The sequence below is a fragment of the Rhopalosiphum padi genome, chromosome 3, assembly GCF_020882245.1.
Source record: "Rhopalosiphum padi isolate XX-2018 chromosome 3, ASM2088224v1, whole genome shotgun sequence".
Classification (NCBI taxonomy): Eukaryota; Metazoa; Arthropoda; class Insecta; order Hemiptera; family Aphididae; genus Rhopalosiphum; species Rhopalosiphum padi.
In genome coordinates this window covers 25,179,825-25,251,913 of record NC_083599.1, presented here as the reverse complement: position 1 = coordinate 25,251,913, position 72,089 = coordinate 25,179,825, and the positions used below count along the sequence as shown (strand labels likewise).

Sequence of the window (72,089 nt, the reverse complement as noted above, 5' to 3'; positions counted from 1 at the left end):
AAAATATTTTGAATTTATTTTTTTAAGCTATTTATAGACAATTTTACGATTTAGAGAAATTTTCGATTTTTGTAAGTTTTTTTTTGAAAGGCCTAAAAAAAGATTTGACACTTCAAAAACTGTTTAAAATTAATACAAGGTTCTTCAAAACTTTTTCTTCAAATAACTGTAAAAAAAAAATTCTAGTCAATATAGAAAACATTTTATGAGCATATGAAATTTAATTTTTTATGAAATCGCGTAAAATAACGATATATTACAATTTAAATATAGGTAAAAAAATAATACATCAAATTAATGATAATTATTATCCTAGACCGACAAATCATCTCTGTTCAAAATTGTTTTTCGTATACAATGATACTTGTCATTGCATTCAAATTTACCACATTCATTATAATAGTGACCTACTCTCCATCTCTACTATACAGCAGAACGATACCCACTTGCCCACTCTTTTTTAAATTTTCATAGTCAAATTTTTAATTTTTATTGATTACCATTAATAACAGTAAATAACATAAAAACGTATGTGTTATAATTATAAAACATAATTACCTACATTTTTAATTTTTAATTAAATCTTGTTTTTATAAATATTGATAAAATAAAACTATTAAGTAATAACACTAATAAACTATATTGCCATGTTATTAGTTTTTCATTGTTTATTTTTATAAAAAAAAAACAATCTACAAATATGTTGGATCTCTCAAAATATTATAAAATAATATAAAAGCAAAACTGCCAAGATTATACTATATAGCTTAAGACTTACCTAGAAATATTGAGTTTAAAATATATATATATGGTTACTGTGGTTATATTACAGTAGTTTATATTTATAAACTAGGTATTATTATTATGTAAAGTTAACGAAATACAATAAACAAATTAAATTGTGGTTTACACAATGAGTTTGTTATTATTATTATACATATAACCCTGTGATTTGATTTAAGCTTTCGTGATGGGCGTTAAAGTAAGTGTAATCAAATATGTATAAAATTAATACGAAAATAATAACTATGAGTCTATGGATTTATTTGGTTATTTCATTTGATTTACTGCGTTATACAAAAAAAAAAAAAATCTATGATAAATTTAATTTCTGACACAAATAGGATTGACTAAAATTTAAAAAATAAATAAACTACGTATTTAATGTTTTACTATTAGATAGTTTAAATAAATTTAATACAAAATATTTCACAAATAATAATTTATTTGTATTTGTGATTTAAATTTCTTTGGTAAGGCCAAATTGTCGTGTACATTGCCCATAACATATTAGTATAATATTACCTAAATATATAATAGCATTGATTATATTATATAGTATATACCAGTGGTTCTTAACCTTAAGTAGAACACGGACCCCGGATGAAAGATTTTTAGAAATCACAGACCTCCTACCAATTTTTTGTCAAATACTTTTTTTTTTTACAAAACATCTGATGTTATCGTAACCAAAATTATAGTAATTATTTTATATTACAAATTATAGAAGTAGACATAACAATACACATTTATAATTATTTTTATTAAACTTAATTTTTCATAAAACTGTCATATAAATTATTTTATTTTTAATATTTTTAAAGCTGCCGTGGACCCTCAGGGGGCCGCGAACCACTGCAGGTTAAGAACCGCTGGTATATACTATAATATACATTCAATAATGACCTAAAAATGTAAATAAATCATGATAATTTTTGCTTTTTTTAAATTGTACAATATTATACATGTGTTTATAATCTATATTCGTTAACTCCAAAAACCACACATTTTTGATGAAATACTGGACGAAATTGCACACTTTTGGTAGGTTAAAACTGCATACATTTAATAGGTTAAGATGGAAAAATTTTAAAAATTGTCGTATCCAAAAGCCGCACAGTTATATGATTTCGACCCAAGAAGGTCGATGAACAAAAAACGCACAATTATATATTTATTCTCATTATTCTCATATTTCATCAAAAAAAATTTATATACTCAAAAATTTTAAATAATAATTTAATAAAAAATGTAAAACTTTCTAAGTTTGATTTGCTGAAACCGACTGTCGACATTATTTGAAAATTTCATACGATCTTCGTCACGTAAAAATTCTTTCCAAAATATAATGTGTACAAACATTTTTAAATTTTTAAATTTATAAAATAAATATTAAATATATAAAATGTTTTGCATTTTCGGACTTTTTGTCCGACTATAAAAACTGAATCGGGAATTTTAGTTCAGCTTTTTTTAAAACGGACTTTTCATCCGGGATTCAGTGTGCGGTTTTAACCCACTCTAAATGTTCGGTTTTTGTCTATCGACCTTTTTATGGTCAAAATCAAAATTGTGCGGTTTTTGGATGCAACCATCTATATTATCTACAATTTGAATTACAGAAAAATTTTTTTTTCAGAAAGAAACTAAAATCAACATGTCCGAGCAGTTGTATTCGTTTACCGACGAGTTGACGGCGCAGGATCAACAATTTTTCGAGTTAGTGAAGAGCTGCAACTTACCAGAAATCGAAAAGTATTTAAAAACTAATAGCGTAAATATCAATATGAAGTTCCAAGGAGACACAGCGTTGAATCTGGCCATACAGAACCAATGCGAACCCCTAGTAGATTTAATTCTTCAACAAAAAGGCAAGTACCTAAACCTACACTAAACAAGTAGGTATGTAACAAGTTGACTTACTAAGATCGTATATTCATAGGCGCAAATAGAGTGGGCTTGGGGGGTTAAGCCCCCCAAAACACTAATGATTTAACTACATAATACATTAGAAATCCAGTATAGAACTGAGCTATAGCTATATACAGCCCCCTAAAACTCTTCCAAATTTCAAACACTATTTGCGTCCATGCGTAGATCTAAAAAAAAGAATTTCTTTGTCTATACGACTATATTAATAGTAAATCGTATACTGATAATTGAAATACGTAAAAATTTAGTCGCAATAAAATATAATAATATTGTGGATGTGAATAGATAAGAATAGATAATAGACAAGGCAGATGTCAACAAATGGATTAAACAATTAGTGTTGAAGTACTACAATCTGGCCGTCATTTTCATAATTATTTATTATTAAATAAATACAATAATCAATTCAATCGTCGTTATCGTATTCATACATTTTATCGATAATTAAACCACACAAATAAGACCATACGTTACAGAAATCTATAGTTTTATCTTACGACTTCTTATCTATAGCCCTATAACTTATAAGTACAATAATATAACTAAAAAATCACGGAGAATTTGAAATATCTATTTTTATTTATCGTCTTAATTTGGTTAGTGTATTAAGTACTTCGATGTATTTTCATTAAATAATACCATTTAATACTTTAACGCTAATATTGAATATATTTATTAGTCTATATATATATATAGTAAATAGTGTTATAAATCTGAAGAGCTTGTATGATTTAACGCGTTGATCTCATAAACCAACGAATAGTTTTCAATATAAAGTATATAAATATACTAATAAATCAATAGATTCCTCGAGACTTAAGAGATTATTTTTAGCTTATTTTTAACCTACATATTATATTGATGGATTAATTTTGTTTTAACTAAAAAAAAAAAATCGTTGTTAATTTAAATGGTTGTCGCGTTATTTGCATAATATTTAATTTGGTAGGTACCATAATTATAATTAATAAAAATTTGGCATTTACAATTTTTTACAAATATGTTTAAAAAAAAACAAATACTTATGAATACAATTACAATGATTATGTACTCAAATGGATTAAGATTTATCAATTCTGGTCATATTCTTGATGTAAACATCACTAAAAGACAAATACCAATCTGAACGATGTTGGACTTGAGTTGGCTTCTATAAGCATTCGTCGAATTTGTCTTCAGTTTTTTTGCGTTTGCATCAAATACTACATGTATCGATAATATTAAGAAGTGAAAAATCATAAGAGTCATTTATATAATAATTGTGTTCATAAGGTTTTGTATTGTATATATAATTCTATTAAATCAAAACGTAAATCGATTGATTCGGAACACAAATTGATTTTAACCCGCGCGGGGAGAAGTCGGGCTCCTAATATACAGCTAGGTAAAATATTACCAATACATAAATTGTAAACTTTAGACGTGAAAATCGGCGATTCGATGCTGTTGGCGATCACGTACGACAACCTAAAGCTGCTGGACCGTCTGCTGGAATTCGAGGAGGCCAACGGCAGAGGCAAAAGCCGTGGCAATGCGGGCGGCCGGAAAAGAACGGCGTCGGATACCGACGGAAGCGATGCGGCGGACGGCGACGACGACGACGACAGCAACGATTCGGAAGAATTCCCGCGGTTCATGACGCCACTGCTGTTGGCCACGCAATGCGGCTTGTACGAGACGGTCGAGTACTTGCTGAACCGCGGCCACACGCTGGAAAAGCCGCACCCGCCGCGATGCACGTGCGACAAGCGGTGCGCGGCTGCGGCCATCCGCGGCGAGGTGGTCACCGACGGCTGCGAGCGGCTGAACGCGTACTGGGCCATCAGCAACCCGACGTTCATATGCACCACGTCCACCAGCGCCGACCCGGTGCTCAGGTGTTTCCAGTTGCACGACGAACTGTTGCAGTGCGGGTCCGAGGAACAGGTGTACAAGGCCGCGTACACGTCCATGGCCGAACAGGTGCGTATCAAACGTCACGCGGGACTTGGGACGGTGAGCCGTCGGCTGATAACCGACAACCGAAGAGCCGACGTCGGGTATTAATACTACGATAAAACAACGGGTACCTACGATATTATATATATGTATATATATGTGTGTATTGTATTGTATATGATATCAAACATTCCGAATAATAACGATGTTTATCGAGGCAATTATATTATCTAAAATAAAATACATCGAAATAAAATTATAACATATTATTATGTTTATTGTAAGAAACGTTTAAATAATATTACATTATTACGAGTAGGTATAAATGAAAATTTAACGCGACTTTTGGATATCTAATATAAGAATATAACGTAACTTTAAAGTAATGTCTGATTAGTTTTAGTAGATACCTACAACCTACAATATACATATTATATATATAAATATATTTATTGTTTTTGTATTAATAACATGTTGATAGAATAAATTAGATTTATTGTTTAATAAAAATTACGCGTCAGTCTTAAATCCTGTTGCCCACTGGTTGTCGGATCACCGTCGGCGTCACGGGCATGTTCTAAAGTGTATCAGTTAATACAAATAATTAACTTAAGTTGAGTTATATTAAGTGAACACATCATCGTTAGGTTAGAAGTCATACGATTTAACAACCAATATATTTAATTAATTATAATTGATAGGAAAAAAAATAACTTTTTGGAAAATATTTCAAGTGTTTTTTTGATAGTTTCTGTATTCCCCCCTCCTATTTCATGCTCTATTTATGTAATGGAAATATGGAATTATGTAGATAAATGAGTCTTCTTTAACTATGACAATTTAACATACGTATGTATCTTAGAATCTGCATAGGTACTTCCAATATACTTGATGTCACTACCATAGTTATTTGTCCCACATTCCATTTCCATATATAAATCAATAACAATTTTTACATGACATTTTTATGTAACACGATTTGTTGTCTTATATTTTTAATTTGTCTAAGCTACATTTTTACTAATAATATTATAATAGACTTTAAATGTATAATATGTAACCAATGGGGTAGCCTTTCGAATATGCCCATCATCTATTGAAGTACCTATACCTTATATAACGGAAATGTCAGACGTCAGAATTGGTATAGGTACATCACTCTGTGAACAAATCCGATCGAAATGGGCAATCCGTTAGATATGGAATGGCTACAGCGTTTGATTTACATGTACCTATATACATACTTAGGTACATACGTACTTAGGTTAAAACTTATAATTTATTTTTATGGGTTTCGGGAAATGATGCATTTAAAATTAATTAATTATCTTCTAAGTAACTCACGACTTATTCAGCCAATCGATAAAACTAGTTTGCTTTTACAATGTATTATGTAATGTTTGTAAATAAATTGATTAAAATAATTAACTTTAATTTTTTGATTAGAGCATACATTTTTAATTTTATAATCCAACGCAAAATATTTAAAAAAGTATAAAACTTAAACGATAATAATGATGAAAATATTAAAAGTTTAATTTTTTCAAAAATACAAATTTATAAAAAATTATCGCAAAAAAAATAAATACAATTTCTAAAAAAAGATATATTTAAAAAGATCCTCTTGCATAATATTGTTGCATAATTGTTAATAAAATTAATTATTTTGAACTAAAATTCAGTTTTGTTTAAATTGTATGTATTGTTAACAAAATTAAGTGCGAACCCTTATATACCAATTTCTAGTGCGTTTATGGCTATAGAGACTTAATTTTTTTTCTTACCATACAGTATATTAGTATATACGTATAAGTATTTAAATAGATGGTGGATGGTGAGAGAACGGAATCCTTTTCCTTTTTAAAAAATATTTATGCGTACCTTATAATTATATCCTAATCAATAAGATATTTAAATACCCTAATTTTTTTTATACTTTTAATTTTTCTAAGAACACTGTATATGCCAGTTACATACCACAATTAGATAATTAGAATAAATTGTAATTTAATTGTACCTGTTTTTATTTATCAAAAATGTATATCTATCGTTCTATTTTTTTGTTTGTTTGTGGCGTAATTACAGTAGACATAAATAATATTGTTGCTATGTTATTAATTATAACTAAGACACATATGTGAATTACATATTTACATAATTGAAAGTAATATTTTTATACGAATACCTATAGTTTTGTGGGACAATGGGCGTAAGTATAAATATTCTGTATATTTTTTAAATTCTTTACATGCGAATCATTAATAATTATCAGAATTGAGATCAATCGTATAACACAACATTTTATACTTGCCTTTTCTCTATTAGTCAAGTATATTATTATTCTCAATTATTGTTTTATTATTTTTGTTAATTATTCATTTATTTTTTTTTCGAGACAGCAGGTATTTTTGCTTGTTTTGTTCATATTTATACATATGACATCATATTATATAGTCGTATTATGATTAGAGTGAAATATTTCGTAATGAAAAATGAGCATATCGTATTATACAATTTGTACTTGTAGTATCGCAACCATAAAAATAAGCATTTAATAATATCTAATACTCTAATGCTTTGTAGCTGCTATTATTAATTGATAATATATATATATATATATATATATATATATATATTAATATTTTATTTGTCATATATTTAGGCCATACAATGTGAAAAACAAACGCTATAAAATTTTATAATTAAATCTACGTCGACCGGGGTATAATTAAATTTTAAATTTTTGATTGACTATAAATTTTAACCATATAATTCATTGTTGTGATAAAAAATGTTTGTTTCGATGATCTAAAAAAAAAAATCAAATTCAATTTTTACTTCCAGCTAAAACAGTTTGCGGTGGATATGTTAGTAAATTGTAGGACATCGGACGAAGTAAAAATCATGTTGCGAAATCGGGACGGATGCAAGTTCAGAGGACAGTTTCCGTACCCGAGACTGATTACAGCCATGGACCACAAACAAAAAAAGTTCGTGGCGCACACCAACATCCAACAGGTGTTGGAGATGGCGTGGCTGGGCGATTGGATCGAGTGGAAGTCGTATTCGGTGGCACGGAAATTGGCATACTTGCTATGGCGGTTTTGCATGTTGCCGGTTATGGTAGTTCTGGGTATGTTTGCGCCCGACTCGAAACTAAACCAGGCCAACCGGTTGCCGATCAACCGGATGTTTAATAGTCTGGTCGCATACCTAGTGTTTTTGGTTCTGCTGTTCGTCCACTCGAACGCCGACAAGTTATTGGCGCGGAGGGGTGCGCCCAGGTTCCACACGTGGTTCCCGATCGTCGTATTCGTGCTCGGCCACGTGGTCGAGAAGTTGAAGTTGCGGCTTCAGCAGGGTTCGGAGCGGTTCTTCAGGAACCTGTGGAACGTGTTCGACACGGTCAAGCTTGTGCTGTTTACGGTGTCGTTCATGTGCTGGGCGCTGACCGGCGCCCTGGTCGGCCGGGTGTCCGAAAACCTGGACCGCAAGTACTGGCACTGGGCCGACCCACAGCTGGTGGCCGAGGCCTTGTTCGCCGTGGCCACAGTCATGGCGTACATGCGGCTACTGTTCCTGTGCCAGCTCAACTATGACATCGGGCCCATGCAGGTATCCTTGGGCAAAGTGCTTTACGACTTCGCCAAGTTCGCCACGTTCCTGGTCATCATTATGGCGGCGTTCACGTGCGGCCTGGGCACGTACTACGCCTACTACACGGGCATGGTATACAAGAACCCGGAAACGGGCGAGACGGCCCGGCAAGAGGACTCGTTCGTCACCGTCGCCGACACGTTCAAGACGTTGTTCTGGGGCATATTCTGCATGACGTCGCTGGACGCGCCTAACGTGGTGGTCGGAAACACGGTGGCGGCCACCGGCGGCGTCGACGCGGCCACGCAGTCGCATCAATTCACCCAGCTGATGGGTTACGGCCTGTTCGCCGTTTTCGAGGTGCTCATGGTCATCGTCATGATGAACATGCTGATCGCCGCCATGTCGGACACGTTCCAGCGGGTGGCCGACAACGCCGAGTACGAGTGGCTGTTCGGCCGGACCCAGGTGTACGTCAGTTACATGTTGCTGGATGACATGCCGCCGCCATTCAACCTGTTGCCCACCGCCGGCTGGCTAATCGGCGCCAAGCGGTTCGTGTCCAAGTCCGATGGCTATGCAAAATTGTCGAGCGACGGGTGGAGAGGTGACGGCCGAAAGTCAAAACAAGACGCTACCGAGTTCCGGGAGCTCATGGCTGAAATCATCAAGCGGTATTTCATGCACAGAACACACGTCGACTGACCGGCACGCATTATGCAGCTGTTGCTTCTACCGATGTTTTTGATTTGAAACATCTTCTTTGTTTTCTATTTTTTGTCATATTTTTGTGTTTGCCGTACAATATACTAATTGTACACTACGTATATCATTTCTCTTTGGTTTCCAAATTAATTTATTATTTAGTTACCATTTTAATCGGTATAAAATTCGAAAATGTAAACACAATATCTTAATTTCGAATTTGTAAAAGTCTTTTGAAAAAATGTCATCAATATTATAATGTATAGTATACATATCCTAGTATTTAATATGTATATGAGTATGCACACAGGTAATTTTTGTAGTATCATTTAAAACGCTTATTTTGATTGAAAATAAATCGCTCGGAGTGATTTTAGAATAAAAACACCTATTACGAAAATTAAAGAGGAAATTGTTTTAAAAAGAAATCTCGGGGTTTTTTCCAATAAACTAAATTCTTATAAAATTATAGTCATTTGAAAATTTTGAAAATATTAATTTATTTGTAAACAATATATGGTTAGCTATATAGGTAGTAACTTTTTGGAGTAATAAAAAAAAACTCCGAGGTGCCCTCGAATTATCGTTAATTTAACAAATATTATACAAATAGTTACTAATTACAAATCATTATTTCCACTTTTATAAAAAAAAATAAGATGTTAGATGGTTGTAACGTAAGATGTATATTAAGAAATTATAATAAATAAAAGTTCTCCTAGCGTGACGCGCCGCGCCCCTACAGTTACTCCGTTGACGCCGTTATCATGCGCGAAGCCCTACGCGCGACGATAACCGCTGTTAGCAACTGCCGATAAATTATGGACAAAGAAAACCACTCCCGTTCCTTAGCTCTGACTAGATGGTCATCAAGTACCATCCTCCTTTTCTACTATAGTTTTTCTATACCATCATTATGGAGTAGAGCGCCCATGATCGTTTCCACGGCGGATACGCCGAAGGGGCAACAACGATGAGTGACGTAGTGTTTTGTGTTCTTTTAGTCATATATGTATTGTTATATCCGGCCGGTATGTAAGTACAACATTCCTTATATCTTATAAAAATAAAATTATATATAATGAATTATGGTTGTAATGTATACCCTCGACGTCTACGAGCGTCGGGGCCGCATCATGAGGTTGTTTTTAGATATATAAAATTATATTATTATTATTATTATATTAACAGTATAATATGTCATTAATATTATTCAGATAAATTCTTTAAGTCCGAGTTTTATGCCGTTTGGCTTTCTTGGCACAAAATCAAACTTTATATATCTCCACAAAATGACTTAAATTATTTCCTCCTATTTATTCTCATCTTCATATATAAATCCACGATACTCCGGCTCAATAGGGCCTCGGTTCGTGGTTGGCGACCTTCTTAAAATATAAAGTGTCTGCCATTGGGGCTCCACGAATAGTGAAGTGTCTCATGGTGTGGGGGGAATTGGCTCCTAGACTCCTAGACTTTGTTGGATCGTTTAAAAAATATGTTAGGTTTAACATGTCATTTGTTTTATATCATGAAAATAAAATATTACAATATTACGAAAAATAATAATAAATGATTACATTAGAAATTACTTAGAAATTACTAGTAGCTAATGAATTTAAGTATTGCAGTTAACAAAGTGTTGTAATCAATTACCTTATTAATATATACATTGTATTTATACTACAAGGCCTACACAGAAAATTGTTTCGGTGGGTGGGGGCTATACAAATCTTAATAAGTAGTGTATTAAATAATGATGAAATAATTTTTAAGTTTGAGTAATGCGAGAAAATTTTGAGTAGAGTTTGGCACTCCTAGATATGGCCTTGTTTATACATATGTATCAAGTCAAGAATAATTCTATATGGCATAAAATAAATACACTAGTATATTAGATAGTTTATTATTTATATAGTTCAAATACTTGTTATCAAGAAATCATACATTTTTAAATTTCTATCAAATTTTTAGACTCAAATTTATATACATTTTATAAATATTTAATTTTGAAAAATTATGCAAATCTATAATATACTTTATTGTCATTCAGATATGTCTTTTAAAAGTGCAACAATCTACTTTTAAATTTAATCTACCATTGTTACATGTTAATCTTAATAATTTACTAAATGGCAATGACATTATTTCATATTATCTACCTAGTGAAAGATATAAATTTAAAGATATTTTATATCACTATATACTTTTCACAATTCATTTACCTTCATAATCTTCATATTTATTAAAATAAAAAAAAAATCTAAATTTTTAAAACTGTCTAGTCCTTAAATAATTTATTACTCAAAGTATATTATGTTAATAGTTTACTGATACAATGAATATACAGTAGAATCCGCTTATTTGGGACACCACGTAAAGGGGACAACCGCTTAGTAGGGACAGATTGGCATAGTCCCGAACAAATGTATTGGTTTATTAGTTATTCGGTTAATCAGGACAGTTGGATAATGGGGACAAATAGGTCACTGCCCAATGTGTCCCAATTAAGTGGATTCTACTGTACTAAAATTCTAATAATATTTAATGACAGGGCTTTTGATGTTTTTTTCAACTAAATAACAAAATTCATATTCTAATTTAAGTTACACCTGTTTTCTTTCAATATATTTTATTTTATTGGTTACATTGTGTGACCAACATATACAACATATGTTACTAATATATTTAGACATTTAGTATATCCATACTATATTAATATTGTGCTTACTTTTAACAGTTATTACTTATTAGCTTGAAGTTATTTTGATGTAACGCAATGTCTTCTAAAGACTTAAAAACAAAATTGGTAATTGTAATTGTATAACTATTGTGCATTTTATATACATACTAGATTTATCATTTGTTTCATGGTTAGTAGGGTTGTAGTCCAAGATAAACAACTCAATTTTCATAATATAAAAAAGAAAACATTAGTTGTGTGATATTGTTTTTAAATTTTTGATATTATTATGAAAAAAGTTCTTATCGTTTCATATTTTTAATTCATTATTTTTGTGTTTTTCATACTTGAATAACTTTTTTTGTAGTTTTGATATCAAAAATAACAAAAACGATATTGCACAATTTAATATCTCTTTTTTTAGTGTGAAAATTGGGTTTTTTAACTTGGACTATAGTTCTAGTGAATCTCACCCGCGTGAAACAGTTTTACTATGTTGTACCTGTTTATAAGACAGCGACAACACATGTAATGCAGATGAAGCGTTCTCTTAATAATTAATGATTACAATATATGACCTGGCACTGGCTCTTTGGATTTTATATTTTAAGAATATTGGTAAAAAAATAACTGCTATTTAATAAATAATAAATATTTATTAATCAATATTCATGCAAATTAATTATACAAAGCAATAATAAATATAATTTATATATAATACTATTTTATGATTAAGGATATACCTTAATTTTTAATAAGCAAAATTTTATTAAACAGAAGTAAAAAACAAGCAAAGATTAAGCGTTAATTAATATATTAATATATTGTATATTATTAATATATTAATTATTTCAAGAATCGATTATAAATAAAAAATTACATAATACAAAATATAAATATAAATACAGTGGCATTAACATAAAACCTTAATTTTTAATAAATAAATATTTTATTAAATAGGAGTAAAAAACAAAAGTTAATATATTAATTATTTCAAGAACTGATTATAAATAAAAAATTACATTATACAAAATATAAATATAAATACAGTGGTAATGACTTAAACACCTTAATTTTTAATAAGCAAATATTTTATTAAATAGAAGTGAAAAAGAATTTTTATTCCATTATTAATTTCAAGAATTAATAAAAACTTACATCATAAGAAACATGAATGGAAATACAGTGGCATTAACGTGCTTTGAACCCATATTTCTTGCGTTCGTAAAATAGATCTGTTTTAGCACTTCCCAAATTTACAATTTTCGGGCATCCGTCTCTCTGAAATAATAGTAACTTCATGAACCTGAATTATTCATAAAAATTATAATACAATTTAAATTATGACTTACATCTTTTTCTTGAATTGTGCATTCCTTACAATAATATGCATCTGATATTCCAGGTCCACCGCATGTAACACATCGTCCCTGGTATGAGCCATAATTGCACTCATCACAAATGCGTACCAATGTACATGGTCTGACATATGAATCACAGATAACACATTTGCCATCACATTTTTCACATAACCGACCTATAGCTATAAAAAACATAATAATATGTGTTAAATTAAATAAAAAGTATATAATAAATAAAAATTGTATTAATACAATAGACTATGAATTTAATATGAAAATATTATAAATATTATACACATACCGACGCCGGGTTGCTTACGACAAAAAATCAAGTCTGGATGATGTTTAGCCATCTTTTAGGGTGACTGTTTAAATAAAATAGTTAGATAGGTAACCAATCATTAATACTAATTTAAATTATAAAATTTTAACCGGCTAAACTCGCAAGTATATCACAAGTGAATTGATTACTTAGTATTTACTTATCATAATATTCACAGTCAACATTGGACATATTATTATGAATCATTTAATCAATAATATTGCCAAATATCAGTGTCGCCAAAGTGAAACTACAACTAAAAAGGTGGTCAATTGGGTGCCGCTCAGCTGTAAAGTAGGTTGTTAGTGGATTGTAATGAAAGGTATTCAATTTCAAATCAATGATATGATATCGTTGTATAGAAAATACGATTCGGAGTAGACGGTTCGTCAGCCTAGAATATTTTTTTAAAAGGACCCCTTAGAAAAGCTGTTTTTAATAAAAAAATCAATATATTTTTTCACAACCAAAATAAAAATTAAATAAAAATAGAACTACAGTTCCTTTAATTTATTAGTTTTTATTAAACTATATAATTAGAAAGATTTTTTTCTTGCTTTTAGGGAAGCTAATTTTTTGATAGTTTCATCAAAGTCAATAGATTTAAAAATATCTTTTCTGATGATAAAATTATTAAATAATTTGAATATTCTGTTGTTGAAGTACTTCTATAATTGTTTTTATACGCGCCAGTTTAGAATACGCCCTTTCATCAATGAATTGTTATACATAACTTTTAGTACATAAAAAAGTATAATTCAAGGTTAAAGAATATTTTGTGTAAAATAATACTGTTTATTAATATATTGCCATACATATTGGGGTTCAACTTAAATATTTAATAAAAAAAATAATGTTGTTTCTATTTTTAACAAAAAATTAGTTTTATTTTTATTTTTTAAAACATATTATTATTGATTTTTGAATTCATAAATCTGAATTTTAAGTATATAACTATGTGCTACAATCATACATGTAAAATATAATTAAACAATATACACCAGTTAACTAGGTATAGTAAAATAAATTAAAATATATGACTGTTTGAATAGCTTTTTAAAGATTAATAGCTTATAATTTTTATAACTTGTACTTTTATTTGTTTAATCAGTATTTAATTCAATTTTATGAAAAATCATATTTTAACAAAAAAAAATATTTATGTACATGGGCGTAGCTAGGATTTCAATCAGGGGGGGCAGTGGCGTAGCCAACTTTAAATCATTAAAACCCAATATTTACCTATTAGGTATAAAAAATATAATTTAGTTTGAAGTGCAAGAGAAGGGCACTTGCCCCTCCCCCCTGCCCCAACCTCGCTATGCCCATGATTATAGCTTATTTAAATTAAAAAAAAAATAAATAAAATCAAACTGCTTGAGAAGAGACTACAGAGATATTATGATGAAATAAATGATTAATTGATTTGAAATGATTTTTCAAAGTGGACACACTACTAATAAATATGTGTTCAATCTTGATTTTCTAAGATTTTTAGAACTGGCGTACATCCTATACTGATCTGCCGGACGGCTGTTATTTGGCTTTTTGTTTCCAAAAACACTACAGAACAATAGTAAATGCGCTGAGGAATGCACTCATACCACTTAATGTATACGATGCACATTTCTGTTAGTAGTGTGTCCGCTTTGAAAAATCACCAAAAATCCAATTATTATATCACCGTTATAAAAAGCATATCGATAGGTTGATATACACGTTGGCTACTTGGTGTAAAAGTTTCAAAAATAAGAACTAAGAATTACGGCGTCCAGAACTTATAACTGAAAAAAAGAAATTTTCAATCTGCAATTCTGCGGTAAATCCTATACTTACCTGCCGGATGGACGTTATTTGGACTTGTTTAAAAAAAACACAACAGGACGATAGTTAATGCGCTGAGGAAGATACTCATACCATGTCCATACTTATATGACGTTTATATGACAACCAAAAAACATTTAATAAATAAATTAAACACAATTGAATAACATTTAAGTTTTAATTGTTCAAAAACTCAAATGCATTTTAGACTCTTAGTTGCGATCGTTTACCGAGAATTTATTGCTCACGTCCAAAACATCATGATTATGGATGTTACGCTTGGAGATTTCATTCAATATTCTTGTTCTCTAAGGTTGAAGCAAAAAGGGCAAGTTGACACGGTTCGAAGCATTTTCCGTATACTGTTCAAGCAGATCCAAAATTTCAGGAAGTAGCGAATCACGTCGCTATGTGGATAGAGAACCGGATACGTTAATTATGGTAATGTTAAATTGCACATTAACTATATTATTATTTTCCACTACAGTAAAACCCTATTATTTTAAACTCTTTTTAGTGGATTTGGACGAGTGAATCAGAAATGTATGAGATTTAGTGACGCAGATTTCAGTCAATATCATATACGAAGATGCGATTGGAAGGTCTTGTTGACCGCTGAAATATTTACGCCATCTGAAGAGTTGCTTGGTAATATAGTCATATAGATAATGATTTTTTTTCATATACACAATAATCCAATATTTCCCACATCAAATTGCAATACACCTCGTCGTATTCGACTAGAACCAGAATACATTGAGAATCTGGCGGAAAATCGGCTGTGCGCCAGTTCTAAAAGTCGACCCTTTGACCTAGCGTTTTGGAACTTTTACAGCTCGTAGCAAGTATCCTGAGCTACCGTCCCTGCGAATTTGGTGAGCATCCTACAAAAATCCCGGTGTCAGTGATCTCATTGTGCATTTTTGTTCTACCGCGGGGCACTCGACAAAAGCTAAACTCAATAAATATCAATGTTAAATAATAGCGTTTTAATAAATATTTAAAAACCAGTTTATTAGTTTACAAATAAATTACAGGCAAAGTCTATTGATGTATGCTAAGTCCAAAATAATATTCAAGATGTATTGAATATATTTAATAATAATAAAGAATGATCAAATTAATTTAAAAATTAAAAAAAAACCACATTAAAACCGTATTTGTTAAACTTGACCCACTCAGTTTTTCGTATTTATATACGTATACCACATCAAAAGTCTTCAACCATATATTATAGGTCAGTGCAAGTCCAAAATCTAGTTTTCATATTATCTTCGACTTTTAACTCTTCACGTTTTTAAGTCTGCAGCTACTCTTGACTTTTTTAGTTTTAGTCGGTTAGGTTAGTTATTATTATACTATTATATTTATATTATATAGGCACTTGTTTAACGTTTATTGGGCGTCCTATACATATAATATATATATATATATCGGCAAGAGTGCTGACCAAACCACGTTAGCACCGCGTGCCGTTCGAATACTGAACAAATTTTATACGACCTGACCAACAGTGAATTGACTCGGTGAACCATGTAATTGAACTTAATAATAATATGAGCAAGGTGTTTAGTAATAAGTTAACACATTAAACTAAATGTTAAAAATTAAAAAAACTTTAATAAAATGTGTGTGTTGTGAGAAAGTGAAAGTGTGAACATTTCCGATTGACCTGGAAGAAATTGACTGAACAAAAATTAAAAATTGTATTTTGTTTATAATATTATTTTAACGATCAGAGATGTTTATCGTTTTGTAGTTACGAAATTTTGTGGCCAGATAAATTAATTTGTTCCACGCCAAAACCATGTTTCTATATTATAATGTCAGTATTATGCCAAAACCATTATTGTTGATATTGCATAGGATCTCTTTTAAAATACTATGAACTAGTATTTAAATGATATATTAACATTTAACTTTTAATTATTTTCAAAAATTCATCAAAATTGCCTATATTAAACCCCTTAAATAGCCTATGTGTGGAGTGCTACTTATATATTTTAGACCTAATATGCTGCTATTTCAGAAATAAATATCTAGTTGATTTCGGGACGTGGAGATAAAAATCTCTAAACGTGCTTCACCAGTACTGTAGAAAATATTTAAAATCGAATAATGTTTTGAAACACGTTCGTTTGATTTAAGAATGGTTGTTTGTCATATTGTCACTGTCGACGGACGACGATGTACTCGGAAGGTAGTTGTCTTATTACTTATTAGGGTCTAGAAGTAATAAGACAGTTTAATTTTACTGATAGAAATAAAGAAAAAAAAATCTGAAATGTATATTAATATCTATTTAATAATATAAATTTTAATATTATAAAATAAATAAACGTTTAAGTTTCAATTTATGAAAATTTCATTTTTAACCTATACAAGATGATGATTGTTTTAACATGAATCACTCATTATTCGAAAGCTATTAACATTTTTGAAAACATTTTTTTTATCTAATTTACAGTCAAAATAAAACAAATATTTTAGAAAATAATATACATAAGTACCTAATATTACCTTACCTATATTATCGTTACATTTTTATAAAAACATTTTTACTTATTCGAATGACAACATAATTTTTTAATTTTATAGTCTGAAGCAGAATATTTAAATTTTTAAAAATCAAAATTCGGACGAGTAGTTATGAGTTATAACTTTATAAGTATTAAAAGTTTGGACAAACGGAATAGTAGACCGGAGTATCCCCGTACCATTCCACTCAAGTACTCAACTCACTAAAACGTATTTAAAAATATTTCAAAAATGTTAAAGTTTTAAAATAACGAGTGGTTCATGATATAAAAATTACACTGTTTATTTTTAATGATAATCATATACGATCATATTATATATAATAATACTGTTTTTCCATTCATATTTTTACTGATTTTATAAACAATTAATATTCATATTACATGTAAATATGAAATAAATAAAGTATTTTCATACAATCTGCGCTTATAAGTATTTTTTTTTATGTACAAAATTTTATTACAAAAAAAAATTTGTTTTGCTAGATACTGATGTACAGCAATTAAATAATAATTATCTAACATATTAATACAATATGATATAATTTCATCAAAATGAATTATGTTTTTTATACATATTATATTATATTTATAAATATAAATAAAAATATCGTTTAAAACGTTACAGCTATTACACATGGCTTATATATTATAAATAAAAATAATATATTAATTTATTTATAGTTTATAGGTACGATCGTGGTCTATTGGCGGTTTCCAACAAAAACAAAAACAATAAAATACGATATACCTAATTATTTGGTAGGTATTTTTTTAAATTTCAATATTATTATGTGAATCACGCGCATATTAACTTTTCGTCCATACGTCACGTTTGAGTTTCAGCATTATGAACGACACTAGTGTGAAGACGAGTATCCAAGAGAAGATCGACATGAATCCAAGATACACGGAAGGATGCTGGAGGCCCAGGCCTTTGGCGGTCAGCGACCGCAGACTTTCGGTGGACATCGTCAGCGGCATGTAGACGCTAACGCTGCGCAACAGGTAATGGATACCCTCAGTGGGCCACATAAGTCCTAAAACGGATTCCAATAAGGAGGAGCGTTAGTGTGTGACAAAAGTTTGGTGAGCTGAGTTGATCATAAAAAAATGTATATAAGTACATGAGTTATTTTAATCACATTTACGTTAATAACGTTAAAGAGAGATCAAAATACAACTAATATTTTTTACTCGCCGTGTTTATGAATAATTTTGATTGGGAGGTGATGATGTCTTTCTACCCATAAAATGTATACCTTTGCACTCTGCAGTATTATCGTATACTGAATGATACATTTAACGCAAAACATTCATTACTTTAAAAATTATTAAAGTTTTTGAATATTTTTTTGTTACCTATATAAATATTTGAAAATGTGTATTTGCAATATCTATTCATATTTTATACGTATTTATAAAGTATGTTCATGAACTTTTAAAATCATTTGTATCAGTATCTACCTAGTGATTCCAATACTAAAGAGCACTCATTATAATTTATATATTTCTTACATTATTTCAAATTATGATAAAATAACGCGAGAAAAAGTAATATTTTTTTTTCTTTATAACTGTTATAAGTTTTTAAGATTTTTACTATTGTTCAATGACAATATACTTATTTAAAATATTAAAATCGAATTTTGAACGAAGCAGTTACAAGTATTTCAGACATTGATAATCAGAGTAGAGTGGAACAAGGGTACCTACCTACATCATAAAATGTTAATCTAGATCACATATTTATATCATTTTAACTGCTCTCCTAAAATTAAATTTTTGTGTAACAATAATCCGAAATATTCTCTATTTTGAATTATGAAATTACAGTATTAATATTACGTGTTACTGACACGTAAAAAAAGTAAAAAGCTTAAAAAACGATAACAATAAAAAATGTTTTCAAAAATATTGTTTTGTAACAACTTATGATTTCGTAAAAATATTTTTAAAAACTTTGAAATAATTAATGTTTTACGTTAAATTTATCACTTGGTATTTATATTAAAATGTTATCCACTGCAGATTTACAGACAAGCATCGTACAGACGTCATAAACGATGCCTACGTGCATTTTTTATTTCTTGCCAAACTAAAATTTAATGTGAAGTAGAAGTATTATTTATATTTACTTACGATAAATACGTATTATGCACACTTGTATAATGCAGAGAAAAATTAAAATATATATGAATGTATTTCTGCGATCAAAAAGTCTCTTTTATTCCGTCTCTCAAAAAGTTGTCGTAGACGAAATCGTACGTTAAATCGTAGATGTCGGTTCGTTGACGAATCCTATTTTCCCTCTTAATCCCTCATCACCTCCCCCCGATATATACTCTTTCTCACCATATACACTATTATGATTAAAACATATTTAATAACATTGTTGTGTGTTGGAGATATTTGTGTTTTTTTTTTAATAATAATTACCGCATAAAAATTTCAATAGGAAATTCGTTCCGATTCCTAAAAACGCCGCTTCCGTCGTCGTCCTACAAATAATGGCCGTGAAAAAACCTGTGGACAAAAACATCGTTATATATTAAAATAATATGTGACCAATAAATTTCTCGTTGCGCCGGTGAATCGGGGGCGCGCACATCCCATTATACACGAATGTGTATAATATGATAATATGTGTACATTGACCTATAACTCGAAAAACCTGTTACACTATTGGCAATAAGGTAGTTATTTCTTACCACATACGATATATCATCATTTTAATTATAATTATTATTGGATGTGAATTAAACACGTTATTTTAATTTGACTTAAGGAAAACAATATTTACTGGAGAGCATTACAAGATATTACGTTTTCGAAGACAATAAAAACAATAATATTCGAATGCTACGTATTATAAATTATTATAATAATGTGGGCAATATTATGTAGATGTTGTACATTGTACATATTATATAATATACAGTAAAAGCGATGCGATTTTGCATGTATAAATACATAATTTAAAAAGTAATAAACCGATGGTCATCTACTTGCTATTAAAATATAACATACAGGCGTATCTACTCAAATAAGTCGATTTCTATGATTACGTGTTAAAATGTATCTAATCTGTGTATATAAAGTAACCTATTTGTTATTTAGAGTGAGAAAACACTGGATCGACGAAATAATTATATAGGTCCGTGAAGTTAAACTAAAACTTCTTAAAAAACCTCGAGTAAACATAGTGGGAACATCAATTAATATTATAATTTAAAATATATATTACAAGTTAGTATTATTTATTTGATATACATATGGGACTCTAGTTTTGGCTGGTTCATAATCCATATTTTGATTGTAATTTTTTTTATTGATTAAATGTATTAATTTTAAATATTTCAAATTAATATTTATTAATTAATAATTGTCAAATTTATCTTCCTCGATATTATTCGAATAATTTGTTCCACTAAAATATATTTTAAGTGAATAATAGTAAACTTGCCATGATTTTACTAAGTATCTCCTAAAAATGTTTTTACTTCATAGAAAAGTCCTATTTATGAATATTTATTACTATTTACTACTTTAATATTTAATATTATATTTTACTCTACTGAATATTTTCTTATTAACAAACTTTTAGAATTTACATAGATATTTTTATGAATATTAAAATGATGATTTTTACTAAGTTTTCACTTATTATGATTTTGAATTAATAATTAATGTATGTACTTAATTTATGATAAAATATATGTATATGCATATAGATATGTAGGTAATATAATAATAATTATGCATAACACTTTTGGACTTGTAGTGTATATTCTAAGGCCTAAATGATTATTTTAATTTTATTGTTAATAAAAACATACGTACCGAAACACATTCCACCGCATCCAATCAACGTTAATAGCAAAAATGACGGAAATATGTCGCCAACGAATGGGTTGTCGAATATAACAAACATGACGAGCATCACCAGGGTAGTTTGAATGAAAATAAATACCGTCTGCACCAGTACTTGGGCCAAGGCGATTTCAATGAAGTTCATTCCTACAGAGTTATTGTTTGACAATTAATAATATTACAATAGGCGTAAAAGATCAAAATTGTAAAAAAAATTCACAATATTGACTTATTACTCAGAAAGGAGGAGGTTTAATTACACTAATACTACACTAACGCCGCAGTGGACGTGTACTATAATAGCAGTAGGTATAGCCTATTATAGGCACTATACGTTATGGTAATAAATAATAATGCAAAACAGTTTTAAACTGTTAATCTGAAAGCTTAAAATCGATTGCTTATTTGATATTGTATCGATATTGTGATATTATCTGTTCTACATCTGTTATGTAATTTAATCAAAACATAATGTTTCTAAAACTATATTAATTACCAAAAATTCCACGTAGTGTTTTGAATAAATTGTCTATCATAATGTCCTTCGGTTATTTATGAGTATATGCGTAGAAATTAAAAAAAATAATAATAAACCAATGGTCAATATATATATATAATTTATATATAATAATAATAATAATATATAATTTATAATGACATATTGACAACAAGTCTGAGAACACATGGAAAAAAATAAAATTGCCATGCATAAGGCAACTACAATCGGAATACATCAATACATTTATTATATTGACGACTTTAAGATTCATAATGGAAACAAAGAAAATACTGTGAACTGGCCAAGTAAAAAAAAAGTTTAAGTTGAATTGGTTAAAAAGAAGTTTACTATGTTGATAAAATTTGTATTAATTATTATTTATTAATACGGTAAAAACGTAAAAGTATATAGGTAATATAAATTAACATATTTGTTACTTATACAAAACTATTTACTGTTGACGTTTTTTATTCTTTTAATATCTTAATACCTATTCATTAACAACCACAATTAGTTATGTAACTAAATAATAAATATGTTTAACAATTATTAAAAATCATAAGTTTCAATTAAAACATATACCAAAAGATTTAAATTATTGTAAAACATTCATTGCAAAGGAACCTATCGTAGTGTTGAAAAATAATTCATTAGGTATATTATAATATTGTAATGTAAATAATTTGAAAAAATAATCAGCCACCTATCTCAAAAATAACTAACAAAAACATTTTTTTTTTTTGGCGTAAAATTATTGCCACGCATAACTAAGGAATTATTGGATTATATTTCGGGAGACTTTTGGGGACTTTAATTTCAAGTTGTAAAAAAAAATTGAAATTTTTATTGAATGTGATGACTGATGAGGTATATGAAATTCGTTTCAGAGACTTGGGTTTACTCCGCCTTTATCAATCAATAGCACTTATAAGTTATAATACAAAGTTATAAAATACCTGATAAGACTACTCTCTCGATGACACCTCCTTCTTTTTCAGAAATAATCGTAGATCCTGTGTATATCGCAGGAAGATAAAATGCACATCTTTAAAATAAAAAAAGTATAATTATTCATTATTATATTTCTTAAAACAAATTAAACCCAAGTTAAAAAATGATAGGCGTGCACGAGGTTTCTGTTCAAGTGCATCAAATATGTTTACAAATTTATATTAAAACCTTTTTAATAACCGTCCAAAGAAAAATAATGTATTATAATTTATAATTGTTGTATTATTATCAATTATCATGAATTATCATTATAATATAATATGCATTTCACAGTTCATACCTTTTAAAATAAATAATGAATGCTACCTAATAATAATACAATATTTTTATGTTTTAGTTAGGTACTATATAAATTCAATTTTTATTATTCACTTTATGTACTTAGTATAGGTATATTATATATACAGGTATTAGTTTAACTATGCATTATTTAAACATCAGTATGACGAAAAAATATTTTATTTTTACTTATAAAAAAGCCAGAAACACAATAATATAATGTGCTATGCTATATATAGCCAAAAATATTGTATTTCTATAAATTACTTATTTTTTAATACTTTAATTTGAAGTAATCGCTATTAATATCTATTGTATTAGGAATTTTGAATGTTAGTATAATCAATTGCGCAGAATAGATTAAACTATTTTACGGTATATAATTATTATTAGCCTATTAAACCTCATCACTGTAGGCCGTAGAGTAAAGTGGAATTATGCAGTGCCATCATTAAAAATATGAAGTCTGATTGACCAAAGACAGTAAAACACACACCTGATGCTTCCCCCTGTGTGCACGCCAATGGTTATACTTACAGTGCTATTATTGCAGGCGACGCGTAATGTATGAAACTTGGATTTTTGTGTCCGTAAACAGGGTCGAGGATCTAAAAAAAACATATCAATAAAAAATATTATTATTTATATCTAGGTAATAGTGTAATACGCATGGTTATCATATTTTATGATTATGGCTGTCGACGGACCAACATATAGCTGTATATAGTTCAACGAATCCTTTGAACTAACGACGCGAGTGAAATACAGACATGCTGCAGGTAACCGTTATACCTCGAGAGTCGAGGGTGATATGTAAGTTAACTTTTAAATCAAAACGAAAAATTGTTGGAATATGAAGTCAGTTTTAAATAAAATGCATTTTAAAACTAGTGAAGAATAAGGCGATAGCGGTTCAATAAATTTACACCTTTTATGTTTTTATTGTATTTTTTTTTTTTTATGTAAAAACGAATCAACCTTCTATTGGCAATGTGCCCACATTTCAGGTTGCCGACATAAACGCACAGCGTACTAATCATTTGGTACACTACGAAGATAATAAAAAATAAACTGGTCGAGGACAATATGTAAAATAAAAATATGTATATAAATTATTAGAAACTATATTATTATTATTATATATTTTGCCCTCGAAAATCATACGACAAATAATAGGTATATACTATTATCTACAACACTTAACTACCTACGCATAACAATATCGTCAACGTTATCGATTATTTTATTTGTCCATCAAATATGCGCAACTATGAAATTAATACCGTCGTCGTTGTGTGGATCATATTTTTAGGGATGTAATTTTTACACATTATTCGTAAACCGTAAGAAATCTTAGGAAAATATCACGAAATCAAAAGTGTCTATTTCTAATTGTCCACTTACCCGAACTGGCGAGTTGCCGATTCTTTCTGATATATTACATTTTCCGAAAAGACCATCAATTACGTCTGTGTAACTGTCGTAAATATCTCTTTTAATCATGTCGTACATATACTTGTCTGAAAAATTAAAATGTATTATTATTGATATAGAACATTCTATATTGTATACTTAGTGGTTTCGCCGTATAAGTGTTAATACCAAATGGTAAGAATCGAGTTTGAAATTTTCTCGCGGGTACCATCACTATAAACCTTTATAGTGATGATAAAAATTAAAATACATATGTCAGATGATTTTATTCGGAACGAAAGTAAAAATATAATAATATTATTTTTCATCATTTTTTATTATTTTTTCATGTTGCCTTTTGGCCTTATACCTCGTCCAAAAATCTCAAAACGGTTATGGTTTTGAATAAATGGTTAAAATTTGAATAATGTATTATTATGATATGTACTCGATTACAAAAACTCGAATTACCAATTATAAATTATTAATTTTTGTTAATCGTTTCAATTGCAAAAATATATATCATTACAATTTGACTATTCGATATAGTATTTGTTTACGTTTATATAGTTGTAATATTTAAATTCTCGTTATTTAATTTAAATAATAAATAATTATTTGTTCCGGGTACAATTCCATCGAAAATATTAATCATATAGTTGTATTGAATATGACTATTACAGTGTAGGTAAACAGTAGAATTTTGAAATCATATGCGAAAGCGCCTAACCATGCAAAACCATTTTATCGCTGCGATCGACAATATTTTCTCTTCATTAATTTATGTAATAATAAAGTATATAATATAATAATCTTTCAATTAGTAATATATTATTTTATATTATAAAATATCGATTAAGGACCAATATAGAGTATAAAATACCTTAAAAAGAAGACCAGCATTTGACGGCTGGTTCTTATGTCAGGTATACATAATACATATAAATAGGTAGCCTATATGGTATAGGACATAAGAACGATAAAATATCATGGACCTATTAACTTATATACTATTAGACTAGAGTCCTAGACTTATAGTGATAGTTAGGTACGATTACTATATGATTGGTGAGGAGGTGAAATGCCTCTTATTAGATCTAATATTTTTTTCACTATCACTAGTATAGTCGTATAGGTATATAACGTGTTGATGAAATAAATATATCTACTTTCTAATTTTTCAAAAAATTATTAACAATAGCTCCTTCTTCTTTTTTTCCTGTCGGTATTAACAAAAGCCATCAGAGTATATTGAAAATTTACAAGCTATACATAGTCGTTAGCACGAATGAACATATATTAAAATAAATTAGTAAGTCACTATAGCCTGTATAGTACATTAATTGTATGATATACATTTGCTTCTTTGTGACAACTACAATAATATTATAGTTTATACTCACTCCCTTTATATCTAAATATAGAGTATCGCGCAGTTCCATTACTTGGTGCCTAACACGTTAGACGGCCACTGCAATAGTAATACATTAATTGTACGCATTCTTACTTGTATTGTCAATCCATGCTTGGACCGATCCCATGTCGAATATGTTGTCGTCGGAGATATCTCCTCCTTCATTAAAACGGGTTGCTAAATTAGTGCTGAAATTTTTCGAAAAATGAAGAAATCCCCAGACCTTGTTTTCCGACACTGCATACTGGCCGTCTTCCGCGCTGGGATATTCAACCTGCAACACGACAAAATATAATAAATGGGTCATAACTGAAATAAATTTGACATGCAAATCGCTATAAACTATTAATACTATGCTTTTATTTTTTTTCCAAGCTAATAACGATTACTCGTTTAAAAGATTAATATATAATATCTCTACGCATGTATAAGAAAACAAAAATATTCATATTAAACTCGGCACAAATTTGACGTAAGACAGTTGTTAATTTGAGAGTAAACGATTCACATGCACATCTGATATGTCATGTGGGGTACATCAGTAAACGTATACGTATATAGATGGTATAGACCTATTACATTAATAATATATTGCGACATTGAACTGTGATAATATGCGGTTGTAATTATTTATAGTGTTACTTTGCCGTTTACCGTGTCGATATTTTATTTTATCTCGAATATACGTGCACAGAATTTCCGAGACGCGACGTTGACATTTTTATTCGCCAAAATATGACTAATATCTATACGTATTATTTTTTTTTTATTACGACGTATCGTAGTTCGTCAATAATAAAACATCTCACATTGCTGCAATTTGATATGTTTTAGTAATACCTAAACATTTATCGACGCGTTATGATAATAATAATAATAATATATTAGTATGCACATGTTACCAGAAAAAAAGTTTTAAAAAATACTTTAAATTATTATTACCCTATTTTATACTTATTAGTTATTACTTTCCAATCAGATATGTATTTAGTTATGTACCTATTTAGACATACAGTTATTGAATAATAATAACTATCAGAGAGACGACTACATGCTAATGATGATCGATATAGATGTTGTGAGACAAGATCTATGAACAATTTTCTTTATAGATCTTGTCGATTGCGGTGGCGTTGTTAATATAATATAATATAATTAACAAACCGTTGGCAAATAAAAATTATTTATATATATATATATTTAATAGACAAATTAAAAATAAAACGTTATTTTAAATCAAAACAATCTTAAGAAATAAATTAAGCTATACAAATAATATGGTCTACCAAGTACGGATTAACTTTTAGCTTCAAAACTAAAGCCCAGCATTGAATTCTGATTGTATTGTCGTTTTCAGCATATTTAAGTATACAAGTTAGAAAACGAATATTCAAAACAAAAATGGTGTCAAGAAAAGTTAAGTATAGAACTCATCATTATATAACTTTTAATGCTTTTCCTAATTTTTTTAGGGAGGAAAAATGTTAAAATAATTTATACCAAGAAAACATTTTTCAGTAAATTCTTTCTTAACCAAGATTTCCTAATTTTCAAACTTTAATGATATTTGTTAATTTATTATTTTTCTTAAAGATGACTTTTTAAATATTTGCGATTCAAATAAAGAAATTTTGGTATAGATACAAGTCATCTGGACTGCAGACGACTCACACTCCCTTAAAAAATATAGCAAAAAGCGTTAAAATGAAAAAGATGTGTTAACGCATTAAGAGTAATAAAAAATGTGTTTGTAAATATTACCAATTCGAAAGTCTTTTCTTTTAATCTTTCCAGTAACAAACAACTGACCGGCACGCCACCATCCAAAAAACAATTTTTCGTCTGCATCAACGAACATGTACCAATTTTGTTCACAGACTCTTCATTTAATACACCCAAAGTCAAATGTTTTGGATCATGGCCACATGCAATATTGAATAATACTGTTTGTATCAGCGGTAAGAAGATCACAAATAGTGTAAACCTTTAAAAATAGTATAACAAAAGACAACAGATAAAAAAGTGTACGCCTAATAATAATATATCTAAATACACAGGGTGATTCTCCAAGCTAGCTCATCCCATTTTTTTTATCAATGAAGTTATTAAAATTCTAATTTTCAAAGTTTTCAAATATTTATTTTAATTTCTTAAAATGTATTGTAGGTACTACTTACTAAGAGGATTTTGTACTCGCATGTATTGTCTATAACAACGCATAACATACTAAAACGAACGTCTAAAAGTTCCAATTTTATGTTGTTAGCTTAAACGTTAGTGTGATAATATTGACATATTATCAAATTTAAAGGTAAGAATATTGTCTGTGTTCTTTCGTCGGTTTTTCACTATATTTTAATTTTTAAATGTATGAGCATTTTTAAATATTACTCATACTCGCTTAAAAATTAAAATACCACAACACTTCAACGAGAGAACAGCGATGATTTTCTTACCTATAGGTTGATGATAAGTCATTTCGCTCTAATATTTAAGCTAAATACTTCTGTTTTTTTTTTTGTATGAGAATGGACCTTTTATTTTAATGGATAACTTTTCTGCAAATATTTACGTGTTGAAAACAAATTTCGAACGAGTAATTTGAATGCTAATAAGGTTAATGTATCTAAAATTTCAATAATTAATACTAATCTATCGTCTATCAATATCTGTAATTTGTAAAAATGGTCCAATTAGTATAATAATTAATACTAAATTCAATATTACATCCATCATATATTTTTAAGACAGTTGTTAAGGATTATTATCTTTAATATAAATATTTTAATAACTGAGAAACTACTATTTTAAATTTTAAATTAGGTCCATAAAAATTTTCAAAAAAATTATTCACTAAATATAGTGAAAAAGAAAGATTATCATTTTAAAAACAAAAGTTTGTACATCATTACAGAAAATTCAAAGGGTTCTTAAATAAATTCATTATTATACGAAAAATTGAGGTAATCATGCTCGGTGAATCACTTTACGTCTACATATATGAATAATTTAAAATTATGAATATTATTATATTGTACTCACGGTATATTTCTTCTCAGCAGGTAAATGTTTTTACACACCTGAGCTTTGAAACGACCAAACGTAAATAATGTGTTGTTTAACAACGGCGGTGGGGGCAAATCTCGGGCGTAAGAAAACCTTCTTGTAGGCTGTAGGATAAACACGAAATATTAAATCGTCACAATTGCATAGGTACCAATTATTGGTAGTTTATAATAATATTTATTATACTTACGGTGCTGAATATTTAAATATTGCATTAAATTAAAATATAATAAGGTGTTTAGGGAAAATTAAGCTTTTTAAAATTATAATATTATGTTATAGCATATAATATAATATGTAACATTAGCTATTAACGTTATATAATATTTACTCATTAATTATATTTGATATATACTGACAATTACGTATGTAATATCTGTAATACTATAGTCGTCATTAAAAGATTAGGAATAATATAAAAAAAATGCTTTGGTATGTGAAAATAAAACAAACAAATGATGTTGGTATTTAAGTATTAAACGTTAATTATTATTCCCATATGATGGCCATATTTACTTATCACACAGGGAAAATCGTTATACTTAGTAAATATTTAAAAAAAATAAAACAATAGTCGCCCTTACTTGTTTTACTGGTATTTTGAAACTGTTTGTCTTAGCTACTTGGTTTTGGCAAATCTTCAAAAACGCTTCCTCCAAATATGAACAATTGCACGAAGTCAATAGTTCTGTTGGCGTTGCTTCGGAAAGTAGTGTGCCTTTCCTCATCAGACCAATCTATAAACATATACTTGTTAGCATATTATATTTCGATAAAGAAAGTCGATGAAAACTTTTCTCACCATTTGTGACTGTTTTGCTTCTTCGATATAGTGCGTGGTGATTATCACTGTTTTACCTCCATTCGATGTCAAATCCAATAGAAGTTCCCAAATGCTAGAAATATAAATTTTAGTTAATGCAAGTGGTATAAACACATTTATTTATTTTCACTTTGGTTTTATAATAAATAATTATAATTTAAAACATATTTTTTAGCTGTATACACAATACGTCTATATTTAGATTTAAAGTTTATAAAATATCATTATAGATTATTTTAGTTTTCCTTTTTTTTATTTATTATAACAAGATCACTGAATTTGTTTTGGATTATAGTCGACCTTACGCATGTTTTGATTATTCTTAAACATAAATTCGTGTACCCATAGTATTAGTATATTATAAGATACATATATAATTATTAAATATTTTACACACTGAACCGATGAAAGTTTTTTTATGCAAGGTTGGGTTTTCACCAGGAGAGCCTAAACAAAAATTCTAAGCCCCTCCCTCTAGATCACTATTTTAGTTATGCTGAAGTGTATTACCTGTGAATGATTATATAGTATAGACTATAAAATATACATTTGCAAAAGAGGATCGACAATTTTGATACTTATATATTAACTTAACAATGTAATTTTATTAAATACAGATTTAATTACCTTTGGCTTATCAAAGGATCCAAGCCAACTGTAGGTTCGTCTAAAATCAACAACTTTGGGTCATGAAGCATTGCTACTGCAAGGGACACTCTTCTTTGTTGACCACCACTTTATGAAATCAAATTTATTATAACATCGTTGTATTATAGATACTGGGGTTATAATAATTAGTTGGTACAATAATAGTGAACGACAGTTGTCGAATTTCTTACTTACCTAATCTCGTTTAGACTTAGACTATACGATGGCAATTTCAAGAGCTCCTTTAGTTCTCGGCCTCTTGTTTCGATGACATCATTTGATAAATTAAATATGTAACCATAGTACGTAAACGTTTCTTTTATGGACAATTCGTTGTGAAGTGCTAATTCCTTTAGAGATATAGAAATAAGTATGTAATATTAAAAAACAAAAAATAAAAATAAAAAATAATATGTGATAAGACGATTTGGTGACATTACTTGTGGCATATATCCGATGTCGGAAATGTGTTTGCCTTTGAGTTTTATCTCTCCGGAATCTAAATGTAAACGACCGACGATACAACTCAGTAAAGTTGTTTTTCCACAGCCGCTAGGTCCCAATAGCCCATATCTGAAATTTAACAACAAGTACAAATTATATTTATATCGGAACGAGTGGTGTTTTTTCACATGTCACAATAAATTCCTAATTTGATTACATATAATATAACTATGATATATGTATATGTAATTCATCATTATTTATTTCGTGTAAAACTATAATAGCTTTAATAATTTCTTTTTTCCTTACACTGCATAAAACTAGAAATTTAATTGGATACGTTTAGTAGTAAAGACATTGTTTAGTGTAACATTTATGTAGAATAAACCTGATGTGATTTAATCCAATATATTTAAATTATCGTGTTATAATCATAATTTCATATTTTCTTTGATCAAATTTCCAATGATTATTTTTATCTGTATCAAATCATGTTGACAGTAAATCCAGAAAATAGTTAAAAAGAAAAAACCTAGTGGATAATTTCTTTATATAGTGGTTACGATGATCAAAAGACCTCCAACAATAATTATTATAATATGATGTTAATTATGCAACTAGAAAAATAATTATTAATAAACCGATTATAAATAATAATTATTATGATTGCTCCAAAATGCATAGAGTCGTGTAAATATTAATTAATTAATGAATGTGGTTAACAATATATAAATAGGTATGTTTCCTATATTATTTATTATATACACAATATGGAATTTTTAAAATTCTACTAAATGATAGAAGAACCACTCGGCATTTGTACACAAGCTTGAAAAAGTTATACTATATAAGTAGTATATAACTTAATACTTAAGTATACTAATATAAATGTAAATCGTATGAAAATATATGTGAATTTTATAAAATATTTACTTGAAAACAACTTCCAATTTTTAGAAATTAAATTCTTAAACCCTTCAAAATTATATTTTTAAAATTTGAGTTTTAATAATTTTAAAAATTGTATTAATATTCAAGTGAAAAAATTAATTAAAAAATGTAAGTAAGTCATTTTCAAGTGACTTTTACGGTGAATTCAATTATGTTTTCAGATGTTTAATTGGATAGATGGAGTATTTATTTATATTTTGTTTTTTTTTTATTTATTTACAAATGGAAAATATTGATACTTTTGTTCAAGAAAAATAAAATAACTAATTGTGTACTGCATTACTAACATGCGCGAGCACGTGCAGGAGTGCTCTAATATTATTTTAAGATGTAGGTACACACAGTTACACACACTATTGTTCACTGACTACACATTACATATACATTTGTATAATCCGCAAACACCTATTTGGAAAATTGCTTATATGAATTTCTTAAAAATGGTCCGTATTGAATCCCCTTAATAATTTTTATTAAAGATGTTAACCTATCGTATAACAATAATAATACCAATTGTATTCCAATTGCAACTTTATAGAGGCATTTTGACGAATAAAAAAAAGAATACAAAATAAAATAATATAATAAGTACGTTTTCCAGGACCCGATATAAAATAAACACTGTTGTATAGGTTTTTTAAAAATATTTTGTACAATGTAATATTATGTTTGTCGATTGTAACATGATGATACTTCATTCGCATCCCCTTGGTAGGAGGAAGGGTGAAATGGATTTTAATACATCTACTTAGATTTTTTACTTACTTCTAAATAATTACCTATGTATATTGTGTATAGTAAAATGGTAATACGAAAGGACAAAAGGACTAATGATCACTCCTCCATTAAGCATAATTTTATACCTATCCACAAAGCTTATATTTTCTGACGTGTTGCATTACAAATTTACAATTTTTATATATAGTATAATTATTAGTATATTCAATATTAATATATTATATTATGTATTTTTATGCACTATGCAAATAATAAATATATTAGGCAATACATATTTTTATCTAATACTTTATTATAACAAAATATATTGTACTATTGATTGCTTTCAAAGTTCGTAGTGTTCGTACAATGGCAGTTGTGGTATATTGGTGCTAGAACACTTTAGCCTAGGCGGACAAGCTTAGCTATATAGCTATATACCTACAGCCTTTCGAAAACACTATTATTGCGCAAGATCACGCAGGGTTAAGTCACTGAAATAATAGAACAATAATTGTATTTGTTAATATTTGGGCTTTCACCTCATTTTGGAGGTCTCGGATTATTCGGGAGAAGCGGGACTTCGACGTATATTGCCTATAATATGATCCCTCGTCGTTTCACGATAACGGTAAAACTTTAAGTAACCTAACTATACTACTAGAGATATATTATATTATGTTAACTGAAAAGGTAGGTAGTGTTTTAAGAATATTAGGTAAATCACGTAATCAAAAAATGTCTTGAGCTTATAATTTATATAGAATATTTGTCTTGTCGAAAATCAAAAGGCATTGTTAAAATTTTAATAATTTATAATACACCGATATACCATATAACTATTTAGTATATAAACGTATAAAACATGTTCAAGCACAAAAAGCTCAATTCATATGCTGTACTCGAGGTCGGAATATCTGACATAAATCTATAGTACTAAACTTATATTCTTGATAATTTACTGTTGATAGGTATTATTTCTTAAAATATAATATGTATTCTTACGTATATGAAAAAGATTTCCCACAAATACAAAAATGTACAAATCAAAACATTTAATAAAAATTATCAAATACTCGTAAATTGGTGTCAACCTTTCTCGACTATATATTCGCTATGAATGGTTCCATTACTATATACATTGGCCAACGTGTATATACTCGTGTACTATACTCGTATATATCCTAGTTGCAAAAATACTTATTTCTGTGCACCCATTTGCTGGAACATACTTATAGTGATTGCGCAACTTTCAACCAACGTCTTGTATACTCTATTCGTTCTTTTCGTTATTATCTCACGGATACTATAGCTGTGACTAGTGCGCTGGTTCGTCGTGGAATTACACACTGCACGTTTGTGATAATCGAATTATTCGATCAAGGAATTCGTTTAATAGCGTTCGAATTGCCAAGTTAAAAACCGCGAGAACGAAAAACACCAACGGACTATAGTTTAGACGAAACTTTAAAAACCATACCTTTCTACTTAAGCTTTGACTGTTCAGCGCCAAACTGCGATTAAAAAATATATTGATTATATTGCCTATCGACCGCTCCTTTTATACAAAAGGCACGTTTCCGACTCGTTTCGTATCGGTGTGTGTGTGTGTGTGTGTATGTGTGGTCATCCTCTCGCGCCTATCTATATAGACATTTAGGCATCTGCACGGGTACTTACATTTTCCCGGTCGGTATGGTCAGGTTCAAGTCTTTGAGTATGGCCGTCTGACCGTACTGTTTGTACGCGCTCCTCACGACTACCGCCGACGAGGGACGGGCCACGACCGTCTGCTGGTTTTCGGCCGGCGCTTCGTCGCGCGTCACCACCGACGCGGTCATGTTAGTCGCGATGTCGTACGCGCGAAAACGGTTCAAAAGCCTCACACGCGTATCCCGACGGGGTGGACGACGGGGTGTAGGACCTCGGGAAAAGGGTTGGTGTGCACCGCGAAACACCTTCGTCTCCGCAAACCGACGTAGTGTGTGTCGTTATATATATATATATAATACTATTGCGGTGCGGTATATTGTTATTGGCGATGAGCGATGGCGCAGAGACGACGATACGACAATATGACAATAATCGCGTCGGCGGGGCCGAAATGTGTTTAAACAGCGACAATAGTATAATTGTAATTATTGTTATTATTACAAGGAACGCGCGAACGCAAAAACAGCAATGACGCGAGTGATCGACTGATGCGCGCAGGACATTGTGCCACTATAATAGCCGTCGTGTACTGCTCTGTAATTTGCAGCCGTCGTCGCGGGCACTTTGGGCGACGGCCGACCGTGGCGCGCGAAATCGGTTTGCCCCCTCGACGTTAAGTATTTTTTTTTTTTTTCATACGTCACGATTGTCGTACCAACACTACTCTGCAAACACACACACACAATTCGATCATTATATATTATTATTATGTGTGAGTGTTGTGTAGTACGATATCCTGCGCCACGTACCGGCCAGGACGTGATCGAAATAGGTATATCATATATGAATGGTTGTGTGTGCACTTATAAATCGCCACACGAAAAACGTCTGTTTGGCGTTTGCGAATTTTTTATTCGTTCCGATCGACGCGATGCGTAACGCGTACCTATATACCACCTATACCTGTTTACCGTGCATAACATTATACGATGTTATGTACAACGTCGCGTAGGCGTATATAGTAACACACTAACACGGGTGCACGTGTATAGGCAGACCCAGGCCTGGGCAAAATGTCAAATAATTCGATTTTCAAAATCAAAATCTAAAACCCACAGAATCGATGATTTCCAAAAATCAAATGTATCAATAGTGTATTTAAGTTTATATTTTTTTTATAAATCAATCATATATAATATAACTATTCAAAATGTATATTAATATACAAATTATATCATATATTTCTTAACATAATATTATAGCAGCAACTCGGTGAAAATTATTTTAAAATTCATGATTTTGATTTTAAGAATTGTTTAATTCCGTCTATAACATCTGTAAAGTAAGGTAGTTAAATCTTAAAGTTTGGAGTATTTTCTTTTCTGTTTTACCTAATAAAATCTATTGCGTTCAATTTTAAAACCATATAGAAAAATTATATTTCGTTAGTAGGTACTTATACTTGATTTGGAAGAACTTGACAGACTTTTAGAGGGTCTTAACCTCTCGTGTCTGACTATACATTTTAATCTGCATTTGTTGTTTTTGTTGTACAAACGTTCAATATACTTACCAAATTCGTGTTTCGCAGAAACAAGTAAGACAGAGAACCAAAATATTTTTTGAGATTTTTAGTTAAATTATTATGTGAACAACTTACTCTGCTAAATCCCTTTCAAACTTCTTACTCGCTTTTCCCGACATAATATTATATAGTTTCATTTTCGGTTCCAACCTCCTCGACAAATTATGGTTCAAATTTTAAATGAATCACTACACCATTGTATATCAGTATTCTAACTATTCATTTTTTATTTATATAAATGCTTGTATGTACCTACTTTTAAAATGTCACATATAATTTAATATTTGTTATTGTTATTGATTATGGCCTATGAGGATGTTTACACCAATTTTATTTTTTTAAATATTTTATTAGCTATTACATGACATTATAACAATACATCAAACGTGAAAGATTACGACTGAAGCTATTAAATACCTAAACTCATGTTTTAAATATGATTATTTCTTATGTTTTGTAAATTAGGTAAAACCATAAAAAAATAACGAAATGTATTTTGTTTGTGTTTAAGTGATTTTATTTTAAAGGAAAACAAATCTTATTTATCGTTTAACACATACATGCAATGGTAAATATACTACGACGAAAACCAACAAAACAATAATCTGATAATTAATTATTTAAAGAAAGATTATTATACTTATCATTTATTTAACCTACCAAGTAAATTGATTAATGAAAACTAGCTTTATGGTATACCTAACCGAATTAAAAATCGAGTATAGCAATGTAATAATATTATGGTGTTGGTGTAGTAAACCCAATTAAACTAATATAATATTAACATAGTTCACGTTCTATACATAATATACGAAAATGTAATAATTGTAAATATTAAATGCACACTGATGAAGCGAATGAGTAGATAATAACTTACACTATACTAACCTACCTTCATTAATACTGTCTCGACTTCGACGTAACTGATAAACGTGCTATACGTCGTCAATATAATGAATTGTATTATGCGTAAACGTGCAGCACAACAGCACCCACTATTATAATAATATATATAGTGTGAATATTATATAACACGTTAATAGATAAACGTGTTACTCAGTGGCGTGGTCAAATAGAAATTGTTCAGTCTAATGTTTCAGATATGATATGGTTCTTGCTTATATAGTCGTTTAAAAATGTCGACTTATTTTACCGATTTTTTGATTTATATTTATAAAAATTTTTTTTCAAAATCATTACAATTTTAATAATACAAGATTCCACACATAATAAGTTATTCTCACTGGGAAATAACTTTAAACAAGTTTAGCGTAAAGCCGCGTAATTTTTTTTTAATTTTGATGAAATTGGATATTTAAACTTAAAATAATGAGTTTTCCTCAATCGATTTATGTAATTTTGTAATTATTCAAAAATCGTTAACTGTAGAAACTTGAAACATTCCATTGTTAGGTACTACAATTATTACTTTCTATACAAAATGAAAAGTTAAAAATTGTTAGACCAAATTTAAGCTATTTATACTATTATTAACATATTCACATGGCTGTACCGTGGTAGGTACCTCATCTGTATTGACATAAAGGTTATTAAATTTTTTTTTTTTAATTTTTGCGACATTTTTGCCAAAAATTAGTTTATTATATGCCGTATTTATATAAAAATATTAATAAATTATAAAATATCTTTAAGGATAGAAACTGATATACACCGTATCCACTGAGAATCGTATTTCGTTTTTCAAATTCAATGAATAAATAATATGCCATTAATAACGAAAAGTGATCTACTCAATGGTGAGTTACGATCTGTAACTTATACTTTATACAGTAGAATGAATATTATAGCTGTTTTTTATGTGACCAGTGACCACGTAGGTACTTGGATTTTTACTGATAACAAGAATGAAAATAATTTTGAGTAGGTGCACAATTTATATCAAACAATTCAAAAGAAAACTCTCCGAAATGTTGTTATTTTGCTTAGCTATTGTCATTTATACTATAGGTATTCAATTCATGTTTACATTGCGTTTTATTACGTAAGCTATTTGATGACATTGGTATTTTGATTATATTTGCTGCTGTGGTGGCGCACGATAAATATTATTCGGTATGAACTATGCAGACGGGTTATTATAAATGCAATATACTTCGATCAACTGATGTATTTTTTTTATGACATTTTCCCATTTATTAAACAGTTTTAAACTTAAATATAATTTGTTATGTAAGCGGAATATATATTTTTATTTTTATCATTTCTCTTAGTCTCTTGCCGTTTTTCGTTATGTATTTTATTGTTTATGCTGTACATTCTTACGTTACATAGACGCTTTGTATAATTTTAAATAATAGACAAATATATTAATTAATCTAATAAGTTAAGTGTTAAGTTTAAACAGCGGATAGAAAAAGTATACGACGTATCCAATTATTAAAAATAAATATTAATAATTAGTACGGTTCGGAAGTTATAAGAGCTGCATATTGTTCTGCATGCTCTCGATTTACAGCGAACCAAGCTAGAAATCCAAGCTGTACAATGTCGAGTTTAAAAATTTAAAATTAAAAATGTATATTTTGCATATTTCGTCGATTTTAATGAAAAAGGTGCATATTTTTTGATTTCCATATGTATATCATATACATATTTAATATTTTCTAAAAAACTTCAGAAATAATGAAAATATATTTTGCCTTTTTTACCAATTTGTAATTTTATTCAAAAGTCATTCGTGTTTAAATATTCTTGCTTATATCGCTTAGATATATCATTATTAGACCTTGAATGGTAACAAGGTTGAAATAAATGTATTAAAATTTTTTCCAGTTATTTTATTTTTGGCCCAATTAATATTGATATTTAATCTAAGAAATAGACTAAAAACAGTACTTACCTAATTAACATTATGAATCTTGACTTATAATCAACGTTCAACAATATACGCTTAATTACAAAACAAATAAATTTATTGAATCTTTAAAAAGTACGAATTCTTATCTATGAAATTATATTTTGTTTGTTTGAGAAAAACGTCGGTTCGACCATTGCCACCACCTTACAATGGAAGTAAACATTTAAGATAGTACAGTTTAGCTGTGTGATAAAAAGTTGTTCTCGAATATTTTACCAATGTATATATAGACATAATTTAAAAAAACATATAATTATACATTTTTAATTAATTTCATTAATTAGGTAGTACTTATTTTAATTTTAATGAGCTTGTCTTAAACGAGTTGTGCGTGAAAACATAATTTTAATCGATTTACACCTAAAAAGTTTATTAATAACTAATACGTAATTATATCTTATACTTATTATTTTTATTATCAACTTGTAAGCAGGTACGAAAATTATTCGTTTTATATTGTTATCAAGTTATTATTTTTTTTTTTTTAGTTAACATAAAATTATAACAACACACAACTTTCTATTTGAATACTTAAAACTCGAAAGTTTAATCGAAAGTTCTTCGCATATTATTTTAAATCAGTTTGAAAATATCAAAAATATGTTATACCTATGAACATTGAACACATTATGAGGATTTTAAGTTCAAATTTTAAAAAAATTGGAGATTTAAACGAAAAATAACAATTTTTCCTCTTTTAAATTTAAATAATTGAAATGTTATTCAAACAATGTTAATCATATAAAGACCGAAATTTTTCACAATTACGTGTATTATTATTTTCTATGCCCAATTAATTTTTAAAAATATATAAGTAGGTACACTAATTGTATTTATATCACGAACCTATATTTACACCGTCTTGCGTTACTCCTTCTGATTTTGAAATATAGCGAATAATATAATCGTTGGACTCAAAGTCGTCTTTATCGTATACTTATATTCGCAGTGATTAAATGATTTATTATTACATTTAAATTGAATACGTTTATTACTGTGACTTACTCAACGATGATAGGTACATAAGGCACATTGGATATCTACCAAACAACAGAGATCTCCGGTTATTTTTTTAAATACTAAACTATTGTAACTTAATTTTACAATACCCAAGTGTTTTGTATGTGATAATAATATTATAATAGATATCAAATTAAACACCAACTAGCAGTAAGTAATATAAAATAATATAGAGTCTTTGTTATATAAATATGTCATTCTTTCATTCGGCGTCGTCTCTAAACCATGAAAAATAACTAATTATAATTTGGGTTTTTTTTTAATATTAATTGGTATTTTTCTCATGACAATATCTAATAAAATTAAATGTTTTCAACTTTATTATATTTTAATTTTTTAATATTTTACCTATTATAGTATTTTTTTAAAAGCATATTTTGAAATCTTTTTTTACGTAAAAACTGAAAAAACTAAATTAACTAGACTAACCTACCTTGTTAGGTATAAATCAAAATCCATCTAACAATATCACAGCAACTTGAAAAATGTAACTACAATATTATGATATCCAATAATTTACATAATCTAGATACCACCATGTATCTTCTATATTTTGCTATAATATATGGGTAATTGACACGTGATTGCGTGGCTGGAAGTACACCGATAAAAAATATACCATTTATGCGAGCGATAAAATTTCCGGATTAGACTATACACAATAATGTTTGTTGACTTGTCACACCCACCAGTGTCGTAATTAGGAATTTTCTTTGGGAGGATTAACATTTTTTTAGTAGAATAATGTTAACTTTATAATTTGCAATATATATATATATACGTGTGTGTATAAATATTGAAAAACGTTAATAAAATAAAGTTCTTGGGAAACTTATCTCTTTAATTACACCCCAGACACACACTGACATGACGTTGATATAAAATTTCGACTAAATTACTGCCTTATTCCTTATTTCATGTATGAGTCTAAAATAATATATATATATATATATATATATATATGACATACCTACCTGTATTATGATTTGTTTAAAGAAAAAAAAATCTTAGAACTATACTGCGAATAAAGCAGCACCAATTAAACTATAATAATATATCATCGGGCGATATTGTACTTTAGGTGATATTTATGCGTAGTATACCTGTTGTCTCTTCATATCCAACGAGTCCCACATTAATGTTAACTGATATAGTGATATAATAACTATGTATATATTTTTAGTGTTGGTAAAGGAAAACAAAATAATTAAAATAATTTAAAAACCGAAATGTTCGATACTTTTGCCTTATTTATAGAAATTAAAATTTTGATACCTATACTATAGTTATATATACGTCTTAGTCATCTATCGTATATGGAATTCTGATAAAGGATTTTTAATTTTTTCTGAAATTTCTAAAGGAACTGTAGCCCCTTTATACCCATTTCATTCCATAGCTACGCCACTAATTACATTAATCGTAAACTACTGTGTACTGTGTAGTAATTTTCTTTCGATTTATTACACTTTTCTACTGATTGGGATGTCCACTTGCTGTAGTAGCTGTATTAAAGAGCATAATAATAAATAATAATGTCTAAAATATGAGCTGCACGCGATTATCGTTTGACCACTTCAGCGACTTATGTTTTGTAACAGATTCATTAAAATGAAAACGGAATAATAAAAAGGTTTTGAACATTAATCTATTACGTATACATAGGTATCGCTGTACATCGCCTATAATGATATGTGCAATACTTGGAAATAAAATATGCAACAAACGTATACCTATAGGTGTATAGTGTGTACGCTGCCCTGAAAATGGAACGGTACAATATAAGATACACGGTTCGTGAATCGTGATATGGACAATATTATGTTATGTGACGGCAAAATCAACGTCGAGTCAGCCCGATGGATCTTTAATTAAAAATTAAATTATTGTTTGCCCGCATGTCGTATGTATAATAATAATAATAATAATAATAATAATAATATAATATATTATTTAATATTACCCATCAGCTTCTTAGCATTTTTTTCCAATTTAATCGTTTAGGAACCATACATGGTTAATTCAATGAAATATTATACAATATGGCAATTGACAGCTCGGGCGCTGTGAATATCGAATTATTGTTTCTCTGTACAAAAATATGTCATCAATATTGGCCGATAAATGTACAATAGAGTATAAAAATTCGACAGCGTTCATCCTTGAGGTCACCTTGAATAGGGTCTAGCGCGCTACGTATTGTTATATATTATTAAGTAGGTAGTAGGTATAGCTACATCATAACCATGGTCCATGGTTCTACCTATATATATATATATATTTCGTTCGAATCAATTAAAGATAACATGTTCGATAATAATTTTAATTATTCGTAGTTTTTTGAACAACGTAAATAGAATAAAAAATTATTTTCATGTACCTCGTGTATGTTATCGATTGATATTGTATTTTATATTTAGTAAACACAGCTAGATGCATAATATAATATTATGTGTGCTTACTAATTAATGTTGTGTGTATTTGTAAAGACTATCATTTTTGTAGTTTCCAGATGGTTTTTTTTTAAGTATGTTTATGTCTTACGTTAATACAAGGTGATTCGCCAAGCATTTTCACCTCCACACTTCAATACAAATTTTTGTTGTAAGTGTTGTAACATTTTGGGGTTTATCGATAGAATTTTCCTGCAGTATTCCCCGTGAAATTGGAAACAATAATAAGGACAACTAGCGACTTTTGTTTGAGTATAGACACATTCACTCCAGCAAATTTGTTGAAGAAATATGTGTCTCAATCTCAATTATTGATAATTGTTACCATAGTGTGTACGGTATTTTATAGCTTTTATATTATAATAATTGATTAAGGACAATAATAATAAGTTATAAATTATAATATTATACACTATTTAGCTAAAAAAAAATTAAATAAGTTTATCTAAAATGCAGTTATATTTTTAGTTAATTATAGTCTATTATTTGTTTAATAATGAATAGAAAGAAATATTAGTGCATACTACATAGGTAATTACAAAACACATAATAATTGTGAATTGTAACATGATAAATATAGAAAAAACTAAATACTTTAATTGTCTACGACAGTAAAAAGTAATACAATTACATAATAGTATTTATTTCTTTTACATTGCAAATACATATACTTTGCAAATTATACTTCCCTCTTTAAAAAAAAAACTATATTATATATACATATAAATACGTATTTTGCATTATTTAATTAAATGTAGGTATTTAAAACATTTAATAATTAATCAAATATATGCAAAATATGAAAATAAAATAGAAATAAACGAATCAATAGAAAAAATAATAATAACTGTATTATATTGTATTTATAAATTTATAATAAATACTGCCTACAATTAAATTGCTGTAATTTGATATTTGTAATAAAATCGCACTGCGCTGCATTTACAACTTAAAGCATATCATCAATTGCTGTATCGAAATAAGGTCATCTACTATGTGCATTACTAAATACTTAAAAGCTACACAACGCTAACGCTTGTTATTATAATTCCCTAGAAAATTATAGCCCTAATTGATAAGTATAAAATTTGTTTAATAAAAATATAACGATTATTATTATATTATCTACCCATAATTTGAGTTTACTAAATATTAAAATATTACAAAAAAAATGTATATATATCAATAAACCGATTAATTTCAGGAACAAAAAAGTATACGCAGTGGGATATAACAAGCACTTAGCACGCTCATTCCAAAATTTTAACTTTGATACATTTATTCAAACTCTGATTTTTGGAATTTTAATAAAAATATTATATAATATATTCATAATTTAAAAAAAAATGAATTATTGCAATATTTTTTTTTTGCTGAGCCATATGAATACATCGTTAAATATATTTTACTGTCACGACAAAAATAACAACAACAACAACAACAATAATAATAATATGTAATTTAATTTTACGTCGTACACAAACATAATATACACCAGGTATCGATTACGTGCATTATATTATCTACTATATCTACCTATATATTATGTCTGTGTGTTTACCGATCCCGTCGCGAACGTAAATTCGAAGGTTTCTGTCGACGTATCTTTTCGGCCGTACACCATCGCGCGTCTTCGCTGCGAATACTAATTCAAATGGTTTTAAAATAATAATAAAACGAAGTAAAATCATTATATTATTATCCGACGTTCGCGCGCCCCGGCGCTGTGCGACATCGTTCATCACGCCAATCACGTGCAAATCGTCGCCGACAATGTTGGTGTAACGGCGACAGCGACGACGACGACGGCGACGAGAGTCCTTGGGAGTGGAAGACGGAATCCAAAGAGACGTGTACACGAATGGAAAATTGAAAATTGTTTAATAATATCAATTCGTATCACTAATAATACGAGTATACGCGCACCGATTAAGGACTTTCGCGGTCCTTATAATTTGAGAGGCGCGACACATCGTCTTTGGGACAGATTGGATTTTTCGAAATGACGAAAATTCTAAGGCCTTTTATATGTTCTACGAAATGACAGACAGTTTAAAGTAAGTATATCGCAGTGAGATATGACGTATATTTACCAATTGAACATTTTTAAAAATATAATTCTAATCTTATACTATATACCTACAATATGTGCCGACGAGAGCGCTGATGACCGCGATTAATATTATTGTTTATATATAACACAAAACACACGCATATATATGTTTAGTTATGTGTGTTTTTTATATTTTGCAGCATAAAGACAACAGCAGTAGGTATCAACATTTTATATTAAGCTTGTTTATATAGGTATGTTTGATGATAATAATAATAGGTAATAATACACTAATGCTAACCTCTATTTTTTTCATTTGATAATTTATTTATTAAAATTCTTAGGTATACTTAGATCTATATGTTTAAATATACTTAAATACGCCGTGACGAAAAATGCGACTCTCTCTTACTAACCAAAACGTTATACATTACTTAATGGATTATAAGGTCATATATTGAAATGTAGTAAACTTTCGGGTGACCGATAGTTAAGATTTTTTCTGTGCAATGATTTTTTATCAGTGAATCTTACAACGATTAGTGAGGAGGCTTTCAAGCGTTTCGATTAATACCTATTAGTACCTACGCCTTAAATTATAACAAGTTTTCAAATTTGATAAGTCCAAAGAGTCTTTGTAGAATTACGTGTACCTACTTAATACGATTTTTAATATTATGTTTAGGTATTATTTTATTGTACACACATAATAATATAATGTATAATAACAAAATAACTGTTGGCCAAATAGATTGGATGTCTTGTTTTTATTCTTTAAGTAATATTGGCGTCGATCGTTCAGTGCCAAATAATGACTATACGGTCAAACGACTTTCGGATTTCTATTGCAAAACTCACGTGTGTCAATTAATTGTCGGTGAGAGGTGATGACGGTGAAATTGTACAACTCTCTTATATGTACTTGTACAGCAGAGTTGGATTTATTTTATAAATTTTCGGCTTAAAAGTATAAAACTAAAGTAAAACTTTATTCTTTTAATTTTTCTATCTCGTTGAATATATTTATTTGTTTATTTTTTTGTATAATATTTTATACAGCGTGATTATAAATCAAATAATAGGAAACAAAATAAGCCAAACATTTAAGTGGTTTGGAATTTTGACTAATTTTAAATGTTTTGCTTTTCTAATTTTTCTATTTACTATTATACATTATCAATAACTAATTTTATATTTGTATTATTAAACTAATAAAAAAAATCAATATCTGTTTTGTTCACAACAAATGAATACAATTATTAATTGTATATTTTTGCTTAAAAACTAAAAAAAAAAAATGTGTTCCAAGATGTGTAGGTTACAACATTATAATGTTTATCATAACTCAAGTCACAAGTAAATATAATTTAAGTATTTTAGTATATATAATTTTTGTATTCTGCATTTTTTGCAATTTTCACGTTTTTCCGATTTTGTATGTTTAAATAAACAAAATATTTAACTCAGCTAAATTTATGATTTAGATTAATTAATAATGGTAATAAATTTAATATTTAAAATCTATATACATATATAACTTGTTTTGTTCATTTTAGGAAATAAAACTTTTCTAAAAGCATTATCTATAATAAATAAATACAGACAAGAAACTGCACTTTTCTAATAATTTTGACTAATTTAAAAATGCGATCAAAAGTTTAAAAGACAATACTATTTATCTGCAGTGTAAAAAAGTTGAAACAGTTAGTACAAAATAATGCAGTCAAATTCGTTTAGCATTCATGAAATTACACTCATCTGAGTTATCCATTGATCTTATAAACTTGGAAGAATCGAGTAGTAAACTACTTGAAAATATGAATATGTTTAAAAAAATATTCCTGGTCCAAATGGATAAAAAATTAATAATAAATTTAATAATTTATACATATTTCATATTACTTTTATGCACAAAATTATAATGTTTTCATATCACGTTGTTCCTAATTTTTTGATAAGCAAAAAAAGTTATTATTAGATCTTGTAGTACGTAGACATTTTTCTTAATGTACAAGTAGTACTTGGATATATAAAAAAGATATAATAAAGTATACTTTATAAACAATAGAATAATCTCTGTAGAATATTAAGATACAAAAAATATAGATATCATTTCAATGAAAAGCACAATTAAATATAAATTTAGTATGCCATTTGCGGAGACAATGGCAAAGAAAATGAAATGATTAGGTGTGGTCAGTAACATTGAACTGAGATTAATAACTTATTTTTACAAGATTTAAGACTTGAAATATCTTTTGGGGAATTTGTTTTTTAAATTTGCATATACTTTCTACAGTATAGTCATTAGACAATGATACATGAACTTGAATAAAATAGATGTTATATATACACCAACTTTATTTATTAATTCATTTTTTTAGAAAGGTTATTTTAATTTATACATATTTGATAACAACTAAACTAGTTGTTTTACAAGGTTATTTATAAATAATTAACATAGTTAATCTTACTCTTGTGTAGTAATGAAATAATGATAACATAACTCGAAAAAATAATTATGATTTAAAACTCATAACTGAAAGTATAAATCTTTTATGTTAATTTGTTTGATTAAACATTTGGAAAGTATATTAAAAAATGATATATTTTAAACGTGTTTATATTACAAAACACAGTTTTTCTATAAACATATAGTTTGTTGATTTCAAGTGACAACAAATAAAATAATAATTCAAATTTGCGTACGCATCATTACATTATCTATTTGAAAATAATGATTACAATGAACAAATTTTCACAGAGTTAATGAAAACAAACAGTTATCTGACTGTTAACTAATTGTTTATTGGCATATGAAATTTGATCTTCGTCAAAAAACGAACCAAAAAGAGATTTGTATTAAAACAAGTATTATTAGCGATATGAAAAACACTAAACGACTAAACTGTTAAAATATTCGATTAGTTATTGGAGCAAATATTTTAGTAAACATTTAACAATTTTGATATAAAATTGTTATTAAATCTTTGCTCCATAGACATACAATATACTACTAATAATAATAATGTATAATTTAATAACATTACCTAATAAATTATTTATTTATTATTAATATATATTATTATATGTTTATGGGTTTTCTTTCTGTACTTCTACGAAAACGTACTTATATTTCACGCACAGTGATTATGTGAATAAGATAAGGAGTTTTTGGAGTTATACGCGCAATAACGTATAATTCAATAAACAATTTCTCAAAAAATGTTTATCATGTTTTAATAATATCTTTTATTTGTTGATCAATATTTTTTTAGATATTTACTTACTCAAATTCTATCTGTCTACATGTGTCGTTACTTATTGAGTATCTATAGATAATACATATGTAAAAAATTTAAAAATCATTCAGAAATTTGGAGCATAACAATTTTAAATCAAAATGTTTTACAGTAGGTATTTACAATGACATGTCTATTATGTGCGTTATTTTTTTGCGTGACTTTCGTTACCACTCGAAACAGTAAAAATACTCCAATCTTCTACCTTGAGGGTGGTATCAGATATGGAAAATTTATAAGCTTAATACTTTGGAATGCCAAAAGTGGAAATTCTTTTTTTTTTTTTAATAATAAGTAAAAAAAAAAACAGGCAATAGCGAGAAAACGGGAATATTTAATAAACTAGTTTCCGACAAAATCGTTAGTTATTTTACGTAATCAAAGAGGGGATTACCACGACACTTGATATTACTACCAAATATTTATATTATACAAAATTTTCAAATATTTTTGTACATTTTAATCTATTTTTAGGAATTAAAAATATTCTAATTTTTATAAAACAATATTTTTGAAAAATTAAATGCCATTGAATGACATTGAAATGTATGTTGTAATTTAAAAAAAAGTAAAAACTTAAAAATGTTATGTTTAAATTATAAATTTTAAATTCGAATCATAGAAAAAATATTTTAATTTGATTTTGATATAAAAGAGGCCTCTTACGTTAAACAAAACATCTTAGAGCGGCTATTACAGCCTAAACCGACCACGCCAAAGTATATTATATAGTTATGAAGTATTATTATTAACTTAATAGGTGATAATTATTAGCACAACTATATAGTCTATAGCCGACTATTTATAAATGCAATGTATATAATAATATATATTAGAAAAATTAAACGATTAAAAAGATATAATTCGCTACAGATTATAATATTTGTAATATTACGCCTATTATATACCTATATCGCTATTTGTACATAGTATATTATTGTTAACATTTATCAGTAACCGGTTTTAAAGAAATGTCCGACGCATAATTGTATGAATATTATAATCATTAATAAAAAAATTACTCGCGTATACGAAAAATTAAAAAATAAACAAATATTAGAAAACGGTTTTCTTGGAAATAATAAGGTCTGCTCTGTAAAACACCATCATCGTGTTAGGGACGTCGTTATTTTATTATCTTTATTACTCGTATGGTTTGTTTCTATAGCACACTCTAAATAAAGATATAATATAATATATTATTACACCTCAGAAAACGAGTTCCTGCAAATCGATACTAAATGATTGGAAAGTGTTTTTGGACATGCTTTGTGCAGTTGGCCTCTAGGCTTTATCCATTCCAGCTAGGCGAGTGACAATGTTATGCAACTCCTCCTCTGGCAAATTATTATATATTTGCGGTGCAATGTGAAGACTATGCATCTCTATACTTAAGCATCCAAAATAATTCTTTTTTACTTCTTGAATGTTTGATAAAACACGATGACCATGTCCGCAACAACTAGACGACCGCCAGCGCTCAGAACCATATTACATGATGAATTATTCTTTATTATATAAACCTACATCCACAACAATTAAATATATATATACAAGGTGATCCATTTAAGTGTCTACTCTTGATCTACTGAAAAGTTTTAACTTTTTTGTAAATAAGATTTTTACATGGTTTCATGTCTTTGAAAAACAACATTTTTCGTATAAAATTTTAAAAAATTTTGATCGTTTTTCTCTATCGTATTTTTTTACATTTTTGAATGATAGCACACACAAAAAAAAATTAAATACCCAGAAAATTATTCTGAAATATGAAATTGTATAAATAAATGTAGTCATTGAATAAAGTAAATGGGTTTAAGTTTGTATACATAATATATATAATATATATACAGGTAATATATGAGTAATATGACATACCTATGTAAAACATTATTTTGTAATTCGATTTTAATATTTAACCATAGTAGCGTAATACATTAATACCAGTTGTAGACTGCAATATAATGATAAACTTGATTAGAAACACAATTTTACAATTTAGGTGCCCGTCTAACACATTAAAATAGGTACCTACCAATTATCAACTAACTGCAAGTACTAACAACAGTGGATTTAAGTATATTATTATTATTTTTTTTTATTAAAATATTGTCCTTATACTGATAAAAATACGTTGACCGTTGTTTTTCTTTTTATTAACACTACACAAAGTCAAAGCGCCGGAAATGATAATGCGTTCGCAGTATACCGTCAACATTTTATCAGGATTTAAACCTAGAAATATATAATAATGTTGTTTACGTCTAGTAATATATTTGTAAATATTCGACGGATAATATTATTATATTCACGTATTTTAACCATCTCACCTTGATGGCTATATTCGAAATAATTGCATGTCCGCTTTTGGATAATGGCAAAAACTTAAATCAGTACCTATATATAAGCACAACGCGCATTTAACTACGTGCAATTATTCTAGATACAACATAGAGGCGTATACACGGCGGACGATCGAGAATAATAGCGAAGTGTCTGTATTATATCCGCAAGCGCATTGATTTAACACGGGTAATATAATATAATATATTATCAATACGTATTTACACGCCGCTCGCGAATGCCGCGGTAATGCACGCACTCCGCAGAAAACTCGTGTAATATTCATATGACGTATGCGCCTATTTACAGGTGGGTACATTTCATGTACCGGAGTGTTGGGTACGAGTATAATATTATTATTATATTATGGTCACTACCGGTAGCGGACATGTTTACATTAAGTGTAGATATACGAAGTAAGAAGAGGACGCTCAGTGTAAAGGTATTTGCGCTATTTCCCGAAATCAAAAAGCTTGATAATTTTTATACGAATCGCCTCCGGACGATGAGTTGCCTTCCGTCGGGAGCGACACACGTATTATATGAGTAGGTATACCTACTGTATACTTATTTTTAACTATACAATTCCGCAATTATTTTTCGTCACATAAAATAATTGACAAATGTTGCCTAAATGTAACACGCTTCCGCGTAAAAATTGCATCGACTGGCAATCAGTTATACGAGAAAAAAAAAAACACAAATAATATAATAGTATATGATTATTTGTTTTAAAATTGTATTGGCGGTATTAAAAATGAAAACGGATTAGTTAAAATATAATCAAATTAATAAAATCAACTATTAATAGTAAAGTATATAAATAAAACTATTATGATAGTCAACAACTAATTTGAGATAATTATCAGTATAAAAAATTGCTGTTTGCTGAAAAATAATAAACCAACTTTATTATAATGAATATTTCTTTTATTACACGTGTTGACTTTCAAATATTATGAATAGGTAGATACATGTTTAGAGAGACAAACGAGCGTATTATTATTATTAATTCAAAATCTATTTCGATTTTTGTTCATAAATTATAATAATTAAATGTCTATTGTCTATAATATGCTTTTAGTTATATTTGCATATTAATATGATAAGATTGTGTGTTTTTTAAACATTTGTGTTTCATAATTGTACGATTTTTTAAACTTTTAACATTAAAATTCTATATAGTATATATAGGTGAAAAAAATTATAAACTATACATAATTTTGGCAACTAATCACGTGTTAATTAAATTAAATTAATAAATGAAGATAAGTAAAAATTAATTACGTTAAGTTATAAGTCAATAGTAAACAAACAGAATACTTAACTCTAAAAGTATCAAGTTTACATTGAGAAAAATATGTATTTAACTCAGTCAAAAAAAGTTAAATAATTGTTTTAATTAGGTACCAAGTTAAGTTACATATTATAGTAGTATTAAATTTTTTTAATACATAATCATACTATTTGTTTATATTGTATAATATACTAGCTGTAATGTTATTTTGAGAAATTACTTATTTTCATTAAATCAATGATATTAATTTAACAAAAAATAATTATTATTTAATCAGTTTTGACTAATGTAATTATAGGTTAATAATGTGATAGTTATACATAGTATATCACATTATTTTTAATTATATCGTATTATTTTAAAAATTAACCGAATAAAGCTAAGTACTCTGAAACTAATTAAGTTATTAAGTTAATTAAACTACAAGGTAACCAGTTAAGTTAAAAATTAACTTTGTTACTAGTATAATTAATTATCCCCAAATTTATAAAATCGTTTTTTTGAAACTTTAAAATATACTTACGCCTTAACTTAAAATATTTTCAAAAAAGATTTCCGAGTAAGTATATGTATGATTTTTTGAACATTTTTCATCCGAAAAGATGTGCCCGACTTTATAATTTTATGTTAATAAAAAATATACATTATAAATTCCCCGATATTTGGGTGTTTATGATTTAGATTATATAATCATATTATTTATGTCTATTATTAAAAGTAGATCGTAGATAATTGCAGAAATAATAATTTGGCAAATTAAAATACAAATGCGTATAATATTTAAACAGGTTATAGTTTTAAGATATAATTACCAAAATAGGTAAGTGATGTAGATGAAACTATGAAAAAAAAATGTTTAAGGATTTTAATTATGTAGGCTTAGTGTGTATCAAGGATTTAGATTCTATACCTTAGAAAACGTTCTTGGTACGTCCGTGTTTACGAATAATTAAGTGAAACAATTGAACTATTCAATATTATATTATGTAATAGGTTTGCTTAAATTAATTTATAACAAGATTGATTATATAATATAATTTGGGATAGTTGTATCGACCCACCACAAGGTGTATAAAATGTCTTACCCCGCTAGCACAAGGTCATCTGTATCTATTTAAATCTAAAAATGCAATCGGTATTCACAATGCCTGATATCTTCCGCGTAAGTCTAGTATTATAGCGTATTAGCATGTGAGATGTGAATATATTTATCTATACATCCTAGTTTCTACAATAATTTAACTTGTATTTTATAATATTATAATCTATAATCATGTTAGTATATTGTCAGTTGGTGTGGTATGTATAGTGCCATTCAAATAACAAACGTTATTAAATTATTTTTAAATTAATTTTAACGAATTATTTCCCCTCAATATTTAATATTGACATTCAAATTTTTCAACAAAAACGAATCATTATCAACTTAATGTGTGAATTTCAGAGATATTTAGGAAATTGTCTTATTTTTTGGTTCAATCCTGTGCAGTTATGAAATATTAATTATTATAACTATATTATTTTATTAATTGATAAAATTAGTTTTTCACAGAAAATTAGAAAATCTACTGAAAAAATTATCTACATATTTATTTACAAGTATTAATTTAAAATTTAAAAATAAGTACTCACAAAATATATTCTAATTGATATTGTTAAATACGACTTTTTACTGGGAACAGCAGTAAATACTACGTAGTATACTCGTATACCTACTACTTATTTTAGTATATTAGATTTCTATTTTCTATTTTAATTATGGGCATACATTTTTGGGGAATTCTTTTATGTTTAAAAATACGGTATAATAAATAAAAAAATAAATATGTATTACTAAAAGTTAATGTTAAATGTTTTGTTTATTGAGTTTCTTAGTCTATTTGATGATTTTCTTTTATGCTTTTAAACGATTTTAAATGTAAATACAATTGTAGCAATATGTTAGAATAAATTATCTGTACTCTCCTTCCCTATCCCCCGTGTAAAATCCCTGAATATGCCACTGATTTTGAACAACGTATACTTTTAGAGTGGACTTCTACAATATTGTACACGGCTCTGGTCGGCAATCCCACGTGATGTACACCACACTTTACACCATCCTTTTTTCCGGCATTGGTTTGTTCATACTAAACCTTCTAATAATTTAAAACATAGAATAGGTATAAATAAAGTATTAGCTGTGTGGACTTACACAAACTCATATTTTTTCTTCGTTCATATTGGCAGGTACCGTCTGCGCGTCTAAAACGTGAACATATTGTTTATCTGTACACAGACACCAACAAATCTAACGAATAATTAATATTAAATATCATAGATAGCCGTGTCGTGCGTATTTTATGGACATAAAATAATAATTTAGCTACGACTATAAGTGGACACGTGAGATATGAATACTAATGTATTAATTTGTATACATTTGATTGCTGTAACGTCGTATCTGCCGCACGATCCGTTTCCTAATTTGTAGGTCACGTCCATTATAATATAATACATAACTCAGAAGGCTAAAATCATAAAATTAAACAGGCCTGTATTGTACCCATCATCGCATGGCATATAGCACGGTTTTTAAAATTATTTTGGCAAATTATATTATAACTCGCAACACGGTGGCGTGCACCTTAAGCTCGGTCGACGGGGTTGATTAGATATGTTTTTTTATCAGAAAAGGTTACTGGGCATCGTCGAGTTGAACTCGTGTTGAAGCTCAGGAGTTATCTTGTTTACAACATGTTCTTTTAATTAATACACATTATAAAGCACTATAAAGCATAGTTAAAACGGAAAAAAATATACGAACAGTTGAATAAGAATATTGGCAAGCACGATATATATTATATAGAGTTTGTTGCATCGTATTCGCGAAGAAGCCCGTGGAAAGTGTATTCTTTGAACATCTTTACATCGGTAGTGACATATTGGGCACTTCGCGTGGCATTAAATTATATATGTAACTGAGTCTCGACGAACAAATACACGTATATACTCGTACTACGTTGGATACAGTCGATACAGGTATCCAACGCACAACGTATTATTTAATCATTTACTAAAACTAATGCTAGCACTCCATTATGGTCTATGGTATATGCTGTTAATGGAGTATTAGTGGTATCGGGATTTAATAATAATAATGAATTTATATAATATATGTATTACGTATAACATATTAGATCTCAATAAATACTATTTTTATGCTATGCCTCTCATATTTAAAAAAAAATTGCAATTTTTATTTACAAACAATTTATTAAATTAGTATATCAATTGCTTTTTTTTTATTTTTGAGCCTTGATACGAAGAACTTTTTCGTGTTTAATAACCACTTTATTCAATTAATGGCTAATAATATCTGCAGTTCATTGAAATGCTTCAAAAACATGGCGTTAAATTAGAAAACATAATACGCCACATAGGTACTCACATTTATAAATGTACTCCTTAGCGTATGAAAATGTTCTGTCAGGAATCGACATAAATAACGTTTGGTGACTGTATAATAATATACTATAATAGTATATTGTTTTAAATTGGGAAGTGTGGAATGATTACAATCAAAAGCGTGTGTATCTTTATGGTATCTTTATGGCTGTTCTGAGAAATGTACGATTTCAGCTTTGCATGCTATATATTCCTAGTTCAGCAATGGGTTGAATGTCTGATTCGAGGTTAATTTTAACTAGTTTTTTAAATGGTCGATAATAAGTTATGAAAAAAAACCGACAAATCGAAAATTATTTATCAATCATCACAACATATAATATATTATTTTCCACATACATGGAGTACGCGAACAATTTAAAACATTCCAATTTCAAAGGTCCCCGTTATTTGGGTTTATAAAAAAATGGCCATGGAGGATATATAATTTCCATATTCCTTACCATATGATAACGCCAATGTTACATTATTATGGATATTTAATTAAATCGATGGGTGGATTTAACTTAGACATAAATAAAAAGTTAAACAGAGTACTGAGAAATGATAAAAATGCCCCAGAATCCCGGATACGATGTAGATGATGAAATATTTGTTATTTTTAAACTAACAATTTTCCAAATGTGGTTTTACTTGTCCAAACTTATTTAATACTAACTTTTCAATAGCAAAATATAATATTCTTCATTTTTTTTTAATACACTCGTACAAATACGTGTGTAAAATAAATATTTTATTTAATGCGCGGTGATAATTATGTATGTGCAAAATACACTTTTTAATATATCTTCCTGATTCCTATAGTTTAATGAAACACATAATATTTATTTAAATAAATTTATTTTACTAGTGGTCTGGTTAAAATCGATATACTCCGACGATCGGAAACGTTATTGTGTATAATATGTAATATTATATTTGTGTATTTACTCTGTAGGTACATATTACATATTATATTCTTGTTTCCTAGTTTAAACTATTCCGAGTGGGAAGCTGTTTGACCTTATATAATATTACAAGACCGCGGAGCAAACAAACATTTTAATAAAATCGAAACATTCATATATAGTGTCATGATAATTGACGTTATTTCGATAATTATTTCACTGTAGATCAATGAACGATGTAAATAGACTATACCGATACAATATATAGATATTTACCTATACAAATAACCATAACTAAACACATCTTGATTAAACTTAAACATCGAATAGTTTTTACTATTTTATCATAAATAATCGATTTCAGAAACGCTATAAAATCGTTAAACTGAACTTGGCTCATCATTGCCACGATGATTTTATTCATTTTAACAAAACGCAGACATAAAAATACTTTTATTTCGCAATTCATAACCACTTACATATTATCTACTCTAGATTTATATTAGTTAAGCTTATTAAATTGATCAAAAGTAGTATTCTAAAAAGTAATTACTTATTCAGTTATTCATATTGTATCATATAAATTATAAACACATATTATGACGTATTACTTTAACGGTTTTAGAAATTTGGAATTGACACGATTATGATATAATCGCATATTTTTCTATTACAGTGATTTCAATAATGTTATATATTTAATAAATAAAAAAGGATAGGTACTATGAAAGACGTAAAATTAATGAAAATTAAATCATTCAAAAAATATACACACGAGTTTATAAAAAAACCTGCTAGGTAATCTGCTTGACTAGTTCACTGTATACATTTTTTAAATGTATTAATAAGATTTAAAATTTTTAAATTTACTAAAAAAATATATGTATTATTAATTCTTAAACTCCCTTGAAAAACGAAATTATATGTACCTACACGTTACACTACCTTATAGTATAATTAACTAATAGAACAGTTCTCAAACTGTGAGGAGCGCTTCCCTTTGTTAGGTAAAATAAAAATACCGATTTTAAAAATTGTAGACAAAAACGTATATTAAGACAAATGTTGAAAACACAGTTTTATGACATTTTTTAATCAAGTCTATTATATTTTATAATTATTTACTTTACGAAAAATTGACCAATTTCAAATACATAGTTAGAAATGATAATAAATTACTTATATAAGTTATAAACAGACTTGAATTCAATTTTAAAAATTAAATGGATAAATACTATTCCAAAAACTAACAACCTCAATATACATAAAGTTAGTAGGTATACCTACTATTAATACTTATATGAAGTTTTTGGATCATTCTATATACACGATATTACTACGAGGTACCTATATATTACTCAATATAATAATAGTATTATACGAGTACAACTAATACATCGCTTGCAATACTCCAAAGTTTTTAATTATGCAGTACGAAATTTAAAAACATAATTTAAAAATGTGAATACATAATTATATGTTATTTGATTATAAGGTACCTACTATATAATTAAATAATAACATACAAAAATTGTTTTAACGGCGATGGTGCAGTATGGTATTTGATAATCATTTAAACGTTACACTGTTGAAATTTAGTTATTAGGTAATTTATAGTCTTTGCTTAAATGGAACAGGTAATATTAAAATATTGTAAAATCGAATGAATGAAATTTTCTGATTCCTCGTTTCACTACTCAATAACCACTTACAATTTATAATAAGTTACTATAAGTTATAGGTACATACATGATTGCCAATATATTTTAAGTAAATTTTAGTCAGTAAAATTCAGCCAAAAACCGTTCCTAAACTAAACACAATATCTCAAAATCTCAAACTTATTAGGAATGATATATTATTTTATACTTAAAAATAACCGTAGAAAATAATCATAACGATATTAATCATGTTTAAAAATAAAAGCTGTTTGTATAATAACTATTGTACATATTACCTATAATAAGTATAATATAAAACTCTTCGGTTAAATTTGTAAATTTCGATCATCACTTGGTTGATGTACCATGATCACGCGTGTGTGTGTGTGTGTGTGAAACTGAAAACTCAATACTTATAGAATTCATCATACAATTAGGTCATGGGCAAGGGTAAGATCGAACAACAATATATTATAACACACACGTTAGAACGTCCTATAATACGAGCTCGCATAAAAGACTAATTATTATGAAAAAAAAAAAAATATATTTAATAACGTATAATGCGAGGACAATAGAAAAACATTTATAGACCTATAGTAGTTGAAGTGAATCGATAGTAATTATAATAATATTAATATATTATACACTGCGACTCATCTCGATGTATTTGTCTTTGGATATAATAATAGTGTATATTATGTACTTATATACCTAATACTGAAAAAAAATACAAATTTTTAATTGACTATTCATAAATATACATATACAACTACTTAACTATTTAACTTTTAATTCTTGAAGTTTTTTTGTTATGCCTAAGCTTAAGGAATGTCCTGTGCCACCTGTGGTGGTATAAACTTTTATTTTCAAATAAAAACCTAATTTTTAAATGTAATTATTTAATGGATATTTTTTTATTTTTTAATAATTTTGAAAATTCGAAGTTGTAGTTTTTCAGTTTTAAAATGTTTATATTAAGGATAATAGCTAGTCCTTAAAAATAGTTTTAAAAAAATTTAAAATTAATGTAATATCGGATCTAGTATTTATTATACTTGAACAATTTTTATACATAATACATTTTGATAGATTAATAAAAAATAGTATATTAGTAGTTCAAATTACCATATTATTATGCTTAGTGCATAGGATCAAATAACTCAAAACAATTCGTTTGAATTTTGAATTGTTGAATGTTAACATTTTCATAAATATAAAATAATCCACTAAATAATTTATAATAATAATTAATAACAAGTATGTTGTCATTAGAAAAAAAATTTTCACACAATTTGTGTATCTTTGCAGGATACTTCGTAAGTAGTGCAATAAATTTAAAATTTTTAAAAACATTAAACAGGTTCTAAGTATAGCATCTTCAAAATTCTATGAAACACCTGACTACTACAAATCAGTGCGGGCAGAAAAGTGTTATGAACTTATAATTAATAACTGTTATATTGCTTCTATAATTTAAAATTAACAAAAATGAGTAAAATATATAGGCGTGCGTTTATTGAATTCTTTATTAATACCAAACAATAAATTATGTCGATGTATTATTATATTATAATATACTATATAGGTAGGTACATATTATTATAATAATGTTAAATCGAATAAAATTCGTCTATTAAAATATCAAATACTTATTTACCTATCAAGCTGTTCCACGAATAAAAATGCAATCATCTTTCATGGTTTTGTTCAACTTTATCTGTAGTAATAATAAAATATATTTTCAATTTTTGTCACCGCTACAGCTATGTACAATTTACCTAGGCAGTTACCTATTGACGAATTCATTGAACGCTTATACATAATTTATTGAAAGATAATATAATATGCATTGTAAATCATGGATAAACCACCTGTGCGTATTGATACCCCGTGGAACGAGACACGCGATGACCGGGCATAATATTGTTATTATTATTATATTTCGCGTACTGTTGCCGAATTCGATACCTATTCATAATTGTATGATACCTTTATATTAAGTGTATAATAAGTGTATATTATATTTTTAATTATGTAGCGATGGCATGCAGCACAGCGGTCAACTTTCGTTGTCTCGTTCAATGTCAAATACTATATTATGTTATGATATTAGTTCGATTGTTTTTTTTTTCAATCTTCTGACTTTTGTCCCAAGTATGTGTATAAACAGGTACAAAACTGCTGGTACAGCTGGTTTATACCTGCCTGACTATGAGTATAGTATGTGTCTGCGTAAATCAAACAGTGCGTAACAGTCAGTAGTAGGTACTGTTACTATTATCCGGTGGATATTTTAATATTACTTTACCTAGGTATATTATAATAATAATATGTGTTGCGCGTATATTTGAAATGAATGAAACATATTTACTTTGTACGATGCAAACAAGTCTAAAGATCAACAAACTATACGAAGGCACGTTATATACGAGCATAATCCATTGTCTTATAATATCGGTTACAAAGTATCTAATACCAATGTCATTTGAACGAGTTTTTTACGAAGAGGTTATTTAAATATTCATATACATGGTATATACCTATAATGTGATCGAATCGAAAAAAAAATCACTCAAGACGACGTACCCGTGTTAACTCCGCCTTATTAAGAGGACGTCATACCCACATGTGTATAGTCTCTGATGTCTTACGGACGTAACGTACTACAAAGTAGTAGGTAGTTGTAAACATAGATAATTGTTTTTATGATGGGAAATGTAATTTATTAATTATTTACATTTTCCGTCGTACATAGAACTATAGGCAGTAGTCATATTGGCTTGGTTGCTGTACTATTCACGACACATTTTTAAATGTCACTTTGAAAACAGATCACACGTAGTAGGATAATTAAGTTTACGGAATTCGTCTGGACAATATTATATTATAATATACATATCGTTGGACGCGTATCGACTTCGATTCCCGCGTATACCTAACTATAGTGAGTACCTATATTAAACGACTATACCTACACGTGAAGTAAGGCAATGCCGCTATGCAACGCACAGCCGTACAGTGACTTTTCCGTATCGTTTAATGTATCGGTTAAAACACGTTTCGAACATAGGTACCTACCTACCTATCAGCCCTGGTTTATAATAAAACGCGAAAACGAACGATTTGTACTCTGCGCTGTGTCAAGTTCACTGCCGCATATTTCTTCATTTATGGCATTCCGGCGTCCTAGTTATTTATTTGTTTAGATGCATATACCCAATAATTGCTAAATATGGTATTTGCGGAAACCAATTAATTATTATATGTCCGAGTGAGAATGACAACGTTGTATATACATTTTTTTTTCAAACGATATAAAATATTGTGTTTCAAAAAAAATATTTAACGACACTTCACTGGCTTACTGCTGAGTGCTGACCGACGCACTTATTTTATAATTCATTCATAATGATCGTGTAGTAATACAATACGATATATTTTTACTATTTAAATCGATTACAAATATTGAAATACCTATATCAAAAATTAAATTATTTGTGAATTTTTCACATTAAAAAATAAAATAATAAATGTAGGTAATATTACTATTTATACATAATTGGCCATATCTGATTAAACATTTCAATTTATTTTCTGTCAAAATATAAACAAATAGAATATTATCTAAATCGGGCAACGCACTATTATCAGGCCTCGATAAGAGTTTACCTATACCTAATAATATGACATAATTATTACTTTTAGTCGTTACTCGTCAGTTGCGCCGATAACTATGTATCCTATAACTGTATAAGTATTGCGGATGCAATATCTGATTTAGGTGGGTGGTGCCGGGTATATAGTCAATAATAGTCCATAGGAATATAGGATATAGGTATACAGCACAAGTTATAGATATTTGGATAAAAGTATATGCTATCCGTACTTGAGTATAACAAATTCATTGTTTACTAGTACCTCCTATATCAAATTTTATTTGTACGCATAACCATTTGAAACTGACATCAGCGCCACTGCTATTCATATCGGAATACCTATATATCTAAATAGTTAAGTTGCCCATGCTAGGTATAATAATACATTGTGTCAGTATAATCACCAATTATTATTATGCTTAAATATAAAGCTATAATATGATATCGCTGGCTGATTAACACACACGCGTGTGTGATAAAATATGTAAATAACACGTTCTGATCATATTATAATTATTAATTGCTACCTTTTTTACGAAAACCACAATAATAAATTCGTATCGCCCACGCTTATATCATTGATCAAAAATAATTTTTGTAGTGTTTGATATTTTAAAAGCTTTTGAAAAAAATGATATTTACTTTGTACTTACTCGGTGAGGGAGGACTTGAAAATTTTTTCTGTGGGGGAGATCTAAACTTCTCAAAGCCACTCTATTATTAATTCAGGCATTATTATATTTATTGTTATTTAATGTATGCGATGTAAATACAGTAAGAAAAATTCATACAGTACTTACAATACGTCTTAATTACATTTTATCATTGATCTGTCAAAAAACTTAAAAACCTAATTCAAGATACCTCATAAGTTGTTTTTATAACTATTTAAAAATATCAAAGACACAATTTAAAGCACGGTTTTAGCTACAAGAACTTGAAATTCAAATTTGGACAAACTAGATATTTAAACGAAGAATAATGATTTTAGTTATTTTATTACAAATTAAAAATATTATTCATGGATAACTGAAATTTATAATATTATATTTTATACACATAACGCCTTTTATAAATACAATATTTTCGAAAAAAAAAATTCAATCTACCATATATCACTTTTATACTTCTTTCGTATTTTAAATTTTTTTATGCTTATTTAGTTAGTTTTTATAGTGAAATTTTATAGATCCGGGTCCCGTGCATAAAATCACATATATAAAAAAAAAATGTTAAGTTTTTCTAATATGATGGTGGATGATGCAGACATGGTTACATGAATGTATCGTTTAAAATTTCTCAATATATATTTCTTTTATGTGTAACTATTTGCAATTTGCTACATAATTATATCTCTATACTAACGTCTAACACTACTGTAATATTCTAATTGCAAATTAAATACGTTATTATTATATATTGCAGCATAAAGATCTGATTTTTTTAATTTTTATCTCACATTAATAAACACCACGCCATATATTATACATTATACGGACCCTTATTATTCTGAATTTCGATTTAATATATTTTTTAATTGTGTATGATATATTATTATTTAAATATAGCATAGGTACATATTATGTAATTAAATGGTTCTAACACTCTTTATTAATTATTTTTTTACACTGTAAATCTTATTATGACTTAGCTTCTGTAAAGTACAAGTTTATATATTATGTTTCTTATTTATGATTTATTAAGTGCCCCCCATACCCCTCCATTATAAATAATCTAAATCCATGTCTGCAACGATTTTATGTACATTCTCATCCAATATTATAGGTGTATGCTAATTAATATTATGATATCGATGGTTAAGTTGTCCCAATTTTTTTCATCGAATTGAATCTTTATTTTATACTATTTATCGTTCGAAACTTTTTTGAATTCAAGCTATTAAATAAATAAAGTTAAAACACTTAAATACGTCCTAAACTCCCAAAACATGTATGTGCTTAACCATTGATATATTATGTACCTTATACAAATAGCTATACTACCAATATTATTACACTGCGTGTCACAAATTACAATATATAGAATTTCTAATTTTTCTTGTAAATACGTATAATAATAATTACTTTTTTAGAACCAAATTATTATACCTATTTCATATGTAGGTATTTATATACAATGTTAAAATATTGTTGTGTATGAAATAAATGTAATCAAAATTTTAAGTTTAATTTTTTTTTTATTAAATCTGACAGTTCTTACTCCATATAACTACGTGTCAAATTTGTATTAATTATAGTGATATAAATACATAATATTATGTGATCTCTATTTTTTTTCCAAGTGGAAATTTCACTATTTTTTTCATCGATCATTATATCAGTCTTCAAATGGGCATTGACGTAATAAAAAAAGAGGAAAGTACATTACCGCTTTGCTGTGCAGTAAGTGTTGAGTGTCCCTTTAAAATTATCATAGTAGACGTTAAAATTTTCAATTACCCACGAGGCACGAATAATATTTTTGAATTAAATGAAAAATAATTTTTTCCAAATTTGGGGTTGAAAATCTATTTATAATAAAATCATGTTCATACATAGGTACATGTATACACTTTTTTTTGTTACATTATGAATCTCTTATAAGGAATCTTGTATTAATTTTATTTCTTTAAGATTTTGATCTAACGACAATTTTTTTATCAATAAAAGGTGTCGAAGTATTTTGAAAATTATATCATGTTTAAAAATACTAATATAAACATTTGGTACACAATTAAATTATACACTGCAGTTATTCGTTTTTAATCATAACTGAATAAGAACATTTTGAAAAAAAAATCCAATTTTCCATAATTTTTTTTGGATTAATTAATGAAAAAAGTACAGGACATTTATTTTATTTTGACTCTCCGAAGTATCAACTAGTTTTACTTTTCTATTATAAAAGTTATTTTGAATGTTACATACGAAGTACATTAATCGATACAAGTTGGTCCAGTATAACCTAAATCTTATTACCTTAGGTTATAATATAATTTAAACTATATTAATAAACATTAAATACTCAACAATTTTTTATTGTACTGTTATTTTTCTAAAAAAAGATCAAGGAACTACCAAAAAAATAAAAAATAAGCTTACTTATTCCTATATATACCTATATATCGTTTTTAGATTGCAAAAATATAATAATAATAAAATGTATACTATTATCAATGAATATAAGAATATAAGTTATATATTATAAAACATAAATTTAAATTAAAAAAAGTTATATTCTTAAAACATTTTTAATTATTTATAAAAAATGATATGTAATATAATTTTAAAATACAAAAATTATACAGTATATATAAAATAAAATTTACTAATTTAATATAATATTCATAATTTTTCTCGAAATGTTTTTTCCCTGAGAATCACATTACATTTAATATTACCTATATAATTATTAAAACAAAATTGTCACGAAATAAAATTATAACTAATGGCCTTATCAATAATATAATAATATAATAATATAATAATATAATAGGTATATTATCTACTTACATACTGCCACTCGAGACTTTCATATTAAATCCATCTAGTACTATGTAATCTGGAGGATAAATTTTGCAAGCATTTTTTACTTCTACGGCATACTCAGGTCTTTGGTCCATTTTGTATCCAAAAGTACGAATTACGATAAACGAATCACGACCTATGAGCTACAGATAACTATTTCAAATAACCTTAATGTTACATTGAACAAACTATATAAATGATAGTTTCCATAAAAAAAAATTCAGCTTCAGTCACGGTCGTTCAGTTTTGAGATGCATGTGGTAGGAATAATTTTTTTTTCTCTTTTCTATGTAATAATATTAAATAGGTAATTATTTAGGTAACTACTTTATATAAGATAATTAGATAAATTAATAGTGTACTTAACCGATTAAAAATCAATACAGTATTATTGTTTTTTCTATAAATTTATTTTCACTATGCATTGAGTAATAATTATTAAAATAGAACTAGTTAAAATAAAATATAACCTAATGCATTATATCACTTCACATTTGATATACCAACATTAATATTTAATATTCAAATGCTGTTCAAATAACATGTTTAATTAATTATTAATATTTAACGTCTTAATAGTTATAAGTTTCTAAACATTTACTTGATACTTTAACTATCTGTGTGAATCACAATTTCTCAATCAACAAATCATCTAGTTGATTTTAGCGTAATATCTTCACACGTATAATTGTAAAAACCAACATATGTTGTGATTGTATTAATTTAAATCGGACTAAAGACGTTAAATAGTTGTGTTTAATTATTGATAAATCGCTTAAACAATACAAAAATACAAGTTAACAAAGATAATTAAAAAGCTATACATTATAAATTTTATAATATTAAAACATATCTTTAATATTTATTTACTTAAAACAGTTTATTTCACTTAGCACAATCAATTTTTTACTATGGAATTTCAATATGGGGTATCACTGTAGTAGTACTTATGAAATACATTCAACTCTTCCGATTACTACTTATTTGAATGGTTTAATGAAGTTTATTCTTGATAGGACAAGGTTACATGTACTTATATCCTTCTGTATTCTGTTATACAAAGAATTTAATGTTGCTCCAGTTATTATTATATATTTTAAAATTACTCTGCAACTTATTAATAAATATAAATACCTAACATGTAAACCTGTAGATAATAGATATCCAGAAATAATACTAAAAACAAACACTACCTAACTTAAACACGACATAATATACAATTTATAATAATATTGTTTGCCAACAAAAATCGGTTAACAAAGGCATTCAGTTCTATACAAATCTTGTAATTAAATAAATTGATGTTGGTACCCTTTTTTTTTTTTTAATTTAATTTTTACATTAAATTTTAACCATCATATTATGGTAATTTAATTTAACTTTTTTATTGTTAATCTCATTCCATACGGCATATCATATATGAAATAGTGTAAATAATTATTAAGACAATTCTATTTTTAATATTTATTTTGTTCAGTTTTGATTTTTTTTTTTCGATAATTATTTAATTTTGTGATGTAGACTATGTTATTGCATTATTCCATTAGAATATGTCATTAGTTTTTTATTCTTAAAAAAATAAAAAAAATGATTGGAGTTAATATATTTTGAAATATTAATTATGAATTAATTAAATAGGTATATTAAATTATGATTCAATATTTATTTTTAAATATACATTATTTTTTTGTTGCAATTAAATAAAGAAGAAGATTGGTTCGGATAATATTAAAGTTTAACTATCTATAATTTTGTTATTTTCAATAATTTAATTAGGTAAAAAAATATTGTCAATGCCATGATGACATTTTTTTTAAATCGTGTAAGTTACCTATGTAGATATATTGAGAAAATATTTATTTTTACATCAGTGTTATAATGTATTTATTTATATGAATATTTGAAAAACTATTTAATTTTATTTGTTATAAGAGTAAAATACGCATGTCTAAGTTATTTGTTTTTGTAATTTTTGTTATTTATAATTGTTTGATTTTAATGGATTATACGTCCATCGCAGCACCGCACGGCGCACGTGACACATAAATAGTATTGTTGTTGTACTTATTTACTATATAAGTATAATATAACTAATACTGTCAATTATACTCAATACTGATAACACCAGTAGTGTAATTTTTTAAGGGGTGAGGATATTCTCCATGTCTAGACACCATAAAAAATAGCTCTGCAATGTATTAGTATTCTACTTATGCCTATTAAAATATTTATATCAAAATTGTAAAAGTGAAATTATTCTATTACGAGTATATGCACCTATGGTCTATCTACCAAACATATTATATTATATACCTAAAAACCAGTGGAAGACGGATTAGGACTTTTTTCATTAGGTAGGCTTCGCCTGGTATTGGGTCGGCAACTCAAGTGAGCTATTAATTCATTTACAAATATTATTTTAAAGCATTCCTATTTAAAGGAATATTTTGTGTATAGATGTATTCAATATTGAAATTGAATACGTCAATAAATTGTTAAAAACAAAAGTAATTAATTAGATTAAAAAAAACTATAAATTATATACATTTTTTTTAAAAATTGCATATTATAAATTCAGTTTTTATTAAATGCAAAATATGAGTTTTTTATTTAGTAATATTATATTAATTTGAGAGCATTATTTATGTTCTATAAAACGTTAAAATGAATAGACATTTATAGCCTAAAAAAGTCATTAAATATAACTAGAATAAATCTTGTTAAGTATATTCGAATACCTACTTGTATTTAAATGCATAAAAAATAATTTTTTTCCGAAATACTAATTACTTTTTTATTTTATTTTTCTTAAGACTAAAATAATATTTTATAATGATATAAAGAATTTATAAAAAGATAACAAAAAAATAAAAAAAATAAACAGATAATAGAAAAGTTAATCGGATTGGCTACGAATCTGTAAAACAATAAAATATTTATATACTTAAACCCATTAGTCAACAAAAATGCAAGAGTATTTTTGCAATACCATCAAAATTAAATATCCCAATATTTATCAGACATCTAGAAAAAAAATAAAAACAATTAATATTTATATTAGTTTTGGCATCATGTTGGCATGTTAACATAACTGTTTAAGAAATCAAATTTTGATACTATTGGATATTAATAAAAAAATAACAATTTTAATTTTTTTTTTGTTGTTCTAAGAACATTAATCACTAATTAATCATTAATTATTATAGCTATTTATAGACATTTAACATTTTTTAGTGTTTATAAAAATTGTAATTCTCGGTTCAAACGCTTGAAAAGATCCTTTGTACGTTGTTTTTATGGAAATTTAAAAATATCGAAAAAAATATAAAACAATTTTTTTTTATTAACTACATTTTAAGTTGGAATAGGAGCAGCAATGGATATTAAAATGATTTTAGTTTATTTTGTTTTAATTTAAAAAATATTATTCAAGGAACTAAAACTTTTCTTCATTGCGTATATTATTATTTACACAAAATTATATTTAAAAAATATTTAGTTTATTCTCAAGCTATTTATATTATGAATCTATTGTTCTACAACACTTAAAAAATGAATATCATCGATACTGTATAATATTATAAAATATTACAATAAATGCGATATATTTGGCAAAAATTAGTTCAACCAGCTATTATACCACATTACTAATTATAGTAGTATAAACATAAAATAAAACATAATATTATAATATTTTTTTATTCGAATACTACTAAATATTTCAATACTTTTTCATAAGACTGGTACTATATAAGTTTTTCAACATAATAATAGAATATAGTGTGTTCACGCTAAGAGGTACCACTAAATATTTCGCAGTTTGATGATCTTGTATTAAAATGGCGTTTTTGCTGTATGAAAGAGCGTACTTAAGTACACATTTTCAGATAAATGTCAACATTTTTTTTTTTTCGATACACGCATGCATGGTACACGTATAACTTACTTTTTTTTTTTGTAGATTCAGATAGAGTATTTTTTTCTAAACAATTTTTATATAATGAGTTATTTTAATTACAAAATTGGTAAATTTATAGTCTGTTTAATTTTTATTATTTACGAACAATCTGTTTTTTAAGAAATTTTAAGTATGTTAAACTTACACTCAAAAATTAAAATAATGTTTTCGTTATTTTAAATGTCTGTTTTTAGACAGATAAGAGTATAAGACATAAATAAACACTTATTTGTTTTTATAATGTGCTGTTATTTATTTCCATTTATAATAGGTACCTACTTCCGAAATAATATAGCCAAATATGAAGGTAATGAAAAATAATTATACAAATGTACACTGAGATTTTAAATGTCGAAAATTTAACACATATCAAGAGAATTTTTAAAACATTTAGAATCAGTTTAGAACATCTGCAAAGTGAAAATCTTGAATAATAATTATTAGATAAATCCATGTAAAGTAACAAATTGCAAATAAATAAATCTAATTTTACATTCGTAGTATACATTTTTATAATTATTTCATTACCTTCATATATGTCTATCTTATTTCGGAAGTAGGTACCTACCTATTATAAATGGAAAAAAAGAACAGTACATTTTAAAAACAAATAAGTGTTTATTTATGTTTTATACTCTTATCTGTTTAAAAACAGATATTTAAAAATATCGAAAATATTATTTTAATTTTTGAGTGTAAGTTTAATATACTTAAAATTTCTTAAAAAAATGTTCGCTAATAATATAAATTCAACAGACAATAACTTTACCAATTTTGTAATTAAAAAAAACTTCTTATAAAAAATACGAAAAAAAATTGGTGTTGCCATTTAAAAAAAGTGAGTTGTACCGCGCTTGCATGTATCGAAAGGGTTAAAAATTTGACATTTATCTGAAAATGTATATTTAAGTACCTACTCTCTTTCATTCAGCAAAAACCCCATTTCAATACAAGATCTTAGATCATCAAACTGCGAAATATTTAGTGGTACCATTGATTATAGAATAGACTATTCTATAATCAATGGTGGTACCTCTAAGCGTGAACACACATTTATAAATATAATGTCTACCAGAGTCAAAATATTGTTAAGAACAGTTGATTATTTGAAGTTCAGTTTTTACGAAATTGCATATTCACCCGTAATATAATTATTTCTCCTTAAACGATTTTTGTTATTTTGTTATAATTCAAAAACGAATAACCATATATAGATATAATAAATCTTCTGTAAATATGTTTATATTATCAATTTCTAAACATGAGATAATTTTCAAAGTATTTTGACACTTTTTAAGCTATTTAAAAATATTTGATATTTTCGATTTTTTATTTTTTTTCTATTTTCCATCGATAAAACAAAGAGTGGTAAGTTGCTCACAAATTATATTGAATTATATTTTACCATAATTATTCTTATAACAATAACTGAAAACAATTTGTCTATAAATAGGCGTGTGCTAATTATTTAAAGTTATGTTATATTTATTATTATTATTTTATGTACTATAATTGACGATCTGAACAGACTCGTATAGCTCACTATAGTAGTCGTAAATTGAATTATAGGAAGCGAATTTCATAATGTTATTTACAGTCTGCTAAATCAGCCAACAAGTGTCATCAGAATATGAAGTTACGTAACAAAATAATTATACTATGAGGTACACTATTATTAAATCTAATCTATCTACCTGTCTATCACGCTAGTTTTTTATTATTATTAAATTTAAATCAAAATTATAATTAAAAACTATATCTCTTAAATTTATGTTTTACAGAATATTAATTATAGGTTGATAGCTGATAATTAATAATTACTATAATTGGTATACTTTCATTACGCAAGTCTATATAAATAGGTGTCTTAGACTCAGATTTTCTGCATACGAAATATTATTTCTCATCCATAGAACGTTTAATGTAATAAAGATTTAAGTTGTTTTGCTACCCAGATAGCATTTTTCTAATGATAATATCCAATTAATATCATATCTTCATTACAAAAATAATAATATCAAAAAAATATTAATAAAATTTCAAATAATTATTTTGAAAGATAATATTATAAAAATATTAATAATATAACATCATAAACAAGATGATAAATTGATAATCTGAATTAATTATCATTATGTTGTTAAAAACGAATTGTTTAAAATATATTTTGAATATTATAATATTATGACATTATAACAGCAATAATAATATTATAGTCTGTAAATATGTTTAATATAGTATCAAAACCGAAATATCTAAATTATATTTTGAAATTATTAATATTATAATATCATAATTGAAATAATAAACTAGAATTCTAAAAATATGATTATTTTGCTATCAAAAACTTAATGTCTAAATCTCATTTTGAATTTATTAATATTATGGTATAATAATTGAAATAATAAAATATTATTCTGAACATATGATTTTTATGTTATTATAAAACTAAACTAATTATAAAATATGATTTTTAATTGTACCTGAAATCTGAATTATATATAAATAATATAATATACATTATATATTATGTATATATACATATATGTGTGTGTGTGTGTGTGCTCGTATTGAATTGTAAATTATTGAGAAAACAAAAACTGTTTTATATCTTTTAAATCGTAATAATTTCCCACTGTGTTTTAGTCATTATGTAAAGTATATAATTGTCCATATTGCAGTCATTGAAATAGGGCATTGTGTATACATTGACAGGGACTCACATTACACACATACACAGTCGTAATCGTAATACATATAACAATATAGCTACAGCCTACAATAACTATTTTTGAACACCCAAAACCACCAGTCTGGGCTATATTGACTATATTGTATAATATTATACGTCTTTTAATAAAATATAATAGCGTATTTATTATAGCAATAATTTACTATTTAGTTGTGATCGACGAATGTTTTCGCTGATGACCTTGGGAATATAATATGTACTTATAGTTTGTTTTCGTATAAGGGCCATTTGAGCCGTTCTCGCGCGACCACGGACTACGATAGAATTGACTGGAAACAGTGGAAACGATAATTCTATCTTCGTCCGTTCTTGCGGTTCTGAGCGCGACGAACGATCATTATCAGTAGTGCAGTGTGTTTATTATTCACTTTTCTATTTTTAGTTAAGGATTTTAAATTTTGTTGGAAAATTGAACGGAGCGTGGCGGTTGCGATAAACAAACCGGTATCGGCGGTACGTATATTATTTATATCATTATTTTTATGATTCGACATTTCAACATAACCTACCATTATTATATTATCTAGTGTGACTGTAAGTTTTGTTTTATTGTCTCCAGCTTGAGTGACGATTATTTTACCGTATAATACTTAGTATTACTTACTATAGTGTTGTCTATGATCTTGCTACAGACGATTTATAACATTTCGTTTCTCGTGTGCACTGTTGGCACTTTGGCAGTATTAATTGGCACTTATTGCGGTGTCTATGTGTACATATTTTCGAAAAACCCGAAGTTTATAAATTGTAAGTATCCGCTTTACATTTTACTACCCACGTGTTTGTAATGTACGGTA

General features: G+C 27.5%; 3 protein-coding genes across 4 annotated transcripts; 1 reads left to right on the top strand and 2 right to left on the bottom strand.

The window, feature by feature from the left end:
• Positions 1-4,052: 4,052 nt before the first annotated feature.
• Positions 4,053-9,096, top strand: LOC132926646 (short transient receptor potential channel 4-like). The gene is made up of 2 exons (XM_060991019.1): positions 4,053-4,674; positions 7,495-9,096. Exons 1-2 carry the CDS (start codon positions 4,153-4,155, stop codon positions 8,950-8,952), a joined length of 1,980 nt encoding a protein of 659 aa, XP_060847002.1. The 5' UTR covers positions 4,053-4,152; the 3' UTR covers positions 8,953-9,096.
• Positions 9,097-12,611: 3,515 nt separating this feature from the next.
• On the bottom strand, positions 12,612-13,478 carry LOC132926389 (PHD finger-like domain-containing protein 5A). Its single transcript, XM_060990740.1, has 3 exons — positions 13,298-13,478; positions 12,988-13,178; positions 12,612-12,916 (listed from the first exon to the last, which is right to left on the bottom strand). The coding sequence occupies exons 1-3, from the start codon at positions 13,347-13,349 to the stop codon at positions 12,827-12,829; spliced, it is 333 nt and encodes a 110-aa protein (XP_060846723.1). The 5' UTR covers positions 13,350-13,478; the 3' UTR covers positions 12,612-12,826.
• Positions 13,479-17,429: 3,951 nt separating this feature from the next.
• Positions 17,430-64,744, bottom strand: LOC132926637 (ABC transporter G family member 23-like). 2 transcript variants are annotated; one of them, XM_060991011.1, is made up of 15 exons: positions 64,568-64,744; positions 31,146-31,278; positions 30,901-31,055; positions 30,685-30,792; positions 30,037-30,130; positions 29,819-29,971; positions 29,211-29,338; positions 27,930-28,152; positions 26,262-26,442; positions 24,746-24,861; positions 23,879-23,949; positions 23,008-23,096; positions 21,523-21,699; positions 20,119-20,205; positions 17,430-18,719 (listed from the first exon to the last, which is right to left on the bottom strand). In XM_060991011.1, the coding sequence occupies exons 1-15, from the start codon at positions 64,675-64,677 to the stop codon at positions 18,490-18,492; spliced, it is 2,055 nt and encodes a 684-aa protein (XP_060846994.1). In that variant the 5' UTR covers positions 64,678-64,744; the 3' UTR covers positions 17,430-18,489. The 2 variants fall into 2 exon arrangements, with proteins under 2 accessions (XP_060846994.1, XP_060846993.1); XM_060991010.1 differs by lacking the exon at positions 64,568-64,744 and adding an exon at positions 34,498-35,077.
• Positions 64,745-72,089: the final 7,345 nt, after the last annotated feature.

Coding starts and splice junctions, on each gene's coding strand:
- LOC132926646 (XM_060991019.1), top strand. CDS start 4,153: ATGCTGTTGGCGATCACGTACGACAACCTAAAGCTGCTGGACCGTCTG. Junction 4,675..7,494: donor ACACGTCCATGGCCGAACAG/GTGCGTATCAAA, acceptor TTTTACTTCCAG/CTAAAACAGTTTGCGGTGGA.
- LOC132926389 (XM_060990740.1), bottom strand. CDS start 13,349: ATGGCTAAACATCATCCAGACTTGATTTTTTGTCGTAAGCAACCCGGC. Junction 13,179..13,297: donor TCGTAAGCAACCCGGCGTCG/GTATGTGTATAA, acceptor TGTTTTTTATAG/CTATAGGTCGGTTATGTGAA. Junction 12,917..12,987: donor GCACAATTCAAGAAAAAGAT/GTAAGTCATAAT, acceptor CTATTATTTCAG/AGAGACGGATGCCCGAAAAT.
- LOC132926637 (XM_060991010.1), bottom strand. CDS start 34,658: ATGACCGCGTCGGTGGTGACGCGCGACGAAGCGCCGGCCGAAAACCAG. Junction 28,153..29,210: donor CTGCTGAGAAGAAATATACC/GTGAGTACAATA, acceptor CTATTTTTAAAG/GTTTACACTATTTGTGATCT. Junction 20,206..21,522: donor ATGCGGTGGAATGTGTTTCG/GTACGTATGTTT, acceptor TTTTGTCCACAG/GTTTTTTCACGGCCATTATT.